Genomic DNA, 60,948 nt, shown 5'->3' with positions numbered 1-60,948 from the left:
AATGCAACCTCAATAGGGGAGAAAAAAAGTGTGTGAGATTATAAAAGCAATAAACCATGTGTCAAAAATCGTGCGACTGATTTATTGAAATAAAACGGGTGTGATTTGAATGTTTTTATAAATCAAACAGCCTCTCTCTCTTTCTGCAAAGACTGCCCAGTTCAGCCGTTTAAAAAGCAACACCCTGCTTCAGCAGGAGCCACATGTCTTTTAACGCAAAAGGAAAAGAAAACTTATTAACAGGTCAGTCAGGGACAGTAACCGTATATCTATTTTCAACTCATGCAATCTACCTTCATTTGAAATAAGACTGTTTCATGTGGGTCAGAGCACAGCTAGTAGGTGGTAACAACAGCTGTATTCCATTTGTCTTCTAGACACATGGCCCATAACCCAATAATCATCAGCACCTGAGCACATTCCCCCACTTCTAGAACCAGAAAATGCATGTATGTAAGAATGCATTATTATTATTTTCAAAGACAAAACCATTTTCATAATGTCAAATCTAAAATTCAGGTTTGCACTGCTTATTTAGCAAAAATAAAACCCCACGACTTTCCCAAGGCATTGCACCACATGAATGAGAAAATAACTGTATTTGATTTCAATAGCTCATCTTGGAAGAGGCACTGTTTGCTTTATAAAAGGTCAAGTGATTCAGAGTGAGTGAGTAGTTTATTACCACTCTTTCCATCTATTAAAAAAACGTAGGTGCTACACAGAGATTCCAAAATACTCACCTTATGGTATGCATCACAGGCTCCAAAGCTTGACAGTTTTTGACAGCTTGAGTCTTGAACGCATCTCAGGACACAGGCACATAATATTTATCCTCGTGTCTTGTTGTTTATGAAGAATGATTCTTGAGCTTGGACCAGAGCCTGCAAGAGCCTGGATAGTGACGTACTGCACGCCCGCCGCCCAGGATTCTGCTGAACATATGCTGTGCTGGCATTGACTCGTCCAGTAGAGATCCACAGAAAAAGTGTTGTCCTTGGACACTGTTGCCACAGCAGCATCCACAGGAAATTCTTGAAACCTAGAGTCAGGGGATACACGGCCAAAGCTGTTTCATCAATTGATGCAAGGGACCTCTGAGCAGTTATGTTTCTGCTTCATGTTCGTTCTGAATCCTGGCTTCACATATTACCTCCCAATTCCTGTGTTTGTTGCCTCACGTATCCATCGTCATCTGCACATCATGTGTTTCGGTGCTGCAAAATGAACAATGCCTTACGTTTAGTTTTGCTTTCAATCCACACTGACATGCACTCACATGTAGGTGTATTATGACATCTCAAGCGTCAAGTGACTCGCCATTGCGTGCATGGCACATCTTATCTTTATTGGCACAACAGTCTTTAGGCTGACAGAAGTGCCTTGCTTAATGATATATCTGTCACATTTCTACTGCACTGCACACACTGGTGCCCTCAGTAAGTACCCTGCCAAGTTTGATACCTGCAAAGCCATTGCACAGTTATGCAATTAACAGACAGACAATCTGTGTTATAAACAGGCTACACAAAAACGCATATTCAAAAGAAAAACTGCACAACTCTGATTTCATAAAGAGAAGCGAGGATTAGATTGCCAGAGCTGAACAGATGAGATTGCTAGGGTTAAATATGTACCTTCCCTTCCGGTCTTCACAAGGCAGTAGAAACATATATAATGACAATAAAGAGCCACAGGAAAGTAAGACTCAAGTCACCTCTTCTGAAAAATAACTGTTTTGACATTAAGCCAACACAGGAACTGTGCAGGTCAGGAAACCTTCACTATGAGGAGCAGAAACATCTTGAAAAATAGCAGGCGGGGGTTGTATCTTCTTAAAAAATGCAACCTCAAACATCTGAAAGTAGTTATAAGCCATGACACAGATCCTAGCTATGAGGGTGAAAACTGCAATTTAAAAATGATGATGTAAAATGGGGCGCAGTTCTTCAAAAACTAAAATTCAGAAATAAGATTAACCACAGAATCTGTTTAGGTGCCTTTTGTCTTTGGTTGAGCTTTTTTGTTTTTCTTTCTTTTTTAATATGTGCCTCTGGGGTTCCTACCTCTTGCAGGAAAGGTTTCACAGCAGCAAGAAAGTCTTTCAGTTTAAGGGCAGCAGCTGCAGAGACTATACAATCCCACACAAGTGTCTCAAGATGAACAAGATGAAGTCCTGTAGTCTCCCAGCAGCAGGGCTACATGGGACTGTTATTAATTAATCAGTAAATCACCATTAGATTGATGAACTGGCTGTAATACCTTAAAACATACAGGCGGGGGCAACAAAGTATCATATGCGGGGAGGCATCTGGATTTCTAGTTTACAATTTAATCATGTAGATTGACAAAGACGATTCCTAATAATTTAAAATGACTTCACTATTACATATACAATTAAAAAAACCACAATTGTTCTAGATAATTTACAGCACAGCAGCAATGGTCAGTATTTTGCATATTAACATGCCCACCTGTGTCACTGAGGCACGACTGAGTATTCCAACTGAATTATCAAAAATTCACCACCTTTCAACACCTATGTTTCTTCAGTATTATCACTGTAAATGTTTCCACGTTTATAAGTAACACAATGACGAAGGTAAATTGGGGGGTTTTGACAGAAAAGTAAGCCTGTAAGTAATGCATGTTCACTATCCAGACCCGCAGATTCACTTTATACTTAAACCGTATCTATATTATTTACATTGAAAAGTTTACCGGTTTGCTGGTCTTATGTGGAGTGTCCATGGTAAACAAAAATCCACTGAAAGGATGTGACATTTAGGTCCACGTAGTCGCATTACTGCCATCTTCTGGCGTCTCCGGCACCTAGCACCACGTTAGTCACAAAATAAATGAAGTACAAAGACAAAGGCTTGTTCTCTAAAGTCACATTCTTCTTCGTTGACTTTGACTTGTAACATCGTAATGACATAGACGAGAAAGAAAAACTCGTTATAATAGTCCACGATATATCCCCAAATATTATAATGTGAACAGGATTTTTTCATGTTGGGACATTTTAGGGATTGGAAGGCAACAACGCGCGCGGTGCATTCTGGGAGTTGTTGTATTTGTAGCTTTTAGACAAATTATATCGAATTTGACGGTTATATCTGGTCTGTATATCTGTAGCGCTAGTTTCATTTCCACCTGTCTAACTTGTAAACATCCTAATTCAATAAGACACCAATTACTCCTTCTGTCTTCTTCTCCTTAGTTCGTATTTTTATTTTCCAGGATGCCCGTGAAGGCAACGTGAGACATTTTACTCCTTCCTTCCGCATTTGTTTACCTGCAGCAGCTCCGCGCGTATATATGGGCGTTTGCTAACTTAAGTGTTAACAAACTAAAGTATTAATTTGTGCTCTTAAGCCGGTCATGGGAACAATTTAACACTGCCAGGAAAGCGAGAGACGGAAAAGGGACATGAGACTGAAAAGTTTATCCAAAGAATAGACATTTAAAGTTAAGTTTAGTTTTTTATCTTACGTTTTCGCGTTCCTGCTCACAATGGGATGCTGTACCAGCACAGAGGTAGGTGGTTTGCGCACAGTGTGATTCAATAAGACGTTTATGGCTGTTTTACAAACCTTAAAAACACACGAGCGTCACCAGTCGTGTGCAACGTTCACGTCACATTTTATAGTAGACGCTTGTTTTGCAGCAACAAGTTGTTGCAGTGGGTTAGTGCGCTGGTGTTGATGCAGCAGGGTCACCACTGCACTACAGGACAAACATAAACGGAGACAAGGATATAATCTCTCCATATAATCTGTGTATTCTCCACTTTCTTATGCCTCGGCAGGGTAAACGTGATTGGAAACCGCTGGAGGAGCGCAGCTGTACGGATATCCCATGGCTCATCCTCTTCACAGTGTTCTGTGTTGGCATGGTGAGTTAAAAACTACCTTCGTGAAAGTTGTAACCATTGGTTTTACTTTAAACTGTTGTTGATTTGATTCAATTTTGAATTGTGGAACATTAGAAAAGAGCACAAACAATAATAAGATCCACAAGGCACAAAAATCGAATAATATACAGTAGAAAGTCTGTATTTAATATAAATATCTACTCATTAAAGTCCATCGTGTAACATTTCGGAGAGTTTATTGGCAGAAATGTAATGTGCTACCCATAAGTTTGTCATGCAAGTGTGTTATTGCTATAAAATAAAAATGTTGTTTTCATTGTGTCAGAACAAGCCTTGTATATGCTGTTTAGTCAAGAGTTTTACAGTGCTTTATGGAGGCCACTTTCTTGTGCCTGCATGTTTCTACAGTAGCCCAAATGGACAAACTAGCCACAGTGTACATTTTGCATTTTGAGGCAGAAGTTTACATTTAAAATTTACTTTCTAAATTATGGTTTGTTTGTTTTTTTATGATTAAACATCAATGATGTGCAAAGGAAATTAAGGTAGATTAATAAGAGATATATGTGTCGCTGACAAAAATAAAAATGGAAAGTGATTTCACTGTGTTTTTGCGAGGTAAAAGCAGATTGATACAATTCTCTTTTAAAATATCCATCTATCCATCCATTTTCTACCGCCTGATCCTCCACATGAGGGTTGTGGGTGGCTCTGGTTCCAATCCCAACTGACATAGGGCAAACATACTGGTGCATACTGGACAGGTCACCAGTCCATCACAGGGACACATAGAGACAAACAACCATCCACTCTCACACTCATGGTCAAAAAGCGTCCAATTTGTCTAATCTCCAAACATCATAGATTGCAATTCGGATAACTGTGACATCAACAACGAATATGCTATGATGACCAGTGAGTGAGTGTCTGAAAACAATGTTGGACATCAGCGAATTAAATTTATTTATTGCATTAAAAGCAATGCAATAAATGATCCACAGTCTATTTGAATTTTCATGGTCTTTGATTACGATGTTGTAGTTTATCACAAACAGATCAACAGTTAGCACAAAGTTTGACTTTACACTGAACATAATAACCTGCACAAAGGCTGTACAACTGTCCTGACTTAACTCTATTAGACTAGCTTACTATTGTCTAACTAAGGATTAGTTAAAAATATGTTATAAGTGAGTGCCTTATGGTCGGTGTTGATTTAATCTACTCTGCTGTGTGTCCTCTGCAGGCATGTATCTGTGGCTATCCCATTGCCACAGGTGCTGCCTCTAGGCTCGTCTCAGGATATGACAGTTATGGCAACACCTGCGGTCACAATAACACCAAGATTGACGGAGTACCTCTCAGTGGCCAGGACATGAGGGAAAACAAGTTAGTCTCATTATTTATAATTGACTTATGCATCTGACATGGCTTTTATTTACAGTTGTCCCTTAAGTACTTATTGATTGATCTGTTGTTTTCTCCGGATTAGATTGTCAGATTTCTCAGTTGTAGATTTCGTACTTGACACTCAGACATGTTGAGAAAATGTTTTTGGCCCCTGAAGCTCAGAATTGGTGTCACAGAAAAAAGCCATTCAGTGTTGCACAGGTTCACGCAAGGATTGCATCATGTAATCCTAATCTAATTTACCACAAACTGCAGGTTGCTGCACATCACTTAAGTTTATCTCCTGTCCTAGTTACATAGTTTTAAATATTGATCTTTTCAGACCAGACCTCTTTTTTGAACATGTTACGTTCAAAATAGCAGTGTAATTCACACATCGCTTATTTAAGACCTTACGAGTTGTCCACAGAAGATATTTCAGACGAGGGACAAGCAGCATTTTCATGATTGGACTGTTTAGAGATATTGTCAGAATGTAAAATACAGATTTAAAGTAACCAACAAAATGCAGACACAAACACAGAGCCACACTCACCCATCATTACCTTTTTTTTGTTACTTAAGATATGCATATATTTAAATGATTAAAGATAAAGAATGCCACAAAGTCTGCTTGTTATAATTAATGTGAGGAGTCTTTGATTTTTTTTTTCTTTTGGCTGTGGATTTCCATCAGCTTGCCGCCTGCAAGCCCAGTTTTACAGAAACAATGGGTCACGCTTTATTGGGCTGAGTTCCCTGCACGGAGGCTTTGAATAAAAGGCGTTTCTGTTACAAAGAAGGATCTGTCTAACAGCACAGCAAATGTCAACATCTTTCATTTTCATTTTTCTGACCACAGAGAACACTCAAATCTGCCATCGTAATAACAAAATATACAGAGATTTGTGACAGCACTTTACACTCAACCGCTAACGATTCCCGTTCTCGTTTACAATACTTAGATTTGTCTTCTTCCTGGACCCTTGCAACCTCGACCTCATTAACAGAAAGATCAAGTCCATCGCTCTGTGTGTCTCCAAATGCCCTGCTTCTGAACTGAAGACTTATGATGATTTAAAGAAGTTTGCTCTAAATAATGGTGAGAAATCTCCAAAATGGCTTAATGTGGAAGAAGTGCAGGTTAAACTTGTGTGTGTGCCCTCATCCATCAGCATCCTAAAAAAGGCACAGGTAGAGTAAGTTGTAACTGTTCTTTTCCTGGTGTGTTTATTTCTATCATTATAGTATCTATTTACTTCTTATTGTGATAAAAAACAAAATTCACTGAGGTGTCTGTACAGTATAATGCATCATGTGTTAGCTGAGTTTAAATGCTGGACATTATGATATATTGATATATTGACTGGTGATCATTGCAACGTGTCATCTAATTTTTGGTTTTCCTGTGTTATCAGGCACACAGCTCTGTTCTTATGATATTTCTCCAACAAGATACACAGGCCATTCAGAAAGATTCACTAAATGTCCCAAACTCCCTGTTTCAAAAAGGTAATCAAGCATATACTTAAGCGTTTAATGTTTGTAATGTTTCCCATGTTTGTGACACTATCGTTAGTGATGTTTACATGTGCAGAATGTCTTCATTCCCAAAGGATTTGTTGTGATTGAAATGTACAATTCCATCACATACATGGACACGCCCCCGTGCTGTGCACTTATCCTGTCTGTTATTCTTTTTTTGGAATGAAAATACAGAAGTAGCAGAATAGAAATATGTCATGTGGATTAGACATGTGATCGCACCAAACCAGGATGTCATGACGGGATGGACTGTTTTTATAAACACAGATCTGAATGATAAACAGCCTCTGTTCAATCTGTCCTCTCTGCCCTGTGCACAGTGGGGAGCACACACATATTTAAACATCCTCAACACTTGTTTGTTTAATACATAAATGTAAACACTTGGGTATCTACCAAACAAAGTGATATTTTCACCATTTTGTACACAAACACAGTAAACACAGAGGAATCCAAGCTTCTCTCCAAAGTTCAGTCAGGATTAATGTTTATTTTACTGACAGTGAGCATCAGTTTTCTAGGAAATTACCAGTATCGGATACAGCCCCTGTATCAGCAGAGAGAAAGGCTGATTGGGATAAATCACTAGTTATTGAAATACTCTAACTTAATTGCAGAAGTCCATTGTAACGTTCCATGTGACAGGAATAAAAGGAGACAAATACAATAACAGTTTTAGAAAGTTGCCACCATGTATAGTCTTCTGATGTCAAATTACAAAGGAATTAACTTTTGTTCTTTATATTTTTCCTGTTTGCAGTAAGGCTCTCCCAGTGTTTGACCGCTGTATCCCAGTGGACATTGGCTGCTATGCTGAATTTATTCAGTCATTCATCACATTTGTCAGTGACAACGATGTGCTGCGACGTGTCGTTTCTGGGGTCATGGCCAGCAAGGAGATCATCATGGGTCTTTGTATTCTGGCTTTAGGTAAAATAATAATAATTATTATTATTATTAGATAGCACTTGTTGAAAACACAGTTTCATTTAGACATTAGGTCCTGAGAAATAGCACATGGTTACCGCTGGTTTAACATTTTCTGCCGCTCTCACAGCACAGCTCTTATCACTTTATGAGGGCATTTGTTGGAAGAGCAGCTATTTTTGTCAACAAAAAATAATAACAGGAAATGTCTGTGGTTACACCATTGTATTCATTCAAGTGTAGGCCACAGGCGTGCGTGAAAGGTCTGCTCTATCTCCTCTCATTGACACGGCAAGAATGTCAAAACGGAGTTCTTGTCAGTTTTAGACACCTTTTTATTTCGACTTATTTATATAATAGTTTGTAATGTAATGACATGTAATGTTTATTTATTCAGTATTCACATCACATACTGTTTACATCACTGGGATGTTCATGGGATGTCTGGGCCTTTGTTGTTCCCAGCTTACATTTGTATTTGAGGTTAACTGCATATATTAGTGTGTTTTTGTCAAATGTTGCTATGACCACATCCTCATGTTAAAAATAATCATGACGCACTGTTTATTCTCTCTGACTCAGTTCTGTCCCTGATCATGATGATCATCATCCGTTACATCTCCAAAGTGCTGGTGTGGATTCTAACGATCCTCGTCATCATCGGCTCAATAGGTAACTTTGAGAAACCAACGTTGTGATTGGTTTTCACTCATAAGTACAGTGTACTGCTTAATTAATTGACTCTTTGTGTTGTGATTGCAGGTGGGACAGGCGTCCTCTGGTGGCTGTACGCTGACCACAGGATTGCTCTCGACAATAATACCACATCTGCGTTAGGGAATGAAGTTGCCTCAGACAATGTCAAAGCCCTCCTTGTGTACGCAATTGGTGCTACAATTTTCACGGTATGTCTTGTGTTTAAGGCTAGCCGTGATTTGATTTGTTTCTACATTGCACATTTCATGCAGTGAGGCAATTCAGAATGTTTCACTGAAAAACACTTAAAATCAGTTTTAAATCAGAGCAGGGAAAGACACATTTTAGATTGTGTGTGCATTTGTTTGGTACAATGTACAACTTGTAAGTGTTTTTTCTGGTTATACAGAAAAGATATACTGTGATCACCTAACGCCACAGACCCAACGAGTGATTGCTCAAACTCTTGGTGTTAACTTTCAGGTGATTCTCCTGCTGGTGATGTTCTTCATGAGGAAGCGAGTGGCGCTCACTATCGCTCTGTTCCACGTGGCGGGGAAAGTGTTCATCCACCTGCCTTTGCTGGCCTTGCAGCCATTCTGGACTTTCCTCTGCCTCATGCTCTTCTGGGTCTACTGGATTGCCGTGCTTCTCTTCCTCGGGACTACAGGTTGGTGGAGAAATCCACTGCTGATCATTTAGTTCTGTGGATGATTGTCACTACTAGATTCCACTGCAACACACAGACAAGTCTTTTTTTTTTTTTGCATCCAAAGGGTTAGTGGTACAAGTTACCAAAGAAAGGAGAATATTAATTTGTTACATGAGACATTTTGTCTTGGTTTCAATGGCATGACTTGACTCCCACATCTGGAAACTTGTGCCAGTCTCGTGATGTGGGAGGACGGAGTCAAAGAACCACTTCTCTCTTCATCTCCCACGTTTTCCTTTCGACTGCTTGACTTTTAATTCAACCGCAGTAGTATTTTAAAACATCACACTTCTTTGTTTCTTATTTCTATTTTCTGATATATTTTGCCAAGTATGGAAATAATTTAGCAATCAGTGAATTCTTGCCTTAGTACCTTTTGTATGTACTTGTAAAGAAGAAGGTTGTGTTGCTGTCCAAAGAGACAATGTCCTGAAGAGAATATAAGTTTGTTCGTTACATTTGTTTTAGTTTATTGACATTTTTCTACATTTTACACCTTTTTAATAGAGCTATTGCTTTGGCTGGGATTAATGTCTAGCTTAAGTGTTAGATATAGGCATAGGCATAGTATTAGTATTATAGTTCACTATTATAACTATAGTATTTTAGTTATAATGGTATAAAAAATACTCACGCTTGCATTCTCGCCACAGGAACACCAATAAAGAACAACTCTACAGGTGTGGTCGAATATCAAATGCAAGGACCCTTTCAGTACCTGGTGTGGTATCACGCTGTGGGTCTCATCTGGATCAGCGAGTTCATTCTCGCGTTCCAGCAGATGACCATCGCGGGAGCTGTCGTCACCTACTATTTCACAAGGTACGAAGCAACAGCAGCGACATTACAACTTCCACATGCTTCATCGTTCATTCTGCATTCCATTATGTCTCCTCACTGGCTGTGGTTTATTGCAGGAATAAATCCCAGATGCCAGTAACTCCCATCCTTTCTTCCATGGCACGAACCTTCCGCTACCACCTGGGCACTCTGGCCAAAGGCTCCTTCATCATCACACTTGTAAAGATCCCTCGTTTAATCCTGACTTACATCCACAGCCAGCTTAAAGGAAAGGTAAACTGTGAAAGTATTATTGTTGTTACAAGTATTTTTAGAACCTGCATCCATGTATACAATATGTTAAGATAACCCATTTTCTTTTGTGTTTCTTATAGGAAAACGCTTGTGCTCGTTGCATGCTGAAAGCATGTGTCTGCTGTTTATGGTGCTTGGAGAAGTGTTTAGCATACTTGAATCAAGTAAGTCATCGCAGGCTGGTGAAGGAAATATGGTAGTAGGTATCTTAAGACTTGAGCATCTCCAGTAAACATGACCACACCATATCATTTCAGAATGCTTACACTGCAACAGCCATCAACAGCACCAGTTTCTGCACCTCAGCCCGTGAAGCGTTTCTGATCCTTGTGGAGAACGCCCTCCGCGTAGCCGCCATTAACACCGTGGGCGACTTTGTCCTCTTCTTGGGAAAGGTACCGCGCAGAGTTGTTGTCCATTGAAACATCTTTCGAGTTTTCCATGTGAGATTTTCTAACCAGGCTTTAACTCTGCACTCACAGGTGCTCATCGTCTCCTGCACAGCTTTCGCTGGCGTCCTGGCTCTGAATTACCAGAGGGACTACGCCGTGTGGGTGCTGCCTCTCCTCATTGTCTGCGTGTTTGCCTACCTGGTGGCTCACTGCTTCCTTTCTGTGTTTGAGAACGTGGTTGATGTCCTCTTCCTCTGCTTTGCTGTGGACACAAAGTATAATGATGGCAGCCCTGGACGGGAGTACTACATGGACAAGGCCTTAATGGTGAGAGGAAAGCGAGTGTAGGCGCGTGTATGTACTTGTATTTGGTATATGTAGGTGTATTTGTTACCTCTTTTGGACCTTTTTTGGCATAAACGCTGACCTTGTCAGGACCAGTGGTACTCATCGTGACCAAAACCTGGTCCTAATAAGACAGGACTTAAATAAAATCCTATATATATAATAAAATATAAACATCCAATAAAAAAAAAAGCAGTAGATTATAAAAACATCCTGTTTAATAGGCAAATTTTACAAGTGCAATTTGCCTTGTTGCCTAAGCCCTAGTAATTTCTTATTATCTAATAAAACTGTTCTACAATTCTGTTTTTCCTTCCAGGAATTTGTTGAGAACAGTAAGAAACAGGGTCGGTACAAGGCAGGTGACGGAGACGGACGGGAGATGAAGTCCATGGTGAGCAGAAAAATCTTGTATGCAAACTGTGTCATTTACGTAGAAAGACTTGGTAGAAAACTCATCAGTGCCAAATACATAGTCCCAACAGGTTGATTCTTTTGTTTTGTGGTTTTAATGAAAATCAGATGATAATGTGTTTTTCTCTTTTCCTCTCTCCTGCAGACACGTGGGGGAACTTTAGCTTAACCTTGTGATGGAGAGTCAAAACCACTAAAAGTCCTCCGAAGCTCATCTCGGCTCACCTGCATTTCACCTCCAGGAACTTCTGGAAAATAACAATGCCTTTTTTTTTATAGAAACCTAACTCAGCTTCAGTGAAAGATGTGTTTTTGTTGTTGATTTTTGAGAAACAGGGGTTTCAATGTTGCAATGTTGCGGTTGACACAAACAGATGAATAACATGTGTTTTGTTATATTAATGACGGGTCTTGTTTTTTGTTTTTTTTATCTGTACACCAAAGGTTTCCCTTTTTATTGGATTCTTTTTAAGTAATATGCGTGATGTAACATGGTTTAACATGTTTGTTTTTGTGTGTTAGTCATTTTAAAATGTGTACATTAAGAAATGGTTGCCTCAGTGCGTTTTGTTACATTTCTTCACGTTTATTGCTCATAAAATTTTCTACTCAAAAAGAACAAAGGAGTTTCATTGTTTCACTTTTTGGCTGCATCTATAAAACCTTGCCATGAGCTAATCATGCGTAAGTGTGTGTAAAAGAAAACAAAGCAGATAAATGTGCGGTAATACTATTCATATATAACTATGAAAGTCTTTGTCATGTTTAGATTGTACTACCGACATGTAGTCAGTAGGGGGAAGCCAAGGAACATTAACGTCATCATTATGTTGGGTTTGTCACCCAGAGGAAAGATACAGTGGAGCCTTTGTTCACCTTGATGGTGAGTAGCATCATAATAAGGAGCTGCTAACGTCATTGGAAATAATTGGTAGACAACACAGTAGTATGTTTTTCTATATATATATATATTTTTATTTTTAAAAAGCAGCGAGTAAATATCAAATGATACCAATCTGGAATACCTATTAAATGTTCTCGCTTTGAACACCTGGGAGCAGCATATCTTCATTTTGTATCCACTATAGCCGTCAGCCCTAACTTTAGAAAATTACAAAATAACCTCATACCAAGACTGAAAGCTTTAGAATTCTCCAAGTCCACTTTTGTAGAATAAATGAAGTGAACATATGATTTGATTTCTCATCACTTTATGATGATCTTTCCATATTCTGTGAGCTCTAAGATTTTATAAAGGTGAATGTTTCACAGCTTGTGGAGAAAAAATTGTCACCAAAAACGGTTCCTCGATGTTTCCGGGTCAACGGTACAACAACTGAGGTGATGAGGAGATGTTGTTGGGTAGGAGGTATTGGGTTAAGCAGAGAAACACTTAAGAAACACCAAGGTCGTGGATTTTGCAAAAGGGATGGAAATGGCGGTGGTAATCACATGTTTCCGAAAGAGGGAGGAGCATGGGGTGACGTATAAGAGCAGAGGTACTGTGTATACTTTGCAGTATATGCGATCTGAAAGAGGCAGGAGATTGTAAGGTGGTGTGCTAGGTGAGAATGTGTCTAGTGAAGTGTTACCAGGGAAAGACAGTTGGTCCAGATGACACATGTGGAGGTAAAGAGATGTCTAGAAGAGAGAGCAGTGGACTTTTTGACCAGATTGTTTAACACAATATTTGAAAGCAAGAAAATGCCTGAGGAATGGAGAAGAACTGTAGTAATGACAGAGGAAGAAAGTTGATCGGCCACACCATGAAGATATGGGAAAGAGTTGTTGAATCTTGGTTAAGAAAGGAAGTGAAGATCGATGAGCAGCAGTGTGGGTCGTTGCCAAGACAGAGTATCACAGATGCACTGTTTGCTTTGAGAGTGCTGATGGAGAAGTAAAGAGAAGGCCAGAGGGACTTGCACTGTATCTTTGTGGATCTAGAGAGAGCTCATGATCTGGTGCCAAGACAGGAACTGTGTTGCTGTAGGAGGAAGTTGGGAGTGGCACGAAGTGGCATGGACGTATGCGAGGGTGGTACAGGACATGTAGGAGGACAGGGAGACAGTGGTGAGACGTGTTGCTGGACAGACGGGTTCAAGGTGAAGGTGGGATTACATCAGGGATCAACTCTGAGCCCCTTCTGGTGATGGACAGGTTGAAAGACGAGGTCAGAGGAGGCAGGAGTCTCTGTGGACTGTGTTGTTTGCAGATGATATTGTAAAGTGTAGTGAGAGTATAGGGGACAGGTGGAAGAGAGCATGGAGAGTTGGAGGTCTGCACTGCAGCGAAGAGGAACAAGACAGAATAGTGACAGTGAGACAGGTGGTACAGTGAAGATGCTAGGAGTAGAAGGTTCACCTCGGGTCAACCATCCAAAGATACACAGTGCAAGACGGAGGCAGATGTTCCTCTGTGGCAAAATGTGTCACTTCAGATTGAGTCAAACGTTTAGATTGAATATAGAGACGTTATGGGGTGGGGGGTTTGTTTTCAATAATGGAATCAGTTTGCAAGATGATTTAGTTTGAGGGACACCGTGTGAGGTATACTGACAGGGAAGAACCCAAACGCACAACAGAAGCAGAGGTCAATTCAAAGAGGAGTGTTCAGTTTACTTAGTCAATAATACCAGGAACAGGTCGGGTTAGATCAGAGCTTCACAAAAACACACGACAATCTGGCAGAGGCTGAAAGTGAGCAGGTATATATACAGGGGAACTAATGAGCCGCAGGTGAGGAGAAGAAGGGGGCGTGGAACAACAGGTGAGGGCAATGAGCTGATTGCATCGGAGGGCACAGGAGAGTTAGTGATGTGGCATAAAAACTGTTACACACAGTGAGACAATGTGAGACATTGTGAGACAATGGCTGCAGGTGTGACTCTACATATTGACATTGTAATCTCTACATAATCTACATAATGCAAATCGTTGGTTGTGGACGTTCAAGTACTAAAACACATTCTGCAGTACGTACAAAAATGCAGAGTTTTCCCTCAAACATTTGTTAATGCCCGGCCCGCCATAAATCCTCAGTCTGCTAATGTAGAGAATACTGCCCCCACCCCCCCCTTCCTTTTTCTTTCCAAACCACCATTGAACAGGCAAGAATCAAGCCACTAAGTAGAGGTTATTGATGGGAAAGCTCTCTCCGCTCACTGCTGTCTGCCTCCATAAAACACAGAAATCCAGAGGAAAGCCGCTCGATGGTTAGTCGTGAGTCACACCCAAGTGATTTCTGGAGTACTTACAGACCGCTAACTCCTCCAGGAACCCTTTCCGTCATTGGCCTACAATAAAGGAAAAGGTGTTTCCGTAGAAGCACGGAGTGAGAGAATCTGACCTTGTTGTTATTGTATAATTCTTTAACTTGACTGAACATGACGGTAATTATGATGTACAAGACAGACACAGACTTGTACAATTTACGGATCACTTTCCAGACGGCATCTGCCGGAAATTTTGTATTTCCGTCAGTATTTATTTACAGTATATATACAACGTCAACATTTTAGCACAGGTGCATTTTCCTTTATTTAGATCAGATAATGCTTACTGTGTATTACCCTAAAGGCCAGTGTTCTCAGCACAGGAAGTGCATGAAATGATCCTTTGCTTGTTGACAGGAGCCGTACGTCTCCGATTAACTGGTAAATAGTTTACAACCATAAAACCTTTCTTGTCTTACTGCCGTGCAGATGTCTATTGTTTATGCTGACTTGTGCATGTAATGTGAGCTCACTGTATATTTGTGTGTGTGTGTGTGTGTATGGACGCGCATGCGCTCACAAGTTTGTATCGACCAACAGTGACTAAACCATTAAAGTGAGCCATAGTGCCTCCTCAGCAGTCAGCAGCCTGCACTGGAGGCTACGCGGAGACGTCTTAGTGCTGCTTACAGTTAGTGCATTAACAAGACTTGATCAAAGAGAATTCACTTTCACTAATATGCCACTACACCACTGCACTATCAATATGATCTAATGACGTGCATTTATAAGGGTGGTTAGACCTAATAAATGACATACAACAACATAGGCCATCATGTTCCAGAGCGTGGATGTGGTAAGGGAACGTGCGTCACAGAGCGCTGCTTATCCAAGAAACCTGATTTCCCAAAATCAAACGTGCTTCCTGCAATTTGAGGCATTTCCCATCAGCACTTAGTCATTCTGTCTCCCCATACCCCGGCAGATCACTTTTTATTGTTGAACTGGTTCCAACAACAGGCTCTACTGTGTGGAAATTAGCCAATGAGATAGTATCACTCCACACTTCTTTCATGGTCAGCACATAGAGGCGGAGGATTTAATATTTGCACAGTGGCTTCCCCATCTGGAGCCGCTGACAGCTCCTTTTGCCAAAACACACACACACAGTTATATTGCGTGAGTTCTGTCGGCCCGCTTACACCGAAGTGGACAGAAGAAGAAAAAAGTCATTTCTTAGTGAAACTAATTCACTTAGTTTGGGTGTTTTTCTTGATAATATGTTTAAAAATAGGGCCATGCGGTTGGCGTAGTGCAGTGATTCCCAACCCTGGTCCTCAGGGAACACTGCCCTGCTGTTTTAGATGTCACCCTGCTCCAGCACACCTGATTCAAATCAACAGCTCGTTATCAGGCTTCTGACCATTTGAATCAGGTGTGTTAATCAGAGACCCACGTTCACGACCCGGTCAGAACAAGGGTCTTTCTGCATGTTCCCCCTCTGTATGTGGGTGGGTTTAATTTCACACATGACACACAAACATGCAATAGGGGGCCTATTGACCATAGGTGTGAGCATAAACAGTTGTTTGTTTCTATGTGGCCTTGTGATGGACTGGTGATCTGCCCCGCCCACAACCCTCATGTGGAGGATAACGCGGTAGAAGATGGATGGATGTTTAAAAATACTTCTGTGTACTGTGAATAAGCATGCATATACAGTATGGTGGGTGTGACAGTGACTCATAAAATATTCACCTGTTCTACTACATAATGCAGTAATGTACTTGCACACAGAGTGTGTCACTCCTGACCCCGGTCAGCTTCCGCCGATGGCAGATGTCATTCCACCCCACGAACTAATCAAACGCCTCTCACACGGAAGACAAACGCCGAGACCGCGATTCTGAACACAGAACCCACCCGAAACGCGAGACAACAACAGACGTGACGACACAGTCAAGCGTATGTTGGTCAATATAGCTTTTATTTCAGCAAATCATACATACACTGTAAAAAATGCATCTGTATCATAACCTTTGAACACTATCAGAGCTGTGATGACAGTGTGCGATTGGTTGAGAGTGGCTACAGTGTTTGAGGTCATTAAAATGATTTGCATGTCATCACACCCACTAAACAGCACATTTTAGAAACTGAAATGGTTCCCAGCTTATAGCGTGAATTGAAAGTGAAACTAAAAAAGAATGTAGGGAGCAAAGTTGCAGCAATAATAATAATAATAATAATAATAATATAATGGGCAATTAAATGGCACTTTTCGGCTATTAACATCCCAAAAAGATGTCCAATTGAAAATGAAGCGAAACAGCAGATCAATAATTGAAAATATAGTACAGCAGGTCCCAGGTCTGCAGGATTTATCAAGAATACACAAATCTGGATAATCTCAGTTTCAGTTTTCAACCCTGGCAGATATACACTACAAGTAGTTAAAACAGATCAAGTACAAATCAAGCTTTTGAAACAAAGTAAAAGCAAAACACTTTAAGATGATTTTTTTATATATATATATATATATATCTATATGTATATATAAAGCTGTCTTAACCAAAGCTTCCTCTAGCCAGTGCACTAATATATAAAACATGTTCAAATCCAGCAGAATCTAAGTGGTTACTTAACTGCTTATTATCTCTGTGCTTCTTTACATTCTAGCTATCCTATGTAACAAATCAGAAGATCTGAAATATGGCCTATATAACACCATAATAATAAGAGAGGCCCAGAAAACACAAGACTTGACAGGAATGCCACTCTTCTGCAGTGTAATGAATTAGGAGCTTAAGTCGGTCCAGTAAGCATGCTTCTCCAACGATCACTGCCACCTGTCCTAACCAGTACAAGGCACACCTAAACATTTATCCCCCAGGTCTGCGTGGCTCTGCGGTTTTATTTCTTGTGAATTTTGTGAGAAGTTAAAAGCGCTGTGTCTTCTCCTGAACTCCTTTGAAAATCCCCGACGCTTTGGAGATCAGTCAACTTTTTTTTTTTTATCACACAGATTTGTGGCTCCGGCAGTTTATGGCAATATAAGTTACGTTTCATCTGCAGACGCTCGAGGGAGTTTTTCACCCTCCTGTTTTGAGTTCAACAAAGGTTTAGCCTCTGGTTCTTTAGACTGAAACAACTGTTGTTCAGTATCAGATGCACTGCGACAAATCTCTTTCATGTGTAATCATCCAACTATGGATTAGAAAAATAGATCATATTAATTTTTTTCCCCCCACTCAACACTGCTGACCAAGCAGTGATTCTTTGTTGCTGAGCCTTTTAAGATGATTCCACTTGATTTGTGCCTCTGTAAAAACTGCTCACATGTCTGCTGTGATCACACCATGTGTGTTTGTTTGTTTGTTTTGCCTTATTTCTCCTAATGAAGCATGTCTATCTCTTATCTTGTTTTTCCACACAGTTACAGTCACAGTTAGAAATCAAGATCAAAAGAAACCTAAAGAGTGCAATATTCTCTTATCTACATCATCGAAATTGCACCTCTACACAGGAACATTTGATTAGGAAGAAAGGGGGTTTTGAGGAGTTGCGATGACGGAATGAAGAAGGGTAAATCTCTTTAACATTGCACCTCAGGCATCAACACAGTCAGGCGTTGGAGTGCTGCACAAAGACACTGACACACTAGAAGACACGGACTGTCCAATGAAGGGAGAGCTCTTTGCACATGTGACCAAATCCAAAGCATTGAAGTGGTTGTCAAATAGTCTTTGTCTCTGGTTGCTGACACGCAAGTGAACAAGTGCCATTAACCAATCAAATTTATACTTAATCGGTAGAGAAATCGTGGTAATTTGCCAGGAATATATATTTTTTTATGTTCTTTTTTCTTTTTCTTTTTTTTTTTTTACTCATGAACAAACAATACACAGAGAGTTGTCCTTAGGCTGTTAGTGCGATTAAGGATCTGCCTGGAGAGTCACCTAGAAACGTGCAGATTGACAAAAAAAAAGTTTTCTTCCTCTCTCTCTCTCTCTCTCTCTCTCTCTCTCTTTTTAAAAATTACGACAGATATTCATCGTTGCCGTCATCATCGTCCTCATCTTCGTCGTCCTCATCGTCCATCCCTGCCTGGTCGTTGAGGACAAAGGAATCTTCATCGTCATCGGTGAAGAGTGAGTCTCCGCTGCCGAAGTCTCCAGAAGACTCCAGAATCACGCCTAGAGACAGATATTAAACCCAAGTGCTACTCAAAATGTGTGAAATTCAGACCTAAACAGTTATTTGTTTTGTTTATTTGCTATTTAATGAGAAAATCAACACCACTTACAGCTACCAGCTGGTGACCTTAGCTTAGCTTAGTTTAGCACACAGACTAATACAAACACATAAACTCTGTTTGGCTTCTGTTCTACTCAGTGTTTTGCCTACCGCAGTCTGCAGAGCCATGGGTGCGTGAACCAGCCACCTCGTTGCCATAGCGATCCACACACCAGCACTGTCCACTGCTGCTGTGACACTGATGGGACCTATAGTAGCCCTCCTCGTCACAGGACGGCAGATACTGACCTATACATGCAAGCCAAAACACACACAATGGATCAGTGTGTGTGTGCGTGTGTGTGTACTTGTATTTGCTAACTCTTTACGACCTTTTCTGACATAAACATTGACTTTAACCGGACCAGAAGATCTCAGTTCCTCAGAACCGGATTTTGTTTAGGACTAAGACGTGAAACATGGTTAGGGTTAGCCATTAACTGGTTATGGTTATGGTTAGTGATAATGTTTTGTTTAGGCTGGAAGTCAATGCACTGTCCTAAGAAGATAGCTGTACAAACCTGTGTGTGTGTGTGTGTGTGTGCGTGTGTGTCTTACCAAGTAGTTTCTTTCCTGCTTGCTTCTTGCTGATACTGGACAACTCTGCTTTACAAGGAGAATCTGAAAAGAAGACACGTGAATCAGTGGTGCAAGAGTCTGCTGTGTGTGGTCTTGACAATGAACTTGGAACTCAACCTCTTTTGTGTCCTTTCTGCTTTTGTCCTGAGGTTTGATTTTCTGTTGTTTTTGCTTTTGCAAGTGCAACGTTTGTGGCCCGTCAGTAAATACGTCTTCTTAAGCTCCCATACAATGATGTTTCATTGCCGTGCATTGTATTGTATTATTATTTATCTCATATTCTGTGTGGGTCAAGTGGGATTGACTATATTGTATTATACTGCTTTTAATTACATTTCACAGATTGAAATGTATGTATTCTATGCATGTCAACGTAGAAAACACCGCTCAGATTGAGTGAAATGTGTCGTCTTAACTCCTTGTTGGCAGAACTTGATTTATAAATCAGAGAAAATGGTTAGTAGAAAACAGACACGTCTCTTTGCAGGCATGGTCATCATTTCATTCAGTAATGATACCTCTGGGCTGGAAAGTAACTGCTGAGATGTGGGGAAATGGGGAGACTGCTACATTGATGTCTGACAGAGCAATAAAACACAAGCACTTAGAAGACCACACCGGTTGTATACAAGCTATCTGTTATTAAGGCAAATGATCTAAACCACTTTATTTGGATGCAAATTGGCATGATGTTGGTATTTACTTCATCGGAGGAGTATGGTTTAAACCAGAACCAAAATCAGTTAAAAATTGTTATTTCCAAACAACTGCATGTGAGTGCATGCTGATACCCTACCTGTGTACCTCTGGAAGCATGTGCACCACTCGGAGCTGGTTATAATTTTGTCGGCATGCGTGTCGCAGGATTTGAAGAAGGCGTCGGAGCACGGCTCATTCCTGTCCAGGCTCTTGATCTCTGATTGGTCCAGCTGGAGGTCAAAGTTTGTATCCAGGTGAGAGAACATCCAGCCCAGAGGGTCTCTACAAACAGGTGATGCCCCAACCTCAAACTCTGCAGTCAAAAAAGAGGGAGAATATCATGCGGTGACCATGTTGATGCATAAACATGCATGACCTTGTAAATTAAACTACGTAAATGAAATGTGACTCACTGTTCTTCTCCGGCTTCTGGAACGTCACTCTCTTGTGGTTGCCGTTCTCGTGCAGAACTCTGAACCAGTCTCTCAGACGACTCACCACCTCCTTCAGGTCCGACCCACTGCACACTAATGAGTGATAAAGTTTAATAATGATTACATCATAGTATGACCACAGTCAGAGCTGGTATTAACAACATTAATGTTCCTGAATGTCACAAAGAGATCCTATCAGACAGCTCAGAGTCCAATCTCCTCGGGTGACGTCATGTGACCCTGTAGCAACCAATCATGTAATCATTTTGGCCATTTAAAGGTTTTTGAGCCAATAACATAATGACATTTTGCCGATAATGCAATAAGTGATTATGTTATTGGCCTAATGTTGACATGAAATTATGAATTTACATATCAAAGCAAATAAACAATATTCTAAATAAAGATGATGTAATTCTCAAATTGGCTCTTGCAACCATAATAACAGAAAGAGATTTATGTATAATAAGTATAATTAAGTATAATAACTTATTTCATTATTGGCAATTATTGGCTCAAAGATGTTATTACATTATTAGCAAATGATTATGTTATTGGCTTTATTACATTTAAAACGGCCAAAATGATGACATGATTGGTTGCTACAGACACACTGCAGTTTCAGTTGTTGCTTTTCTACACTAGTCAATGGTCATATGTTTATTCATTTGCGGCCACTGTATATATAATACTAACACTGAATGTCATATGATTTCTTCTTTCTTAAACTTCTTTCATGTGACAACAGCTCAAGTTTGACTGACTTAAGCTCATTTTTATTTTTATCTTTGTCCCTCATGACACACACAAACACACAGACAGCAGACACATCTGTACAATAAGACTTACTAAAAACATAATGCACGCGCTTCCTAAATTGCTCTTGTAAACAGAGACGACGTAAGCACAGCGCAGCTGCACTGTGATGTCGTTCTCATCTCTTGTTCTCCTGTGATCCGGCCACAAGAGACCAGGGATGAGAACTACGTACATCACAGTGCAGCAGTGCACAGCTGCCCTGAAACCTGGAGGGATTCAGTGTCACACTATCAGTAGTATTTGAGTGGAGGGGACGTGAACCTGGACTTGGAAACAGAGAAATGACTGTTTATTTTGCAAAAACATACATGTGAGCATAAATGTGTACCTTTCTTCTCTGCAGAGCTCTGATCAGGCTCAGAGGGGCAAGGACACATGCCAGAGCAGTTCACCGCGATCTTCTTCCCTGTGATGCATGCCTGATAGTCCAACTTACACTGAGCGAGAGAGACACAGACCGAGCCGATGAGACAGATGTGGAAGTTAAGAGGATGTGTGTCTCGACGAGAGGAAATGAAATTGTAAGTCATGTGCTGAGCTGTTTTCTGTTGCAGCAGCTGAGATTTGATGTCATTATGTGTGTGTGTGTGTGTGTGTGTGTGTGTGTCTGTATGATTGTACCTTGGTGGAGTAGGTGTGGCCATCAGTTCCACAGACAGGGGAAGGGTGAACCACAGGGCAGGTTTTGCACTTTGACCCTGGACTCTGGTACAAATTGGCATCTCTAAAACTGGAGAGGACATTCATAAATGTTATTTTACACACACACAAACACAACATCTCACTGTGTGTATAAAAAGACTACAACTTGAATCATTTTATTCTTCTAGCTTCGTTCAAAGCCTGGGTGTTATGAGCATTTTGTATCTGTGATTTATCATCATGCTCTTACATCAATTTCAGAAATGAGAGATGCAGTTGGGATTTGTATGTGATTATTATTTGTTTTTTTGATTTGCTTGCAGTATAATCATAATTGTGCTCTTCCTGAGAATGTGAAATGGGGTCAGTGTGGTGTTACTGTTCAGTCTGCAACATCCCAGACACACACACACACACACACTATCCCCATTCACATCACTTGGCAGGACTTTGTGTCTGTTGTAAGGCATTGTATTGCCTGTGCTGGGGTAATTGGTCTGAACAGCAATGTCACACAACAGTCACAAGAGAGTTGAAGCCACCTGTAAACCAGCTGGAAAAACAAAATCTACCCCTTTGGTGTTGCTTGTCACACTGCACGAAGATTTGATTTCCTAATCTACTGTAAGTTGTCTCTCACTTGAGGCTTTGTCGCAGAAAAATCAATGTGTCTTCTGGGTTCAAAACCTTGAGATTCACCATTGGCGGTGGTTTTTGTGAAATTCACTGATGTCACCTGCAACCGGGCAACTATTGAACGATACTAGCTCTCACACTGATGTCCACATAATACAATATGTGCCTTCCCTTATCATCGACCTTGCTCTAAATGGGTCCATAATTCACAAAACTTACATTATGCTCTATTGAAGAATACTATTAACTTCTCCAGATAATGTTTACTGACATTGTAAATCACATTTTCCATTTAAACTGACTTCTTTTTGCCACCACTGAAGTGGCCCCCTGGTTGCTATTCAATATATTCTTACCTCTGGGTTTTCCTCAGGCAGCAAACCAGAAGACTATAATCACTTCAGTCTCAGTTTGAAACATAAGCCTGTGTGTGTGTGTGTGTGTCGGCGTGAGCGTGATTGTACTCTTACCTAACTCTCCTCTGGCTGACACAAGTGGCAGTCTTATAGTCCTCGGCAACACACACCTTGTGGCGACTGCATTTGATTTTCAGACAGGGGTCCTTGGCTGGATCAAGGCCTGAAAACACAAGGCATCCACAGTGTTTTAGAGTGTTTCTCAAGTGTCCTGTACATGTGTGCAAAGGCAAAACACAGCCGCTTAATCTGCATAAACCCATTGATCACATGTTTATCATGTTTATGGATCTAAGCTATGTCCGATTTGCTAATTTGTGCATGTGTGTGTGTCACTTTTAGCCTGTGTACTTGTAATGACTCTCTCACGCTGAACTCCAGGCCATAATGCCGCTAAGTATCATACTGGCTAAAAACAGATGGAACTGGTGATAGAGGCCTCTTACTTGTTACATCAGCCTTCTCTAAGTGTCAGTCTCATGTGCATTCTTCAAACTGATCTGGCATCAGATCCCACGGCGGAGAGCCATGAATGGCTTTCAAATTAAGAGCTGATTTTAGATCTGCTTCTGAGGAACACGGTGTGATCTTTGTTGATACAGACAAGCCGGCCGTCACTGACTCCCTGTCAGCATTTAGAGCGACACTTTCGAGTGACATCTAAGAGCCTCGGCTGATCTCAGAGCAGTTTGTGAATGACCTCTGCTCTAAAAGAACCTTACTGTAATCCCAGAGCAGCTTTGGTAGATTATCCTGCCTCCATCCTACCAACATCTAATGCTATTGTTTCGCTGGCGTGTGCGTGAGTGTGTTTGAGGATACAGTGATCAGTGAGAGGGAACATGTTCATGTATTGGTGTGGCTGGTGTACGAGCTCTCAGCAATAAATTAAAGGTCCAGTGTGGTGTAGAAATGAGTGACATCTGATGGTGAGACTGCATATTACAACATAACACAAAGCCGCTCTTCACCTCTCCCACTGTTTCTACCATTTCCTCCTTTCTCTTTGTTGGTTTACACATCAGGTTTTTGTGGACAGGGCCTTCCTTTGTTTATGTCGTAAGCTATGGATTCAAATGCAAAACACATGCTGCAGAAACACGGCAGCGCAACATAGCTACGCAACCCAAACTATTTTCATTTTAAAGTGAGTCTACACTTACACAAACTTTGTCATTTCTGCCAATAAACCTACTACATGCTACGCACGACCTCTCTCCCCTTCACACCCACCTTGATCGAAGGACTTAGGTGGAGTCCATGTTCCAGGCTCCTAAAAGAAAAGAAGAAAAAAAAGTTATCCAACGCGTGAAAGAATGACAATACTGTTCACATGATCTTGAACATGATCCAGAGCAAACATAAAGACAGGTAGAAGACTATTAAGCAGTCACACAAACCTCCACTTCCTATAGGAGAAAGCATTGCAGAGACAGAGAATAAAAATTATTTTCATTAGGGGTTTTTAAGCATTTTTAAGCAGTTTTTGTGAACTGTGCATAATGAAATAAACAGATGTTCACACAATGGATCACAAACAGATGGAGCATGCACATATTTAATAAATATTATGTAGGTGTCTGTGGAAAAGGGGCCAGAGTATTATAGTTTTCAGATTTCAGTTTGAATTGGACTTCAATTAGTGACTGTGACAGGCTTTTACATATGAAATTAACAAGCTATTTACAGTTACATGAGGGAATGAGACTTGTAGTGTTATGTAGAGTCTAATGTCAGGCTCATGGTTGGTACAAACAACATTGCTGATATGTCACATTAACTCAAGAGAATTTCTCTCATTAATTTGTACCGAGTTGTTTCAAATCCTTCCTGGATACAGTAAATTGTATAAAGAAGTCCTCACAGGGTCTAAATATGGAATGCATACATTAATTCATAGATGAGTGATTTGGCAGCTTTTAATAGAATGGCATGATAGTTCACAGTCTGGGTCACTCTACTTACAGGTTCTGAGCATCCATTCCATTCAAACCCAGACCAGGAACCTCTGGTCTTACAGGACACTGCACCATCTCCTCCCGTATTTATTTACAAAGATTACCTGTTCTTGTTATATTGCCGTTTTTTGTGTGTTCCTTTTTAAATAATCTTTCACTCACACACATGCCCAATCACACCTGCCAAGTACTGTATCAAATGCATTCTTATTGGAACCCTTACTATCTTGGTTAACCTTGCGTTTGATATCAGTAACAATGACATGACCTCACAATATATATAATGGAGTAAACGAGAGAACAAGAAAGTACGGTTAGCCTTCTTTGTGAGCAATATACTGTACAATACATCTAATTATTTGCAGTAAAACATGAGTCAAAGATGTTTTTCTCTCTCGCTTACATATGTATGTAATAAAATATGTAAGCATGTGTGTCTGTTCCAGGTTTTGCTCATGTTGTGGGGACATAAATCACATTAGGTCACATTATGAGGAAAAAGCAGTTCTCATTCTGTAAATTATTGAATTTTAAGGTGAATACATGTTGTATTCAGGACAAATAAGGAGGGAAGGAAACAAAATCTTATCAGTGCAAATCCCAATGTGTGCCTGCACAGGGATGAGGTTTTCTTTAATAATTTCGACAACACGATGTATCAAATAAAAAAATAAAAAAAATAATAATTGCATTCCTTAAATTCACATCATAATTCTCTATCAGGAGGCTGAAGTACAAGTACTTTCACACCTTGAACTTGTCTGCACCACTTGTGTGAAGCACTTTCAGTGAGGTGCGTTTCCTGTTTTATCACCTGCTGTGGAAATAACAGTGGCACTTACTGACCTGTTTCAGTTCCATATCTGGCCTTTCAATCAGAATGCAACAGCTATTTTCAAATTGTTACGGCTTTTACCATTACACATGACACTTCAACAGAAATGTAGAAATGCATACTAACTTTGCACAGTGAAAGTGTCCACTCAGCTAACCTACTGTGGGGCTTAGGCAACTATGAGTGTGCACAAATGAGGTCATGAGCACGAACATCCTATCACGCTCTGAGCAAGTATAAAGGATGTTGAGTTAATGCTGAGTTCTATGAGGACACTAAGACTGTAACCTTGAAAGAAGATATTACGTTGGAGCGTGGGCAGGAGGAAGACTAGGAAGATCATTAGGAAACACTTCAGTCAATAGCGTCTGAATTTGGTGTCAGCATTAGGGCTGCACAATTTGTCGTTTTCAAATCGAAATTTGAAACAAGGCAATTGGTAAATCACAAAGGCTGCAATTCTATCATCATTTTTCTATTTTTGATTATTCTGTCTTCTATGCAAGATACAACTAATCTTAAAGTTTGCATCCTTGCATTAGGGTTAAGTGGAGTAAATGCTATGCTGGTAGGTTGTGTGGTAATGCTCCATTACATTATAAATCTATTACACAGTGAATATTGAACTGAATTATACTGCAAAACAAATTTGCATTTGCATTGGCAATGATTTACTTTCAATCATTCAGCTCGACATTGCACATTTGACAAGAGAGATGTTATATGTGTAATATGTGTAACTGCTGGACATTATCAGACTTTATCAGCAGGATGAGTCTGATAATGTCCAGCAGTCACACTCATCGTTACAAAGATGAATACATAGTACAAAGATCAGAGATGCAGCGATGAGTCATCGTTGCTCTATCAATAACTCTATCTTCTATCCTGATTGGCGTGGTTTTCTTTCAGGATGACAGTGTGTGCCATCATTACTAATCACTAAATGATCAGTATAAAAATCTGGATTCTGGACTGATAGTACTCTTCATAACTGTTATCACCAGACATTAAAGTAAACAATATCTGTTGAAAATAATTGTGTTGTTGATCCTGTCTTTGCATTTCAGAGATCACCGAAGCTGTAATTGCAGCTTGTGGTGCCCCAGCACCTAAATAAGATAATCATTTGTTGGTTTGTTGGATTATACCCAGGATATATGACAGTGTTTACAACAAAAGAACAACTTAAATTGTCTGTGAGTTTCAATAGTGTGAACTGGGTCTACTTTTGCCTTGCTCAACTCTAATTATTTTAGCCACTGCATGGCCTTTCTGACCCTTTGGACCTGCATGACGGACTCTTCCTTAATTATCATATAACTACAATTATTCACATGAAAAAAATGACCAAAAATGAGAAAGGACATTTGAGGTTTTTTGAAAGCTTATAACAAATACCTAAGCCAAATAGTGAGGTTCCTGTTCAGGACAATTCTAAAAGAATTACAACAGACTGAATATTGAAAATATTGCATTAATGGCCCCTCAAAACCGGACAAGACACCAACAATATGTGTGGTCTGAATCCTAAATGGAATCAACAGAGAGAGAGAGAAAGAGAGACAGAGAGAGTTCTGCAAACAAATTGAATCTGTTCGCAGTATAAAACATCAAGTAACTGGGTGTACACTTCACTGCACAGACAACCAGCCACCTACTTTCCCAAAAACCACTGAAAACCTAGAATTCAACAATAGGTCTAATGGCCTCCTGGGTGTGCTCTAAAAATAGCTACTTTTCAATTTATCTCTCCATCTCTCTCTTCACCTCTGTTGCTCTCCCTCCCTCCTCCACAATAATGACAGACTTTTCCCCTCATGTGCACAAATGCATGCACATAAAACTGTTGACTTAGGTCCTAATTTGCCGCTGTGCATATTGATGTTGTGTCATTTAGGCTGCTTGTCCATTGAAAACACGTCCCCAAAAATATTTCGAACAACCATTTCTCCCTTTGATTTCAGACTTTCCTCCATCCTAATTGTGTCCTAATGACTTGCTTCCTTCTCCCGACTCCTTGCGGTCTCTCCACTAATATCCAACATAAGAACTATGTGCATGTTTTCACTGTACTGGCGCTGCTTGTCTTGCTCAAGCTTGTCGCATGCATGCTTGCACGAACACACACAAATCCACACTGGGGTGCTTTGAAGTGGAAAAGGCCCGAAGCTCTCTACCTTGCCTACATCATTCACTCTCCACAACACAGAAGTGATGTGCATGCATGGTAAAAAACACACAAAGACGGAGGAGAGGGGAGGAGAGGAGAGGACAGGAGAGGAAGAAGAAGAAGGCTGCTCAAAACGAGCATATAAATCTACTCAGATACCATGCAATTAAACATCATGCACACACCATCGTAACATCATCTCACATCCTTTCATTGTTAAACATGTCTTACTCCAAACCTTACTTTTGCACTTTGTGCCAGTGCTGTAATCTAGCCAAGGTCCAGCAAGCAGAGCAGAATGTCCAAAAAAAATACGGAGATGACACCGGCACAGCAAAGACAGCCTCGGGCCTCTCCAGCAAACAGAACTCACACTACATCAGTAGTCAAGATCCTATCTAGTGCATTTAGCAGGAGACACACACTTATGGCTCTTGCTGAAAAAGATGAAAGTGACAGTAGCCTACATGCCTAAAATGTTTAATTTAAATCACACTGGAGTCAGGTTTGGCACAAAATGCCAGCAAATACGTTAAAAATGCAGGTGTTTCTGGGTGAAATAAATGTTTAATTCTGAATGCAGGGTTACGTTAAGTGCTTACAGCCCTGAGTGTAGCCAAAGAGTTTCATTTCCAGGTCAGGTTCCCAGACTTTTGACGTGAAGTCATAAAGCAATAGCGTTGGGTTTTACTTGACCAAATGCAAGTTTATCTACTGATCTGCTAAATTGCGTTGCAGCACTAAAACTCAATTAAATAGAAATCATTATTTAAATATTATATGTTCCTTAATGTTATGATTTTATGCTAAGACTATGTATGTAATGGTTAAGGATTAGTATGTACAGACTACGTGAGTACAATTTACACAATGTGTTCACAGTCTGAGCAGCACACGTCATTACAATCAATTGTTTTACAGAGCTGTAACCTCTGTGCAGTATGTGACAATACTGTGACAGTATGGGAGCGCACGTGTTCCATTATGCATGACTGTTTCAGTCAGATTAGCATCACAAGAATAGAAAGAAGACTAATTAAGCAGCCCAAACTTCACTGTCTTGACAGTGAAAAAAATCTTGAACATTGAATTGTACAGTGACTCTACAAAGACACTCATTAAAGCCATGTTACTGTTACAAATATGTATATATACATGTATATATATATATGTATATATATATATATGTACATATATATGTATATATATTTGTAATATATGTAGTATAATAAAGTCTGCTTGGCCAATATGTGTAGAGGTGTTACTGAAAACAAGGTACCGATACGTACTAGTCTAACATTAAAAGAAAAAGACGAGTATGTCATTATTTCTTTTTTGTAACTTTAAAAACATTTTGGCCCCGAAAAAGAGATGTATGTTCTCACCCTCATTCATCTGTCTGTTTGTCAAGTTGTCAGCAGTATCACATAATCTGCCTCAAACTGGATGAAGGGATGAACCCGACCATCGGAAACCCATATGGTGTTGCATTTTTTTCCCCTATATGCAGTAATGTATCAAATCTGACACATTTGTGGCGTTTGGATTTATGAGCTTGTGCACTTTCATGCAGATTATTGGGGTATTTAAGTTTTATTTTATATTATAGGAGCTAAATAGATGTGTGTATGACTGTTTGGCCAACGTACACAGTTATGTTTTCTATTGCTCGTGACACACTATTGCATTTGCTCTCGAAAAGTGCTATTTGACCAAAATATGCTCATTACTTACAATGTGAAAAAGGAAACAGACACACACACACGCACACGCACACACACACACACACACAAACACACACACACAGAACATAATGCTTTTATGTCCCACCTCTGCCTCTATAACACCTAAGCTTCAAGGTTAAAACAGCTGTGAATGCACAGTCTTCAGCTCACAATATTTCTATTCTCCATCCTTGCTTTTCATTCTCACTATCTCTCTCTCTATCTATCTGTCTTTCTCTGATCATTTCAGTCTTTTCTGAAAAGGTTGAATTCATCCCACAGATTTCAGCTCATCAAATAGTGAACACTTCCACACTGGCATTTAGCCCTGACAACACATTTGCATAATCCAAATCAAACAAATCAGACTTGAAGTGTGTCACGAGTTCACCTGAGCTGATGTGTTCACGTGCAAGAACAAAAACAAAAAAAACAACTGTCCGACGTTACGTGAGAAGTAAAGACAGCACAAGACCTGAAATTTAAAAAGTAAAGACAGTGTCTCTGTCTCTCTGGCATCAGATATATTAAAGGGTAAAACCAGTCATTAAAGTTTGACTGACAGGTATGCACAAATCACTCCTGGTTGTCTGAACCCATTGGTTGAAAAGGCAAGATCCTCTGTTCAGAAAATCTGCGCTATTTCAATCAACCAATTTTACAGAAAATATACACTCTGTTTGTTCTCTGCTGCCTTGACAGCTACCTCTCCGACAACTCCTCTGATTCCCAGTCTCTTATCTGTAATCATCATCATCAACAAAGCAAAAAAGAAAAATACATATAAGGGGCTTGTTACTGTAGCAGAAAGCTTCTTTTTTTTTTACTGAAAGGTTGACGTTTAATGGATCAGAGGATTCTCATAACAGTGAAAAGCATGGACACAGTAATTATAAGCAGTAACCTGGGATTACATATATATCACATGTGTCAAACACAAGGCCCGGGGGCCACCTCTGGCGCCCCATACATCTGTATTTGGCCCTCAGAGATAATATGTCTTTCCCGCTCTTCCATTGACACACATACAGTATAAATACCACACATCAGGTTACCTCGCCTGTAAAAGAACTGAACAAAATAATTGTGGACTCACCCCCTCATTGTATTTTGCTGCCTTTTTTTAGCTTTATAAAAGAAAATATTATTGAGTCCAGCAAATAATTGGCTAAGATGCATGTGACTACAGGCCTGTATGAGGAATACAGCCGTTAAGGCAGATATACTGTTGATTTCAATAGAAAATCATTACCACATTTTTCTACATTTATGCTGTCGTCCAATGTTGACATTTAGCCCTTTCTGAGGCTGCTCCATGGGTAATGATGTCTGCCTTACTATGTACAGTGCCTTGAGATAATGTATGTTGAGATTTGGCGCTATACAACAATTGAATGAAACTTATTATATAGAAAAAAAAGAAGGTATTCATTGCGTTCACTAATGCATCGTGACACATCTTTCATTTCAATTTGATCTCCGATTTGTTTATTTATTTAATCGATATGATTTCTTCTGAATTTTATATTATTTGACCTTGTCTGGCCCCTGACTTTGACACGGTTTCTCTGTAATTGACTTTAACACCCCTGATATATACCATCTAGTACGGTAAATATGCCATGAAAATGAAGTGGCCTTATAGTAACATGTCAATGTGATGATGGCTGACATGGCTGATGGAAAATAATCACTTCAAACACAATTTTTGCTCAAATGATTGAGAGAGGACAGACATATGTCTCTGACTTTAAAATTGTGTTAATATGGTTTTATTCCCAAATGAGATTACAGGATTATACGTGCTTAGACGTGAATATAATGGCTAAAACATAGCTTCTGGGCCTGGATTTCCACCGTTTTTCTCTTCTCCTCTATATACCTGGAGGCAGGTGTTCATTCCTGAGTCCTGACAGCACATCTATAGGCCTCACTGCTGCTGCGGACTCATTCCATGTACCTCTCTGTAATTAGGCCGGTGTCGAAGACTCAGTGGTGCCTCTCAGACAAACCAGGCGATGTGCATTTGTGTTTTCCCGAGGCCTAGACTATCACTGCTAAGCTGCCGCGAAAACACATTTACAGGATCATCCCAGTGTATTTTACAGTCTCAGTGGAGCGGGTGATGGACATTTAACAAACACCACAACGGACCCCGTGACGCGCAGCTCGTGGACACAACGCGCAAACGAGGAGTGCATGATCACAAACCAGTGAGAGAGGCAGTGATGGGGGAGAAAATGGTGGGGGGTGGGTGCAAATGAGATAATGAGGAGGGCACGGACGACAGTAATATAGGCCAGAAATATGACTCACATCCCTGAATCTGTCCCATTTCCCGGCGAGCCACTTATCATCCAAAAAATTGCCGCTGTCAGAGCGAGCGCAGACGTGTCCAAAGGCGCACACACACAGCAAGGCGACGCTCAGCATCTGCGGACACAACAACAGCACAGGGAGAGGGGAAAGAGAGCGAGAGCGTGAGAGGGAGATGGGGGACATTGGATCAGGCTGAGGCGCAACAAACGCGTATAAAAAACAAAACAAAGACAGTTCAATGTCGACATCACATCATGAATTCTGTCCGCAAAAAAGATGCGAAGGCGCTTTTTCTCTTACCTTGTCGCATCAGATGCTCCAGACTGTATGTGCTCGCTGCCGTTTGCCACTAGTAATAGCAGCGTCCTCTCTCTCTCTCTCTCTCTCTCTCTCTCTCGCTCTGTGCGCAGCAGAAAACGGGAACGCGCCTGGCACTGTGCGCGCGGTCCCTCCTCTCTGCCCACCCCCTCCCCACCCCAGTGCGATGGAAACGCTCCTGATTGCTCGCTGTGGTCTGTCACCAGGCCACCGTTTATGTGCAATGCTTTTCCATCATCCTTGAAGGACAATAACGCCATATAAATGCATGTGAAGTGACTGGGGTGAAGGATAAGGTGGGATGAAACAAACAAAACAGCCCACGCACAAAATAATAATAATGATATACTAAGAAAGATCACCATGATGTGACAAAGAATCACTTTGAACACTGAATTCAAGACTCCCACTGACCATGACCTCCTGCGTTCCCTTCATTCATGCCATGCTCTGTTGCAATTACCACACCAGAGCCGCTCAGGCTTGTTTCTACAATTGTGACTCACGAAAATGTTTTTGCTCACATTCCTGGCAGAGGTTGTGTCAGGGCTGTAAATAAATCCTACAAGATAACGTGGTTTCCATAAGAAGTGTTACCCAAATGGCCCACCGTCTCACTCTCGAGATGATTTGTCGAGGCGCGCGGGCTGAAATTGCTGCCTGTTCCAGTAAGTTGGTCCTTTTGGGGACTGGATGCAAGGTCAAAACACCCCCTCCAGTGTGCTTCATGGCAAACATTTGTGTAGCAGTTAGTTTCATGGAAATTGTTTGCGCTCAGCAGTGGTATTCATAAAAAATCATTCTCCAAGTCTCGAGGAGATTTCCCCTGACATTTTGTAAAGATGTTGATGATGAGTGCTGTCAAAATCCTCTTTAGATGGTCAACTATTGAAATGAAGTGAGTGCAAAGGCCATATCGTACGATTCACATCATATCCCCACTCACCAAGACACTCAGTGTCCCTCTCATGTCCTGTATGAAAGTGTCTTCATGTCTCTCCTCTCATTAATTCTGATTCTGAAGGTAAAGAGATGATCACAGATGAGGAAAATGAGCAAAAACATGCAGAGGGTGAGCAAGTTACAGTAAGAGAGGAGAAAGAAAAATCATTAGACCGCTCACAGAGAGACCCATTGGTCAGGCAGGTCAGGGCATTATTATGCACAGTTGCTGGAGAAACCAAACTAGACCTCCGCTCCACATCATCTTAATAAGAGGCTAAGGAAAAGTCACATGCTTGTGTGTGTGTGAGTGTTCTTGTATATGATACCTGTTGGGGACCATTTCTGGCATAAATACTGAGGCGCTTTAGGGCTAAGATTTAAATTGTGATTAGGTTAATGTTAGTGTTAGTCATTACCTGGTTATGGTCAAGGTTAGGGATATTGCTTTGTTTAGGCTGTGGATGTCGATGCAGTGTCCTAAGAAGAAAGGCTGTGCAAACCTGTGTGTGTGTGTGTGTGTGGGCATGTGGAAATGATGACAGGCTGCAGATATTTGAAAGTCAAATTAGAAGTATGAGGGATGCATGACTGCCTCACACAGACACACGGACTGAGCAAATCGGTTGCTAATTTACAAGCCTCATATGTGAAAATGTAACATGACGCACACACAGGTAGGTGCAGACGAGCAGAGGACGCCTGCTGTGAGCAGTGTGTTCACTCAAGCCGGAAGTGTGCTGAATGTAAACAGGAAATGAGTTGTAGTTATGAGACTGTGGTTGCAGAGTGGGGAGGCGATGTTGGTTTACTTTTATCCGTTGTTGTGTTCTCTCAGACTGGCACAAGGTGATTATGACAAGATGTTCAGGGCCTTGTGGTCATTTTTAGTTTGGGCTTTTTACGACATTTGTGGAAGGAGTTAAATTGTGTGTGTGTGTGTGTGTGTGTGTCCTTTAGCTGAGGGGGCTCATACATTATTCAGTTTCAGACATTAAAGATGTAGATGTGGTCAGAGACATATGCAGGAAAGTCTCTCTCTCACACACACACACACACACACACACTGGCTAATGAAACTGCGTGGACTTCATTCATTTCACTCACATTTCAGCTTTTCTTTCTCCTCTATGTAAATTCATGAACATTACAGTGTTGGCTCAGTTGCAACACAGGGCGAGAGATGACCACGTACAGCTAGAGAATGGAAGGCTTTGAATAAAATGAGGACACATAGAATATACTGTGTGTGTGTGTGTGTGGAGAGGCATGAAACATATCTCAAGGAGTGGAGATTTCACAGTCCAATGGTTCTGTCACTGTGCACCTGCTCACTGAGACAGTGGGAAGGAGGAAAATGGAGGGCAGAGGGGGATGAGGTGATGGTGTTTGGGGTGAAGGGAGATCTATGAAAAGGGAAGTTAGTATTTTCTACCAAAGGAATGCACTCAGGGCCCTGTCATGTCCTTCTAGGTTCTAGGCTATATAAAAGGTTTCGAAAACCTTTTAAATAAGGATCCACTTTCTAAAGATGATTAGAAATTGAGACCCAATTTACGTTTTAAATCAAGACACAAACAAATTTGTGTATTATGTAACAATTCCGACTATTACACAGAGCATTAAGGCTGTTTTTATCATTACTATGTGCAATATGGATCATCTTATACCATTTTCTTCAGCACAAACTAGGCAATCTGATAAGAAGAAAACGATTTTGACCAACTATATAAACACACCTGAGCAAGAAGTACTCAAAATGTTTAAAATTCAATGGAATTTGTGAAATTTGGAAATATGTCACAGTTAAAAGTTTGCTTGGCTTGTTTTTATGAACAAAAATGAAAGAAAAAAATGCCTTATTTTGTGACTTTTGCACAATTATTGCTACTTTATATCACCAATAAAAATTGATATAAAATGAATCACAACTTTGACTCAACAACACATAAGAAGATGAAAAAAACACATTTTATAAAGCCTGAATATGTGACCTATAAACACACACACACACACACACACACACACACACAGGATGTCCATATAAGGAGTTGTGTATTAGACAATTTACTAAGGGTGAACCTGCTGTGCCGCGAGAGCACTAAGGGTTAACTGCCATTTCTACAAAACCAAGGATTTTTATACAGTGCACATTTGATAAATGAATCACAACTTAATTTTTGAAAACAAACTTAACTTAATTTAAAGGATGTTGCTAGATGGGGCTGAGGCATTCTGACTTGTCATTGTGAGACAATCTCCAATGTTCCTTAAAACATTTACAGTGTGTTTTCACACACTTGGCCTTGTAGAAGCTCTTTTCTCTCCCACATTCAGTGCAGCTGCTTGAGCAGGATAATTGTCATTTACATTAAATAGTACTGTGGACATCAGAAACCCACCCTGCAGCAATATGAAACTCTCATTCATGCTCATGTTCCTTAAATTGGATAAAGAGAAGTGATAGTAAAAAGCAGAGGTGAGAGAAACTTAGGTGTGTATAAATAAAAAGCTGAACAGAGAAACTTATGTAAGTCTCGAGGAAACAGAAATGTGTATGGGAAGTTTCTTACTGTATGTGGAGGTGGATATTAAATATATGTATGTATGTGTGTGTGTGTGTGTGTGTGTCTTTTCTGGCATAAACACTGACCTTGTCAGAACCAGAATGGGGACCAAAACCGGGTCCAAATGAGGCAGAACCTCATTTCTCAGGAACTGGTTAAGTTTAGGGCTAAGATTTAAAGTGTGGTATCTAGGCATCAATAGGTCAGGGTTACAGAATGGTTACGTGTCCTAAGAAGAATAGCTGTCCAAACCTGTGTGTGTGTGTGTTAGGATAGTGTTATCTTGCAAAGCAGACATTTTAGCATAGCTGTGACTATAGGGTCAGTGTGAGTCCTGTGTTTTAGCCCCAGGATGAAAAGCTAATAGCACAATAATGACAGAGAAGGAAACTGCAAAGAGAAGATAAGGCAGACGGAAACAAAATGGCTAACACCGAGAGGGTGATTACAGAGCCTGTGAGCAGAGCATGAAGGAGAAAAGAAGAGAGTGTATGTGTGTGTGTGTGTGTGTGAGAGAGAGAGAGAGAGAGAGAGAGAGAGAGAGAGGTTGAGATTAAGAATAGAATATAAATTACAGATCAATGGATTATTTTTGACTTGGGTTAGGGTTAGGGAATGTTTAAATCACATTCGGATATTTGCATAACTTTTTATTAGGTGAGCCCAATATATCCTCGGCACAAGATGTTTATGTTTGTCATGTTTTCAAAATGACTTCCAAAGCTGTAGAGAACGAGCCGTGGGGTTTCATTTTAATATAGCTTTCACATGGTGCATCCAATCTCCATTGAGCAGCAATGTGTTTATGGTCAAGTCAGGGGACCCAACAGGAAGTCTTTGATTTGTGGCTGGAGGACCAAAGAGAGTCACATGAAACGTGTTAAAATTGTTTACAAGGACAGAGCCTCTTTGTGTTTGTGACTGTGGGAATACACATTCAAAAACAAAATAAATAAAAAATAATAGAAAGAGCAGTTGTGTGCAGATTTTTTCCTTTTTTTCCATGTAGACACTGTTTTTATTTTAAATGAAGTGAGGAGGATGTGCAGCAGATGTTTTTATTTTTGTGTGTGGCTTCCCCCTTGTGGTAAAGATTGCACATTACAATAAGCACAAAATGTGTCAACAAGACTTAGTCTTTCTGTAAAATGAATGCAATCTGATGCAACAACTCAGCCATAACTTATATTATTACCAAGAGGGAACCCTTCAGTTTGATTGACACCATTGTAAAGTAGAGATGTATAGCTTTATCATAGTGTTCTGATATTATAGTATCCCAAAAAAACAGATAGATAGATAGATAGTGTTTAAGGTATACAATGCAATACTCAATTCACTTCAATTTCATTGCAGAAAACATGTCTCTAGGGATTTCAGTGAAGAGGTATTTCTGTGTTAACACGTGTTAAGAGCTGAAACTGACAATGAATGACCACGCCTATAATGAATCGCTACTACTGTGAGTGAGCAGAGTCTCAGAGTGAGTCAAGACAGAAGATATTGCAACCAGATCCTGTTCATAATCCCAGGATCAGACACATGTTTGTGAGGGATTTAGTCTTGCATGAAGTGACACATTATTCATATTCTGCAACCACACATCTCTCTGTGTCTCTCAATTAAATAACCGCTCTGCCCTCAGCATTTCATATATTTATTGTCAAGTTACTCAGTCTGTATAAAATATTGTATTTAAGGAGTCTGGTGCAGTTATACATTTACCTATGCCTTACTTAAGTATTAAAAGATGAACTATAAGTGACCCTGTGCTAGATGAATTTATTTGCATGCATCTAACTTGCTTGTCTGTCTATCTGGAGAAAATAAATCAAGCTTCTGATGCTTTGTAAGGTTTCTTATTGTTTGTTGTTTGCTGTCTGGAAAGGATGACCATTTTCTGAAATGATGATTTTGAGATAGATTTATATTTTATACTGAAAATACTGGGACGTTTTTTAAGGTAAAACCTCTATACGTATCGGAATTTTTGTAGGACAAATCTTTATCTTTATTTAATTGATGTAATTTGCCTCAAAGAGCTTTACAATGTGTCTATCATGACACGCTCTGTTCTTTCATGTCCAAATTTTGCTCTTATTCTCTCTTCACTCACCAATAAAAGACTCATTCTGTGTAAATGTTGTTAATCCACCAGGTATCATGAGATAAACCAAGAAGATTCATGTTTTATTGAACAAACAGTCAGAAAATAATAAATTAAAAATTAAATACAGCTGAGAATAGTACTATTAATGTTTATCCACAAGGGGGCAGAATAGAGATTCTGTCTCTCTTTCCCTTTCTCTCACACACACTGGTTTCCATGACTTCAGAGGACATTTTATGGACTTCCTGGTAACCTTAACCAGAATTACTACTGGCCTAATCCTAACCTTAACCTAACCCTAACCTCAGCCTTTAAAACATGTCTTCGCCTTAAAATGTAGTAATTGTTGTTATGTTACTCGATTTTTTTTCTCCGTAATTTACAGGTTTACATCACTATCCTTTTCAGGACTCCACAATGACTTCTATTCATTTCACCACAGCTATCCTTAACCCTAACCAATCGATGCCTTAAAAAGCCCTAACCTTACCCAAACAACAACACAAGACTTAGCCCTAAACTTAACCAGTTCCTCATAAATGAATTCCCCATAAATGAAATCCATGAGAACCCGGTTTTGGCCACCGTTTCAGTGTTTATGCCAGAAAAGGACCTAAAAAAGGTAACAAAGACAAGTACCCACACCCACGCTTGCTCTCTTTTCTCACCCACAGCAGAGACACAATGACCATCACCACAATCCTCCATGGGAGAGTTCTTTCATGGTCTGTAGATTGGGTGTCCCAGGATGATTAAATATTCATATGGAGGTCAGGTAACACACCTGATATCTGTGTTGTGTGGGTGTGGGTGTGTGTGTGTGTGTGTGTGTGTGTTTGGTTGGGGAGGGGTGAGAAGGGGGGCAGTAGAGGAAGAGTAAAGTGGGGGTAGGACGGGTGGAACAGGTAAAGAGTGGGATGGAGACACATGTTGAGTGAGAGTGACTCTGTGGGTTGGACAGAGGACACCTAGGCCCACTAACCAGTAGCAGTGTGGCGTACTGTAGTGTGATGACGCATAGTTAAGGTAATGGGAGAGTGAGGGCAGTGAATTTGTGTGTGTGTGTGTGTGTGTGTGTGTGTGTGTGTGTGTGTGTGCATGCAAATGCAAAAACAAAGAAATGGTTGTTAAAGAAGAATCATCCATTTGTGTTAAACCACACACACAGTATGGCTCTGCCTTGCAGCCCCCACCCAACCCCAAATCCCTTAGCACTCCCTTCAGTTAAAGTGTGTGTGCATGTATGCATGTGTGTGTTTACCATGTAAACACATCTCCTTCTTCAGCATCAGCAGAATTGCACTGAACTCACACTTCAAATTCTTTATCTCCACCTCTCCTGATGTCTGATAAACATCAGTCCTCTCTTGGGGGTTAACCCAACCATTTTTCCCAGCCCTCCCCTTGGGCATTTTCATCGAGCACTGCCAAATTTCTCTACTTTATGTGGAGTGTGTAATGTAAATTTGCTGTATTTTGTTGATAAAATAAGTTTTTGGATGAATGTAGTGAGGACACAGGGGATAGGGCAAAGAAGAAGAAGATGGATGAAGAAAATGTTGGGGATGGTGGGAAAATGTTACAGTTTGGCTAATTATCAAGATATTTATAAAGTTTGAGTAATAAAACTAGAGTAATACCAGGAGCTGTTTACATTACTCAGGACAGACTGAACTGTTTCGCCATTACTTGGCTCACAATTACTTTATTTTATTTTATTTTACGTTATTTTTTACACACACACACACACACACACAAATCAGTGTTAATGAATTTGACCTCTGCATTTAACCCATCCTTATAACACACTGGTAGTGAACACATGCTGGGCTTGGATGATGAACAACAGTTTAATCCAGGATGGTGATGGAAATGGTCGCGTTTAAAGCCAGACGTACTCTTGTGTTGTACTAAGAACATTAAGAACATTGTATAAAATACTGTAAATATTTGGTGATGAGATACAGTATAACTTTTGTTTGAGTTGTGTGTGTAATAGGAATAGAAACATATAAGTTTAGAATTTTGCCTGCTCCATTTCATGTAAAATGTATGTGTAGTCATTGAAAATGTTGCACACGTGTTTGAAATAAAAAAACTATCTATCTATCTATCTATCTACAATTTTCATTTATTGTGAGCATCAACATCAGTTTTCAACAAGATAAATGTGGACATCTTCTATAATTTACAGCAGGATGTGTACTGAGAGATGCTGCCCTCCACATTTGTCACTCCCACTTCGAAGTTTTTGTTTTATCAAAGTTGTTGACCTCTTATATCGGAAGTTTGATGATATCAATCCATCCCAACTGCTGACAGTGACAACATGGATGGAATCAGTTACGTCAGAGGCAACAGTGGGGCCAATGTGGCCCGATACTCACCCTCCCCTCTCCACCTTTACTCTACTCACCCCCCCTCTGCCACTCCCTTTCTTTCCATCTCGCAAACGCAGTATGTCCCGCCTCCTACCTTCTCCGCTGTGAAAGACGCTGCGACTTTAACGTTCCCTCTGCCCGTCCTCGACACCCGGGGACACGTCCACAGTCCTCTTCACTGGTCGACCTCATCACCCCGACACTTTCAGCTCTCTTCAAGAAAATTAGGACTACTTCAGTTTCAAAGCCCGTCAACTTCTCTGTGCAACGTTCAAGTCGTAAGGTAAGGCAAAAAAAAAGGGGAAAAAAAAGCTAGCCAGGTGCGTGTCACGACAGGTGCCGCAGCGACAAAAAAACCTGCTTTTCTCACAGAAGACTCACTCCTCTGTCTTACTTTCTTTATCTCTACCAGAAGTGATTTGATAATATCGAAGTGGACACATTGAAACTCTTTGGTAGCGCTTCCCCCACCCCTCAGTTTTTACCGTTCAGGGCACGACAGTCATAACCTCCTGGGACACAGGTGTATTCAGGTTGTTGTGTTGCGTTCACGGACTTTACGTATCAGCCGAACCGTCCAGCAATGTATTAGTATTGGTATTAAAACAATGCAAATCCCAAACACATTCAAACTATGTTATGTAGTTATGTAGTTGTATGGAGTTATGCAGTTTTTGTTTTTATGTCTGTCAAATTTTGCGACTGTTGGCATTAGGTTTGTAAAGCTTTGACTGTCAAAGAGTTATAACTCATACAACATGTTTATGCAATGCTCAAACATTTTTCACAGCAAATATATATATTTTTAGTATGAAATAGTAGGACAAACACAGGTTATCTATAGCAATAACTTAGGGGTTCACTCTGCAAACATGTTTCCTGTGTTTTCTGCATGTGTTCCAATAAAGTGATTTGAGAAATGATTACACTCTACTGGCACTACATCATTGTTTTAATCACCAAATTCAACAGTCGCTCTCTGACTCTCAGATATCACTTTATGATTCCATTACACCCATTGGAAAGTTGAAAAAAAGATTGCTGTCAAACTCCACATGTTCACTGGGCTGTACTGTGTGTTCAGAGAGTTAAGGTGAACCACACCCCTGTTAAACAGTGAAGACTCATGCAAAATGATCACCTGATGTTAAAAAAAAAAAATCTGCAGGCAACAGGTGACAAGGCCAATTTGTACATTAAACTCTGAAGTGCATGTCAGTTGAGATTCATGGAGATTAATTGAATCCTTAGACTAATTCAGTGTTGTTAGAACATTCAAAATGTCTGTATTTGTTGTGGGCAGTGCCTTTGACCAGGGATAAAAGGATACAATTTACTTAAACAGGGAAAATCTGTCACTAAAACGTTGTGTACACAATGGTGTAAGTTGTTTGCTTATGTATGTGTATATATATATATATATATATATATATATATATATATATATATATATATATATATATATATATATATATATATATATATATATATATACATATATATATATATACATATATATATATATACGTATATATGTATATATTTGTGTATATATATGTATATATATGTGTGTATATATATATGTATATATATGTATATATATATATATATGTATATATATATATATATATATATATGTATATACATACATGTATTCCTCCCAAGGAAGTGCTTAAATGCAACTGCAGATAACTGAAGAAATGTTTTATTGAGCTTTTATGAGAGAAGAACAGTCAAAGGATCACATCTTCATACAGACCCATTACTTTCGTTGCTGCGATTCAACATAAATTTTAGCCACCTACCCAATTTAGTTTCACTGAAATACTGACCAGGAATGGACCACACAGAGTTACACATACACATCCAATATTCCTAGTAGTAGTTTAGTTTGGATTTTATGCTCATTTCATTATAAATTATTGATTTTTTGATGCTAAAATTTCCAGTTTAACTATAGATTTGTATGTAAAAAAAATATTGCTACATTAAAAGGATCACAACCACAACAGCTATTTGCACATGACAAGTCAAAGCCTGTCTGACCTGTTTCTGTGTGTTGATGGCTCCGTTGTGGAGGTAGTATGAGAGATGAAACAACACGTAACATTTAATAGATTTTTTTTTTTTTTTCCTAATTTGAGGAATTTGTTCTATAAATGGAATGGGGAATTTCCGTTTGGTCTGTATTGTTAAATGAGAACAGTGATGAGATGATGTTGGTGGGTGGTATTTTTTCGTGTTGTATTTTTGTAGGCTATTTTGCAAATTACATTTTATGCCTGTATTATGTGTTGATACAAAAAAAGTATGAATTTCTTTTTGTATGTGAGAGAATGAGTGGTGTTTTCTCAACATGTTATACAGAGAAAAGAAGACTTCTCTTATAGTCATCATGTTGGCCTTTGTTAATTGCTGACAAAGCTTTATGAGATGAGGGCATGCAAATAGAGCATGTTGCAATCATAAACAACTCATGTTCCATGGCAAAGGAAAATCATTGCTTTTTTTTCCACTTTCTTTTGTCTTCTACAAAATTCAAGATCTAAAGGCTCTGGACCTGCTGTGTGACCAAGTTTCTTTTTGGTTTAGATTTTTTCAATAAAAAAAAATCCAAACAAAAATGATGACTGTCAGACTAACCTTGAAAATTGATTGAACTGTCTTGCGTTTGACTCACTGAGCTCATGGACTCCTACTGTGTAGCAGCACAGCTGCTCTCCCTGCTGTGCTATATCAAGAGAATATTGGTCTCGATTGTGGTATTAGAGAGTGATAATCACTGCATCATTACTGTCTTGTGTCACTCTAAATTGTAGTGCTGTAGTTCTCGAGATCAACACCAGTCTTGTCTACTTTTGAAGGTCTTGTCTTGGACTTGGGTGCATTTTACTTGATATTGGACTTGAGTTAGGGTTAGGACTTGGAGTTCAAGACCATAAATTATGTATTTAGAAGAACTTTTATTGTTAATAGATGGAAACTACAACATGTAGTGGGAATGTTTAGTCACTGATAACAGCTGCTATCCCTCCCGCCCCATTTATATGAAATTAATTAAAACAACATGAAGAGGAGAAGCTGTGTATTTGTTTGGAAGCAGAAGTGTCCTCAAGTTCTCTTTTATTGAGTCTGCTTTTCTAACCCACAAAGAATTTATATGCATATATCTAAAAAAATAAATACAAAAACTCTACAGAGTGCGATACCAATTAAGTAGTACGACCGAGGAACTGTTTGTGTGGAGTTTGAGTGTTCTCCCTGTATGCTTGTGGGCTCCCTCTGGGTTCTTCAGCTTCCTCCCACAGTCCAAAAACACATAATTAGGCTAATTGAACACTATTTGACTGTAGGTGTGAATGTTACAAGTGAATGGTTGTTCGTCTCTGTATATTGGTCCTGCGATGGACTGACAACTTGTCCAGGGTGTGCCCTGCCTTTTGTCGTATGTCAGCTAGGATTGGCTCTCAGCGTCTTCAGCTCTGCCATCTGTCTTTTAGACAGTACCCCTGTCTCCAGGGCATATATGGAAAAGAGAATTTCATTGCAGAGATAACATGTTAACTTAACACAACGCATCCTGTCCTCACTGCCTTCATGTAGCTCTTCCCTTTCACTTTTGTTGCTGTCCTTCTGTTACACATCACCCCTGACACTCATCTCCATCCACTCCACACTGCATGTACTCTCTTCTTCACCTCTTGTCCATTGCTTTGGATGTTTTTTGTATTGTTTTAACACATCCAATTGCTACCTCTACTCCTTGCATCTTCACCGTACTACCTGTCTCACTGTGACAACACTATTATGGACAGAAATTCCTTTCTACAAAAGTTGTAACTGGTTTGATTTTCAATAACGCTCAACAGAAAACAAGTCAAGACAAGCCAATGAATTGGAGATGATTAGAGAGTTAATTATTACAAAATTTTGTCTTTTAAAAGTGGCAGTTGCTTTCACAAAAACTGCCCGACTCTCAATTTTTACCCTTGCAATTTTATGCAAATAAAGGGCAATTTCCATAAAACATAGTGTTTTATACAACAAGCAAATCCATGTAGTGCTTTTGAATCATTGATTAGATTACATGCAACTGCTCGATCTTATTCATCTATGTGTACTTTATCATGACCTATATTACAGTATGCTACACGTTTTATTTCCCCTCTCTGTCTCCACGCTGGTCCTCCCATTGTTTTGTATTGTTTAATTCGCTTAATTCACATAATTTCCTCATCCCTCCCTGTGTGTGCGGAAACCAGACTCCAATGTTAGTAACTCAAGTCATGAAGCATCGCGGCCCTCAGTAGACAGTGGTTGGTTTCTATAGTTACCAACAACAGTCTGGACTGAGAGGTGTTGTTAACGATATCCTCAGGACAATACTGAACTGAATGTGTCCGTAGTGAGTCCTTTTCCTATTAGGCCACAGGTCTTTTCAAAGAGAAACTCCATATTATGTACGAGCAGGTGGTTGATATACTATAATCCTGTGTGGAAGCTAACAGAAGAAACAATAGGCCAGGCCCTTTTGTGTAGATTCAGATGTAATGGTAATGACATCATCAGAGAGTACTCAACTGTAAGTTGTCACCGTTCTGTTTCGTCCTCACAACAGTTATTGGTAAAGCTAAAGCCGTTAAAGCAACAACTCTTTCAAAATAATTTGGATGAATCTCTGACTTGTAGAGATTGAGAGAGAATGGACTCTTTCTTTCCAGCTCTACATCATTAGTTAAAAGTTAGTTTTCATTAATCCCCTTAGGGAAAGTATTCCTCTGCATTTTGGCTGCCACACTGAGTAGCGCCCGGGGAGCATTGGGGGTTGGGTACCTTGCTCAGGGGTACCCCAGCCCTTTTTGGCCGGGTGGGGATTTGAACCGGCGACCCTCTGGTTACAGACTTGGCCACGGACTGCCCCCGCGGATTAAGCTCTGTCCTTCCACTTTGTATGTTTTTGAGCCAATAGGAACAGTGGAAGAGGTGTGATACTTAATGATTGTTAGTAGGGATGTTAATGATAAACCATCAGTTGGTTGATTGCAGTTAAGCATTTTAGGTACTTTGAGAATTAATTAACTAGAGCAGTGGTCACCAACCTTTTTGAGCCCAAGATCCCTGACCTTGGCCGTAAATAAAGGGAAGATCTACCTATTCAAATATTAAGAGAAATAAAGCCAAAGTACTTCCAATTCGAGACCTTTTATTTCTGTAAACTCTGGCATTTTAATTAGGTCTTGACCTTCACTTTAAGAACCGTGCATCACACCATGAAACAAAGAATGAAGGCAATATATTACAGAATTATGTTTATGGTAGGAAAAAAAACCCAACACATTTTATGATGAGTAGATCATATGTAGTGCCATTGATAAGAGTTAACTGTGAAGCTTATTCTTGTAAGAGAGCAGTGGTGCCTTGTGTGTGTGTGTGTGTGTGGGGATCAAGGTGAGGGTTGAGCAAAGAGACGGTGTGTGTGTGTATGTGTTGTGTGAGAGACACGTGAGGACAGCGACTGGGCAGAGCAAAGAGAGTTTCATGAGGCACGGATGTGTTTTGCTCTTTGCCTGTCGGAAGCCTAGTGTCCGTTTGTTCACTATCTGTCTGTTAGAGAAAGGGAGTTCGTCTGAAGCAGCTATAGGTCTGGCCCTGGAAGTAGCATCTCCCCTGTGCTTTCCGACTGTAGTCTGAAGCTAAGGAAAGTTCACCCCGGTGTTGTCTTAAGTTTGGTGGCATGACATATACACTGGTGTTATTATGTAGGTGTATCGGTTTCTAATCTGGAGGTTTATGATGCATTGCTCTCTGATCATATGCCTGTTCTCTTTGATAGTTCTCTTATTTGTTCTGATTAAAACATGCACTTCTGGGCAATTATGTCGCTAGCATCCAGATTATTTGTGTAGTCCTCTTCATTAAATACCATGGAGCTGACCTTGTACTTTCACTCCATCTGTGCAGTAACCCAGGATGAAGTAGTTCCACTTAAAACCAGGCACCCCAATCCTACACCTCAGCCCTGGTAAAATGATGTCACTTGAGCTGTCAGATGAGTGTGCAGGAGAGCAGAGCATAAGTAGAAGAAAGACGAGCTGCAGGTGTCTCTTGGTGTGCTAAAAGACAGCTGACGACATTACAGTACACAGTTAAAGGCAAAAATAGAAATATTTTCCAGAGGTCATTGCATCAAATTGTTAAAAGCGTTCTAAATGCTCCCCACTCTACAGGTCACTTGTTAAGTAGTTCAAGCCTGTATCCCTCTCCACTTTAAAGTAGAATATTGGTCATAGCACTTCATAGTTTGTTCTACTTGAAGCTCTTACTTACTTCTAGCTCTTATTTGTACCCAAATGTTTAAATGCACTTTTGTAAGTCGCTTTGGATAGAAGCGTCTGCTAAATGATATGTAATGTAATGTAATGTAATGTAATGTAATGTAATATGAGTGTGAAACCTCCAGGTCCCTACAGCACGTGGAGATCCACCCACATTTTTAGGATTGTTAAGTAGTTTTAACTTATCTACAGTTCGGCACTGTTCTGCTTGATTTCTGTGCTGTCCCTAAATACACCAGACTCCTCTGTTAAATGTAGAGATTTCCCTGGTAGTTGTTGGAGATTAACCCACGTTTTTAGAAATGTTAAGTAGTTTTAACCTGGTACCTGGTACTATGCTAGTGGAAATGCTACTTAAACCATAGTGTGGCGAGGCGAGTAGAGCCAGTGGAAATACGCCATGTGTGTCATGTTTTGTTCTCACATATGGAAGCTGTTGTGCTCTGCCTGTGTTCATGTTTTGATATTTTGCACTGTTATTGTACAGCACTTGTACAACGGTGTTATTTTAAAAGTGCTTTATAAATAAATTGGATTGGATTGATATTATGTGCTCATTCTGTTGTCTTTCATCCGCCCTCTCCATTCAATTCCTGTGGGAGAAACACAATAGTTGTCTGAAGAAGGACTGCCCAGAAACACATGGCAAAAGCATGAAAAATGCACAGACGATGCCTGAGGCGCTTGAAGCTCGTGCTCCTGTTGCATCCGTTGTTAATAAGCAACCAAAACCTGGTAGCTGCTATGACAACTGAATTAATTAACAAGTTAAACTAAGAAAAATAATCAAAACAAAGACAATGGATTATCAGCACTGTGTTTCTTTCACGCCAGCTTTGCAGCTTGAAGCATGAATTGAACTGAAAAACCCAAAAACCTTGTCATGTCTCTGTGCATCCGCTCCTTTACCGAATAATTCAGGAGCTTTCTCTGGATAATGGGGAGATTGACCTACTCCTCTGGCCCGACTTGCAAAGGACACGTTGCTGCTTTTCAAAAAGTTTATACTGTATGTGTTGATCTCAATTGCGATGCAGTCACAACAGATGCATGTCCTGACTGCGCCGCTCTCGCTTTTGTATCTGATTTTTCAAGCAACAGCCTTATTATTCTATTAAGCTATGCAAATGCATTTAGCAGTGCTGAAGCAGAAGCTGAAGCAGAAGCTGAAGAAATGTAATACTTTCTCTTTAAGAACTCTCCCTTCTGGATGCAAACCCCCTTGACAAGCAAAAGGCAAATGCACCACGTTTCACCAGGTTACTAAGGTGACACCTGTGTATCCCACAAACATCTGTGTCATAAGAGAGTGTTTCTTTTGCAGCCTTACTGTGATGAAAATACTTGTGGGGCTGACAGCAGAAAATAACCACTTGTACTAGTTAGAATGACAGCTTGTCCTAGCATCCATTGGACGAGTGGCAGGGTGTTCCATGAAAGGTCACCAGAGTGACACATATGGATGGATTCAGGCTCAATCTCGACCATATTTGACTTTCCATTTCCCAAGTATCCAGTGGAATAAAATGCACACTGACCTGACCTTTAAACCCCTTATAGGCGAGATCTGTGACATTCCACTGGTTATGTATTTGTAACAGGCAAGAGTCCTCTTTCACAGTCAGTGCACAGCAGTTTTCATTGGCTTTGTCTGAAATGTGTTCTAGTATACTACATGTTGGTTGGAATGCAATGTTACAAAAAAAATTGGGTGGGGGCAGGTTCATGTAAAGTAGATATGTGAAAAATTAAGTGACTTGCTGCAACCTAAGCTCATGCTGTTGAGACATTTGGAATACTCATTCAATGTTCTGAGCTTCTTTTTTTTTTTTTTGTGAATCACTTTCTTAGTTCCTTTATGTCTGAGTCCGAATCCACAATCACACTTTTGCTCATGGAGTGTGATTGTGAAGGTGAGACTATGATTAAAAAACAAAAAAACACAGGTAAGTAAGGGATATTTAACGACGTTTCCAGTGTTGAATATTAAACCAAGTGAGAATCAGAATGAGTGTAGGCATAGTGCACAAAGGCTATGACATGGCCCCATGATACCAAGATAATAGGTCTTTGTGTTGGCAAAAAGAACATGAATGTTTAGAATGACGTTGGTGCTACCCACACCATGTCATGAAAACTGTGCACGATAAGAGGGGACGAAGAGAAAATATCAATGTTTAATTAAGACTGCTAAATTGCTGAGCAGAAAAATGTAGGGTTGTTATCAACCCAGAAAATCCTGGTGGAATGTTGTGGTGCCTACTGAAATGTTCAGATGAAGTAAATCAACATTGTATCTTTATTAGACCACATTAAAAAGTTAGTATTTGCAGCATTTGAAGTATCTTTAATGTAATTGTTGGACCAAACATGCAGTATTTCATCCAGAGGAGACTAGTGAATGAGAATGATTAATTGCAGATTAAACAGAATGGGACTGGTAGTGGCGAAAGTACACTTAATTCCAAAGCCACTGAATAGTCGTTAGCTGTAAGTAGGTTTCAATTGGCTTGACTCGTAGGCACTGTTGTAATTCATCAATCACAAAGGTGAGAGAGAGTTGTGTGAAGGGTTTGCACATTTATTTCCACTTGCCGTACATCCAAGTAACATTTCTATCCACATGTATCCAAGCTTCTCGAGGATCAACGACACAAAAAATATTCCCTTGATGTCCAGTTTGTGAATGACGATCTATAGATTCCGAGAGTAAGACAACGCAACCTAATGTCACGTAGTGACCTGACGGTCAAAAAAAAACCTGATTATACCAAAACCTAGAATACAGCTTCTAAACGGACACATGCATCCAACTGCGAGATACGTACATATCTTCGAATTCCTTTATCTATCATAGCCGTCAAAGATATCAAAGTCTCCATGGTAGCTTTTATCCAAAGACAAAATAACATCAGAAAGGCCACAAAGCCACGTTCCTTTCCTTTAATTTAATCAAAGGCTTAAGGCCAACAATTAACTACTTCTACTATTAATAAATTACATTGTAACAAGTGTCAAATCTTGCATCAACCACCTGGCGTAACCCTGAACTTAAACTAACTTAACTCTGGCTCCTACATGACTTTTTAGTGTCTGGCACTTGGGACACAGAGGGCGATAACAAAGCTAAGGTCTACTGCTTCTACTACTTCTGAGCAGCAACTACGTAATCCTTCAAAGTTCAGACACTGGCGGTGATGTTGGTTGGTGACCTGGTGAGACTGCTGAAGGATGAAGAATGATTGATCAGTTGGGATTAGACTTGGTAGTGATGCGTTGGATGTTGTACATGACAGCAGAGTGACAATTATGGAAGAGACAACGTTATTTGAAAGTCAAGAATGTGATTTTTATTTCTTTTGATCTTTTATCTTTTTCAGACAGGTTTACAATCAGTAAACATTTTCTGTTTTGATAGCATTAATGGTATCTTAAACATGCTGTTAATTATTTTCTATCCAAAAAACTAACTAACAACTAATTGATTTGTCAGTCTCTATTGAGATTTTTTCTTTCAACTAACTGTTGCCTCCTTACACATTAGGATCTAATTCAAAAATGCAATTTATTGTATTAAATATGTATTGTTTTTACAGCTTTTTATTGACATGCATTGCTAACATTACTTCTGTCTTTATTATTTCAGCCATGCTACTACCCTCGTCTTTATTCCTCCTACTTGGCCTCCTCAATTGGTGTCCCACTGCATCATGTGCAAAAGTGATCGTGGTCCCACCCATCATGTTCGAATCACATCTCTACATCTTCAAGACTTTGGCAACGGCTCTTCTCCAAGAAGGCCACGAGAGCCATTTTTTGGTTTCAGAAGGCCGTGAAGTGCCCGACTCTCCTGACTACCACTTTCAGCGCTATACCGGGATCTTTAACAGCAGCACTGCAGACAATTTCCTTCAGTCCAAAGTCAGTAACATCTTCTCGGGCCATCCGACATTTCTGGAACTGTTTGACATTCTTGACCACTACTCTCAGAACTGTGATGCTGTTGTTGGCAATGTTGAGGTAATGACCCGCCTCAAGGAGGCCAAGTTCGACCTGCTGCTTGTGGACCCAAATGAGATGTGTGGTTTTGTGATAGCTCATATCCTGGGCGTGCAGTATGCCGTGTTCAGCACAGGTTTGTGGTACCCTGCTGAAGTTGGTGCCCCAGCTCCGCTGTCCTATGTACCTGAATTCAACTCATTGCTGACAGATCGCATGTCTCTGCTGCAGAGGATCACAAACACTGCTGTTTACCTGGTGCAACGATTTGGAGTCCATTATATTGCATTACCCAAGTATGACAAGATTATGAAGAAACATGGAGTGAAGCCACAAGTCGCTATGGCTGACTTGGTCCAAGGCAGCCGGCTGTGGATGCTGTGTACTGACATGGCCCTGGAGTTCCCCAGGCCCACCCTGCCACATGTGGTGTATATAGGAGGCATCCTCACCCAGCCCCCCAACCCACTGCCTCAGGTTAGTACTGATTTGTACCTGAAGTTGTGTTATGTCATTCACACTTCTTGTAGCGTGTTTTGATAATCTGTATGTCCATGGGAGTAGGAGTGGTTGATATAGATACAGTCTTTCACAATGCAAGTCATTTTATACCACGTTATCATTTTACATGTCGTTTATTCTCTGATAATCATACAGGGCATACTTATGTACAACAGTTCATATCTGAGCCTTGAAGATTGTCCTATTAATATCTCCTGACATCCATTATTTCTCCATGACATGCTTTTTGCGTGCGACTGGTGACAGACGCACTGCAAAACAATAAAATGCCTAGATGATGCAGTGTTTGTGAGCCCATGCAAATGTATGGTAATTTATGTTTAGCCATATTGCATGCTTCATACTGACTTGGTTGAGGTTTGTTCTTCATCAAGTATAATGTAGGTATATTAATTGTCTTATTAATATATATATGTGTATATGTATATATATACATATGTGTGTACATATATATATATATATATATACACATATTCACAAAATATTTAAAACTCATTGAAGCGGAAATCGATTATACACATAGCGCCGTGGGACTTGGCTGCAACATGTATGATGGAGCGCAGTTACATACAGTAACTGCACACATCTCAGTTCAAGTTTGACTAAGTTTCAGTGTTTCTGTATCTACACTTGCTTGTTGCCATTGTCTCTGCTACCACTTGGTATATCTTATTATCACATTCCGCTACAAAGCGAGCCTTTATAGATGACGCTGGGGTGAGGATGGGTTTGGGTTGAATGGACATGGTAGGTTTTTTGGATCAGAGAGGAAGGGGATTCATGGAGAGCAGAGGCGGGTGGTGACGGGGCTTAGTCCAGCATTCGCATGCCGAGGGCGCAGGCTGTCGGTATCTACTGCAGAGGATTTTGGAATGCCATTCCTGCCAATAGAGAGCATTGTGTCATGCTGTGTGGAGGGAGTTATAATGGAAGTGGAGGGAGAACGAGGCCATTGTTCTGGCAGGGTGCTGTGGACACTAAGACTCTTTTATGGGGTCACTGAGGCTGCGTTGTAGAGACAGTAGGGTTGTGCAGCTGGGACACAGAGCCCAGTGTGCCCCTTAGGTTGCTCCGTGCCAGTTCCAGCCTTAGTTGCCGCAGCTGGACTATTGGCGCCCCTCCCAAATTTGTCCTCCGTTTCTGTCACTCCAGCATGGCCGCTCCCAGAACTCTCCACACCCACTGTCAGTCCATGTAACCTCATTTACCTTTCTCAAATTAGTGTTGTAATTAAAAAAAACATCAACAAAAAAATTTTACCAGACAAAATACAAACACAAACACACGCTCCTGTGTATGTTTTGACTCAACATCATATAAAATTGTCAGTCAGTAACATTAAATAAGACCCACATGACTGATTGATTTATAAAAATGAATAATAAAAAAATCTTTTGAGCTTAGCTGCTAAATTAAACTGACAGCAATGCAATGAAATTATAATTTTTTTTATTTGTTGTACTCCTTGTATTTCTACAGGATTTTGAAGCTTGGGTGAATGACACAGCGGAGCATGGCTTTGTGGTTGTGTCGTTTGGAGCCGGGGTCAAGTACCTATCTCATGACATCGCTCACAAACTGGCAGGAGCCCTCGCCAGGTTGCCCCAGCGCGTCATCTGGAGGTAAAGTATCTATTTTCTCACTTTGACCCCACTTTGTACACATCTGTCGGTAGAACTGGACGTGAACGCTCTCACTGTGTAAATATGTATACTATAAACCACCAGCATGTGCTGCACTATTTATACTCTGGTTACTTATTATGAAATAATAAGTGTGTTTATACATGTTTATACTTTGTAACAGACTTGATCCAGCATCACTGACTGAATAATCATAAACACTAATCATTATGGCTTCAGTCATTTTTTATTGATATGTGATATCTGGTTTTCAAATAATAAAAACATTACGCAGACTAATTGCAGAAATAGCTGTGATTAATTACAATAAATACATTAACACTAAGGCAGCATTTTTAAAAATCACATTTTAGTGTTTAATAACTTTAAATATAACACATTCTCTCCAGTGAACATGCCACTCCCTTTTTAAAGACAACAGAAAATATCTTTCTCTTGCGTACCTTAAAGAGAAGAGCATGGTTACACCTCACTACAGCTGTGCCATCAAAAAGCAGCTGCGTCAATTTAAAAAAAAAAAAAGAATCTCTTGCAATTAACAGAGTAATTGTGACACGTTTTATGAAGAGTTGCATAAAAGTGATTCATTTAGAATTTAAGTTTAGTTACTCACACTGTAGACCTTGCTGAGCCTCAGTCATAAACCTGCAGATAATAACCCACACGTCTGTCCTATAGTAGGTGTAACTAGAGTGGCATGACCACATGACACTAAAGGTCATTTATTTCAGCTGTGGGAAGGGTAAATACACACGTGAGAGGGGACACTAAAGAGGCCAATAAATCTACCAGACTTGAATAGGAGCAGATCTTGTCTTAGGGCAGTTCTACCTGGATCAAGCAATGGCTGCAAAGAGGTCATTCAGAACCAACAGCTCTGTTTTTCTGTCTTGTTATGTTCCACTTAGTACTGTGACCTAATATATTGTCTAACGTAAGACTGAACGATTTGGGTGACATTTCTTCAAATGTCTTACATTTTTAAATCCAGTTTCAGTTCCAATATTCACTGTGTTAAGAACATAAAGAAGTCAACATTAGAACAATTAAATTGCAGCCTTTTGCAATTAGTTAATTGCATTGCTTCAAACTGCAATTTTGAAATTGATTATTTCTTCAGCCCTGGTCTAAAGTGTTTTTTCACACTAAAATGAATGGGTAGACTTGTGCACGCGGTTGATCAACAGCATTCCCACTGTTACTGATTGTCTACTTTATGGTGTTTTACCTCACTCCTGTGCCACTAACTACCACAACAGAAACAAAACAAGCCCATTTATTCTTAGTTCTTTTTTTGACCAGTGGTAAGGGGGCACATGTGTACTTGTTGCAATATATTTGTAACTCTTTCTAAGACCACTAAACTGCAAACTGTGAGTTCAGGATGAATAGATGACATAATGTTCTTCATAGATATCTAAAAGGCTTTGCCACTGACAGATAGGTGAGATGGAAATCTAATCTCTAGTAATCATTTACATGGAAGACTTCCAAAGCAATTCTCCACTGTGTATGACCACAGAAGGAAAAATGCTAAATGTAACAGGAGGGAAAGTGAGACTGAGCCACACTGGTTGACATTTGTTCCATGAAAGTGTTCATTTTTCTCATTTCATTTCAGTATGTTTAAATCGACCACATTCACACACACATTACCATAAAGGTTTTTTTTTTATTTCATCAATGTTTGTAGAGAAGTGAACCTGACATCCAGACTGTAAACACTGTGCATGTTAAAATATTCAGGTATCTGGCCATAGGCTCTGGTACATATTTAAATAGCAAATAGTCCCTTACTTTTATGTCTATAGCTATAAAGCTGGGCTGTGTTAATGGTTAACATGTCCCTGTTTTCAGAGTTTATAGTGGCTGGTGCATTATCATTTTAACAGCACACATACACTGCTTAATCCACACAATTGATCTCTCCTTGATGACTGTGCTAGAAAAAGTTGTTAATTAATGAGCATCATCATAATTGTTGCATTACTGAATTCATCCGGATTGAGTCATTGATCCATTTCATTTGATCACTGGCATTTAGATTGGAATGATGTGACTGAAAGCTGGTCTTGTGCGTTAGCAATGAGTTTACTGTGTATGTCATGTTTACGCATGTCTTGAACAAACCTGGTGTAATTTCACAGCAGATATTTCTCTCGAAATACTAGAATAAATATAGGTTTTTTTACAAATAATATCAAGCAATATGAAGCTGTTTTTTTCTTAAAAATGTGTTAATAACATTTTTTTATTCCTCATATTTTCTTGATTTCTTCCAATAAAGTGATTGAGAAACAAATCTGATGGTGGCCAAAGGCTTTTGCTCAGCACTGTATCTACAAATGCAAAGAACGTGTGTCTGTCTGTCAGTTAATGGCAAAACTGTCCAAAGGGTCGCTTGACAAGCTTTAAAACTTAACAGGTGACTTTTCTAATTAAAGCGTGTGTACCAGTGCCGAGTTGGACGTTGTTTGGACTAGAAATGCAAGAGATATCAGTAAAACAAAAAGCAGGCAGACATTGAAAGGGTACTGTGCTAGTGCTGTACAGATGCGAGGAAACAATGTAGGGCTGAATTGATTTGATTTGTTGTATAATTTTTTGTTTAGTAAAGCCTAATATTTTTTAGTTAAATAGCTATCACTAAATATTTACTCTGCTATATTATTAAAACAAGATGGAGCATTTCCAAATGATAGCATCAAAAATATTAAATAACTACTCTACTCTAATACAAGGATGAGAAGTTAAAGATATGATTTTGGTCCAATATAGTATACTTGACATTGAACAATCAAAAATAGAACGACTTCCTCAAATGATTTGCTAACTACGATATGAATAATTATGTTGGCGTAAAACAATGATGCTTGTGCTGTAGTATACTGGAAACTGGGTTAGACGGCAAACAAGTCACCGAGTTGTAGATTTTGAATCACTGATTGGACCCGGGAGGATCAGGCTGTGGTATGAGGTGTTTGTTTGGAAGTTAATGGATGTCAGAAAGCTTGTCATGTGGTGTGACGTGTGTTGTTATGGGTAAGATTTTCCTTGGCATCACATCTGTTGACACAGTTTTTTGTAAAAGTGATTCACACACCCCTTTGTTCTCAAGCACTGACCTGTGATCATTAGATATGACAATAAAGTGGAGTCACAGATACGTGATCACGTCTGCCGGTCAGGTGAGATGAGGTGAGGTGAAATCATCTGAAAGTGGCTTCTAGTGGCCCTTCTGAACTGAGGCGATGGAAAAGGAAGAGGGCTGATGAGGGACAAGGACCAAGCCAAATGAATCGTGTCATTGATAATTGGCTGCATGAATGTAGGCTTTGATTGGCAGGACACTGAATTGGTGCTTTGTTATGGAGAGAAAGAGATGAAATAGTTTGGGTTAGAGGGGGAAGTAAGTGGAGAAGATGGAGGTCGAAATGTAGCGTGCATGTGCACTGTGTGGTGCATTTGTTGGAAAATGCTTCCACACACGCAGCCACATACATAAGCAGATGCATTTACATCACACAGCAAATGTATGTACATCAGGGGTGGCCAATTAGTTTTCCCAAGGGGCCACATGAGAAAGAGAAAATATTGTTGAGGGTTTGACCAATAGGCTGAGCTCAGTTCTGCTCAATGTTCATTTTATCGCTTTATAAAAAACAGAAAATGTCACCGTTTTGACAAGCTGCAACTGTAAGAATACAAGTTATGTTGCAATGAATGTTTAAATGAAAAAAAATGAGAAGTCTCAGTAAAAACGTCCACAATTATAATGTTTATTCAATCAAAATTCCAAAAAACTATGATTCTGAGTCGGCATTACGTTTATGGCAATTCAAATTGTAATCCTAAACACGGTAACCGTTTTTTTTCCAAACTAAACGCACATCTTTTTTTGTAGCATGAGTATCTTGCTCAAGTTGTTTAAAAAAGTTGTTTACGTTTATTTTCTAATTTCCAATTAACCTTACCCTGTCTGGTCAGGAATGGCCAAAGGGTTGGATGTGGCTTGGGGGGTTGTATCATGCCCAGCTCTGCAATACATAGTCATCACCAGCTCAAATAAAAGGCAGTGGGTTTAAAGCAAAATCTTGACACAGACCTAAGAACAGCTTTTCTTCTCAAACTCGTTTAAATCCACTCAACCAAACCTAGAGCCGAGTCCTGGAGGCATTTTCTTCCTCATCACTGTTGGCCATATGAAACTTTAATCAATCTTCTTCTCATTTTTCAAGGAGCCATTGTGTTTGCGTTTCCCATTGGCCATGCTCTCATTATAGCAATGTCCATTGGCCATGTTAGCATCATCCCTGGTTACCACCTTCTCTGCTTTGGTCCCTGGACTTTCTTAATGCAAAGAAAAGTCCTCTGGAATCGAGTTAACAGTCAACAAATACTTCTAATGCTGGATAACCAGACATTCCAGTTTTCCAGTGAGTCCCTGTTTTCAGTGGGCTGCCCCCAACTGAGGAATGTGGCCAAATGGGCAAAGAGTTGAACATGAAAAAAAAAGATTGGAAAGAGGATAGTGGTAAGTAAAGAGAGGGAGTGGGGAGGAAGACATAAGAGTCTTTTCTCTTTTGAGTCTTTAGTCAATCGTTAACTGCTGAGAGTATGAGGCTTCATTGTTCCGAACATTGTAGTTTGACCATTGTCTTGTGTCACTTTATACGTAAGTAATTCCACTCATCACGCGATACTATTGTAGGATTTAATGACGCAAATGTTATCAATTGACCGTCCAGTGTTCCCCTGGTAATCAGATCCCCTTGTGACACTGTCATTGTATAATATAGCTTTTATATAACATGTTTGTTAGTGACCTGTGATGGATTGGGGGGCTGAACTTGTTATCTGGATCAAGTCTGGTCTCAATCTGGTTCTCAGTAAACAGAATGTATACTACTGAGCTACTGAAGAGCTGTAGTGAAGACTATCTGGTTGTCAGCATTAGCACAACAATTGACTGCATTTGACGAGGCTGAATGTCACATGAAAACATGGTCCACTAAGATGTTGAAGAACTGCCTCAGATTGCATCTCCTTCCATCCTTCATTATTTGTTCTTTCCTTAGGTTCTCTGGAGTACCTCCCAGTAACCTTGGCAACAACACGAAACTTGTTGACTGGATGCCTCAGAATGACTTATTAGGTGAGCATATTTCATATCTTATCGATATATTCTCTATCTGATCTTATCAGCAGTTTATTCAACTGAATCAATGTATGATATATGGTATTGAAACACATTTATTTTACAACAACCTGTTTGCAAACCCTGTGGTTTGAACCCACAAGCTTTGCCTAAAGCTGAAATGTCTTAATATCTCTGGTCCAGGACATGTTTTGACACCATGTTGATCCATTTGTTTTTATGCAAGATGTTCTCTGGGGTGTGGCGGGGTAGGTTTTGAGTAGGCAGGGTTTCTCTCGTACCTGTTTAATAACTCTGTCATAATAAGCCACTGTGAGCCAGTCAGCAATGAGGAATGTTAGACAACATCATGCATTGTAGTCTGCGACAGTGTAATAACACTTGGTTAACCAAAACTCCAAATACTGAGAAATGTTGTTTTACCTTTCTGGCTTTCAGACACGTTTAAGGGACAAGTCATAACAAATATATACTGTACAGCTCTCTTTCTGTCGTGTGACTCACTTTACGTAAATGGAATTAAATGGACCAAAACACAAACACTGGTTAGACGTTGTCTACATGTCATCATCAAATTCTGATACTACAAAGTATGCCACTTGCAATATCCATGTGAGTTATTAAGTAATAGGAAGTCAATTAATTCTTATTATGCCTTTGAGGCATTGTGTTACTGCAACTGTTCAAATGGGACAAATTGTTCTTCCTCTTAGTGGTAAGAGTTCTCTCCCACCATCATTGGTCTGAGGTTTCTATTGCATGATTTCCTATTCTAAAAAAAAAAGGGAAACAGCCAAACAATACACTTCACTCACAAACTCCAATTTCATCCTGTCATCTAGGCCATGCTAACACGAGGGCCTTCCTGAGCCACGGTGGTCTGAACAGCATCTACGAGGCAATGTACCATGGGGTGCCAGTGGTAGGTGTGCCCCTGTTTGGAGACCATTATGACACCATGACTCGTGTGTCAGCCAAAGGTATGGGCATCATGTTACACTGGAAGTACATGACCGAGGACGATCTGTACCAAGCCCTGACCAGTGTCATCAAAGACACCAGGTGAGATTTCCTCCATGGAGGCACACACACACACACACACACACAAACAGCTTTGCATTATCATGTCAATGTTCTTTATTGCCATCTGGTGACTATTTATGGCATTGCAGCTCTTAGATTTCATGATTTACATACAATTTGTAATTTATTGTTTTTAAATAGTTTATTGTGTTTTGCCGTACTAGTTTAAATGTAGTCCAATTAGACTCATTTCTGTGTGGTTTTGTCTCCGCATGAAGGTACCGCCAGCAAGCAAGTCTTCTCTCCAACATTCACAAAGACCAGCCAGGCCACCCCGTGACCAGAGCCGCGTACTGGATCAGCTACATCCTCCGTCACAACGGTGCCAGCCACCTGCGCTCCGCTGTTTATGAGGTTTCCCCCTACCAGTACTTCCTGCTGGATGTGCTTGTCACTGTGGGAGCTGCTTTGGCTCTAACCATCTTTGCTCTGAACCACTTGGTACGCTGGTTGAGAGGAAAGTCCAGGGACCAAAGCAGAGAAGGTGGTCACGCCAGGGATGATGCTAACATGGCCAATGGACATTGCCATAATGAGAGCATGGCCAATGGGAAACACAAACGCAATGGCTCCTTGAAAAATGAGAAGAAGATTGATTAATGTTTTATATGGCCAACAGAGACGAGGAAGAAGTTGCCTCCAGGACTCGGCTCTAGGTTTGGTTGAGTGGATTTATGCAAGCTTGAGAAGAAAAGCTGTTCTTAGGTCTGTGTCAAGAGGCAACTGCTACTCGGAGTGAGCAAGGGGGTCGTAGAAGAACACACAATGCATATTGTGGGGACAGAACGAGGAATTGGATGCTTAGAATCTGTGTGCGTGTGTGCGTGTGTGTGTGTGTGTGTGTGTTGGTGTATGTGCACTGAGGCAAATTTAACGAAGACTTTTAACAACAGCAGCAATTGCATCACAAAACCAAATTGGAGAGTTATTGAGGAAGAAACATCGGAAAGACACATTGGAGGACATTGTTTCTCCATGTGCGTCTTCTCTGCTGCATTGTTCTCCACTGCCTTCCCGAAATACCACTGGAAAGATGAAGAGGGAAAAACCTGAGCGCCAACCCCTCAGAACATCCTCAGAACAAAGCAAAGAAAACAAATAATTAACTTATTTAGGATTTAATATTTTTAACTGCAAACTCTGCTTCAAACTGTGTCTGGTGAAAATGTAAATAGAGGACAAATCTATTTATTCCTGTAAAAAATATGCATTTTAATTATGAACCTTTTGAATTTTAAATTATTACATGTGTTAGTGGTTTGACAACATGGTGGTTTGACAACATGGTGGTACACGTGCCCTTCCTTTGCTAAGCCAATTGTATACACAACACTGTGTCCTTCAATACTAGTAAAAGAAAAAAAAAAAAAAGAACAGGACCGTTGTTAATTGTAAATGTGCATTCATCGGACACAGTCACCGTCCCCACAGTGTCCTGTGGCTTTGTTTTCACCCCCCCAATCAGACTTGAACACATTTGTGACTGCACTGCTGTTTTGCTGCAACTACTGTTGATACTGTGGATGGGCAGGGCCAGTTCAGGAATGTGCTCCAGCTCATCCAGTCAGATGGTCTGGGGTGAGTCATTGATCGAAGACATCATACTTCATCAGTCCCATTGTTTTAATTCTATTTATTAATCAGTGATTCATCACTTTATTGCCATTTTAATGTGACGGTTGGCTCTGTACATTATACCTCTGAGATTTATTTGTTATATAATTAACATGTTTCCTTGTGCTAGTTTTAAATGACAC

At 40.0% G+C, this 60,948-nt stretch overlaps 3 protein-coding genes across 4 annotated transcripts in view; 2 read left to right on the top strand and 1 right to left on the bottom strand.

The window, feature by feature from the left end:
• Window positions 1-3,273: 3,273 nt before the first annotated feature.
• Window positions 3,274-12,015, top strand: slc44a1a (solute carrier family 44 member 1a). The gene is made up of 16 exons (XM_044029277.1): window positions 3,274-3,540; window positions 3,812-3,898; window positions 5,124-5,266; window positions 6,232-6,368; window positions 6,685-6,778; window positions 7,572-7,741; window positions 8,321-8,410; window positions 8,501-8,643; window positions 8,918-9,104; window positions 9,800-9,968; window positions 10,064-10,220; window positions 10,322-10,405; window positions 10,499-10,636; window positions 10,724-10,960; window positions 11,298-11,372; window positions 11,538-12,015. The coding sequence occupies exons 1-16, from the start codon at window positions 3,517-3,519 to the stop codon at window positions 11,559-11,561; spliced, it is 1,959 nt and encodes a 652-aa protein (XP_043885212.1). The 5' UTR covers window positions 3,274-3,516; the 3' UTR covers window positions 11,562-12,015.
• A 4,554-nt stretch (window positions 12,016-16,569) lies between these two features.
• Window positions 16,570-32,525, bottom strand: spock3 (SPARC (osteonectin), cwcv and kazal like domains proteoglycan 3). Of its 2 annotated transcripts, XM_044028319.1 has the most exons (12): window positions 32,434-32,525; window positions 32,131-32,247; window positions 24,525-24,533; window positions 24,358-24,397; window positions 23,179-23,287; window positions 22,052-22,160; window positions 21,759-21,867; window positions 20,591-20,704; window positions 20,275-20,490; window positions 19,458-19,520; window positions 19,011-19,148; window positions 16,570-18,799 (listed from the first exon to the last, which is right to left on the bottom strand). In XM_044028319.1, exons 2-12 carry the CDS (start codon window positions 32,245-32,247, stop codon window positions 18,642-18,644), a joined length of 1,182 nt encoding a protein of 393 aa, XP_043884254.1. In that variant the 5' UTR covers window positions 32,434-32,525; the 3' UTR covers window positions 16,570-18,641. The 2 variants fall into 2 exon arrangements, with proteins under 2 accessions (XP_043884254.1, XP_043884255.1); XM_044028320.1 differs by lacking the exon at window positions 24,525-24,533.
• Window positions 32,526-40,542: 8,017 nt separating this feature from the next.
• ugt8 (UDP glycosyltransferase 8) overlaps window positions 40,543-60,948 on the top strand; it is a 20,476-nt gene continuing 70 nt past the window's right edge. Inside the window, exons 1-6 of the mRNA XM_044028840.1 lie at window positions 40,543-40,734; window positions 50,433-51,262; window positions 52,787-52,929; window positions 58,029-58,105; window positions 58,951-59,170; window positions 59,410-60,948. The exon at window positions 59,410-60,948 is cut by the window's right edge and continues 70 nt beyond it. Coding sequence (XP_043884775.1) covers window positions 50,435-51,262; window positions 52,787-52,929; window positions 58,029-58,105; window positions 58,951-59,170; window positions 59,410-59,791 — 1,650 coding nt within the window. The 5' untranslated portion in view covers window positions 40,543-40,734; window positions 50,433-50,434 and the 3' untranslated portion in view covers window positions 59,792-60,948. The remainder of the gene's footprint in view (window positions 40,735-50,432; window positions 51,263-52,786; window positions 52,930-58,028; window positions 58,106-58,950; window positions 59,171-59,409) is intronic.

The sequence above is a fragment of the Solea senegalensis genome, linkage group LG6 (genome assembly GCF_019176455.1).
Source record: "Solea senegalensis isolate Sse05_10M linkage group LG6, IFAPA_SoseM_1, whole genome shotgun sequence".
NCBI lineage: Eukaryota > Metazoa > Chordata > Actinopteri > Pleuronectiformes > Soleidae > Solea > Solea senegalensis.
The sequence above is the reverse complement of the archived record's forward strand: the minus strand, read 5'-3'. Positions and strand labels throughout refer to the sequence as shown.

What these genes read in the sequence shown, in the direction of transcription:
- slc44a1a (XM_044029277.1), top strand. Translation starts at nt 3,517, where the DNA reads ATGGGATGCTGTACCAGCACAGAG. An exon ending in GTTTAGCATACTTGAATCAA is followed by an intron (nt 10,406 to 10,498) that starts GTAAGTCATCGC and finishes ATATCATTTCAG; the next exon opens with AATGCTTACACTGCAACAGC. An exon ending in ACATGGACAAGGCCTTAATG is followed by an intron (nt 10,961 to 11,297) that starts GTGAGAGGAAAG and finishes TTTTCCTTCCAG; the next exon opens with GAATTTGTTGAGAACAGTAA.
- spock3 (XM_044028319.1), bottom strand. Translation starts at nt 32,247, where the DNA reads ATGCTGAGCGTCGCCTTGCTGTGTGTGTGCGCCTTTGGACACGTCTGC. An exon ending in GCCACACCTACTCCACCAAG is followed by an intron (nt 21,868 to 22,051) that starts GTACAATCATAC and finishes TCTCTCGCTCAG; the next exon opens with TGTAAGTTGGACTATCAGGC. An exon ending in CCAGAAGCCGGAGAAGAACA is followed by an intron (nt 20,491 to 20,590) that starts GTGAGTCACATT and finishes TTTTGACTGCAG; the next exon opens with AGTTTGAGGTTGGGGCATCA.